General features: G+C 37.4%; 5 protein-coding genes across 6 annotated transcripts; 2 read left to right on the top strand and 3 right to left on the bottom strand.

Moving 5' to 3' along the window:
- Positions 1-19,322: 19,322 nt before the first annotated feature.
- LOC110886283 lies at positions 19,323-25,545 on the top strand. Its single transcript, XM_022134066.2, has 14 exons — positions 19,323-19,682; positions 20,294-20,375; positions 20,534-20,637; positions 21,960-22,086; positions 22,313-22,407; positions 22,560-22,683; positions 22,766-22,846; positions 22,940-23,038; positions 23,147-23,305; positions 23,410-23,458; positions 23,549-23,613; positions 23,726-23,770; positions 23,992-24,159; positions 24,814-25,545. The coding sequence occupies exons 1-14, from the start codon at positions 19,645-19,647 to the stop codon at positions 25,306-25,308; spliced, it is 1,731 nt and encodes a 576-aa protein (XP_021989758.1). The 5' UTR covers positions 19,323-19,644; the 3' UTR covers positions 25,309-25,545.
- Positions 25,546-25,681: 136 nt separating this feature from the next.
- On the top strand, positions 25,682-27,460 carry LOC110886288 (GDSL esterase/lipase At3g26430). Of its 2 annotated transcripts, XM_022134070.2 has the most exons (3): positions 25,682-25,998; positions 26,545-26,754; positions 26,839-27,460. In XM_022134070.2, the coding sequence occupies exons 1-3, from the start codon at positions 25,764-25,766 to the stop codon at positions 26,973-26,975; spliced, it is 582 nt and encodes a 193-aa protein (XP_021989762.1). In that variant the 5' UTR covers positions 25,682-25,763; the 3' UTR covers positions 26,976-27,460. The 2 variants fall into 2 exon arrangements, with proteins under 2 accessions (XP_021989762.1, XP_021989761.1); XM_022134069.2 differs by having other exon boundaries at positions 25,683-25,998; positions 26,545-27,460.
- A 21-nt stretch (positions 27,461-27,481) lies between these two features.
- On the bottom strand, positions 27,482-27,853 carry LOC118479381 (E3 ubiquitin-protein ligase CSU1-like). Its single transcript, XM_035978381.1, has one exon. The coding sequence runs from the start codon at positions 27,851-27,853 to the stop codon at positions 27,482-27,484; it is 372 nt and encodes a 123-aa protein (XP_035834274.1).
- On the bottom strand, positions 27,850-29,100 carry LOC110886285 (E3 ubiquitin-protein ligase CSU1-like). Its single transcript, XM_035978382.1, has 2 exons — positions 28,862-29,100; positions 27,850-28,159 (listed from the first exon to the last, which is right to left on the bottom strand). Exons 1-2 carry the CDS (start codon positions 29,098-29,100, stop codon positions 27,850-27,852), a joined length of 549 nt encoding a protein of 182 aa, XP_035834275.1.
- A 1,311-nt stretch (positions 29,101-30,411) lies between these two features.
- Positions 30,412-41,997, bottom strand: LOC110883112 (endo-1,3;1,4-beta-D-glucanase). Its single transcript, XM_035978383.1, has 9 exons — positions 41,930-41,997; positions 39,954-39,966; positions 35,618-35,735; positions 35,528-35,549; positions 32,480-32,597; positions 32,279-32,369; positions 32,077-32,166; positions 31,060-31,157; positions 30,412-30,754 (listed from the first exon to the last, which is right to left on the bottom strand). The coding sequence occupies exons 1-9, from the start codon at positions 41,995-41,997 to the stop codon at positions 30,539-30,541; spliced, it is 834 nt and encodes a 277-aa protein (XP_035834276.1). The 3' UTR covers positions 30,412-30,538.
- Between the last annotated feature and the right edge of the window lie 30,092 nt (positions 41,998-72,089).

Raw genomic sequence — 72,089 nt, forward strand, 5'->3', positions numbered from 1 at the left:
CACACTGTACGGTTTGTCATGGGAACAGTTTGTGGCCCTGATTAAAGAAAACTTCTGTCCGCAGCACGAGGTCGAGCGAATTGAATCGGATTTCGTATCCTTAGTCATGAAGAACCTCGATTGTCAAGCGTATCTTACTACGTTCAACACGCTGTCTCGTTTAGTGCCTTACTTGGTGACCCCGGAGCCGCGTAGGATTGCTCGATTCATTGGGGGTCTGGCACCGGAGATTAAAGCCAGCGTCAAAGCTTCAAGACCTACAACATTTCGATCCGTAGCGGATCTATCCCTCTCACTCACTCAAGACGTGGTTAGATTGAGAGCCATGAAGAGCTCTGAGGAGAACAAACGGAAACGTGAGGATGACACCTCACGAAGATCTGAAAAGCGACATAGAGGGAACAACGACCACAGGAAAGGGTCGGGGTCTAGGAAAAATGATCATCAGTCGGGTGAGAAACCCAGATGCAAGATCTGCAGGAGGCACCACTTTGGGAGGTGTCGGTTGGAAACGAAATCCCAGTCTTTCGAAAAGCGATGTGGAATCTGCAAGTCCACAGATCATAAGGCTGTGGATTGCAAGAAAATGAAGGATGCAACGTGTTTTGGTTGCAACGAGAAAGGGCACATTCGGCCCAACTGTCCAAAGTTTGCAAAGAAGGCCGAGGAAGGGAAGAAGACTAATGCGAGAGTCTTCAAAATGGACGCAAAGGAAGCAGTCCTTGATGATAACGTCATTACCGGTACGTTTCTTGTAAACGATATTTTTGCTAGAGTTTTGTTTGATTCGGGGGCTGATAAGTCGTTTGTAGATAATAAGTTTTGTAAACTGTTGAACCTTCCTGTTAAAACGTTAAGCGTGAAATATGAGGTGGAATTAGCCGATGGAACCTTAGAAACCGCCTCGACTGTTCTAGATGGATGTGTTATCTCCATTAGGAATCATTCCTTCCCGTTATCCTTGCTTCCCTTTAAGCTAGCTGGATTCGACATAGTGATAGGCATGGATTGGTTGTCAAGTAACCAAGCCCAGATTCTGTGCAATAGAAAGCAAGTAATAGTTAAGACTCCGTCTGGTGAGTCACTTACTATTCAAGGAGATACCCAGCATGGATTGCCGGAGCAAGTGTCCATGCTCAAAGCATCCAGATGCATGCAAAAGGGATGTGTCATTTATATGGCACAAGTTACCATAGATGAGCCGAAGCCGAAGATTGAAGATATTCCTGTTATTTCGGAATATCCTGAGGTTTTCCCCGAAGAGCTACCTGGTTTGCCACCAGATAGGCAAGTAGAGTTTCGGATAGATATCATTCCAGGCGCCGCACCTGTAGCAAGAGCACCATACAGATTGGCACCAACGGAGATGAAGGAGTTGAAGACGCAGTTGGATGATTTATTAGCTAAGGGTTTTATCAGACCTAGCTCATCTCCTTGGGGAGCGCCAATCTTGTTCGTTAAGAAGAAGGATGGTTCGATGCGTCTGTGCATCGATTACCGTGAGCTTAACAAGGTCACTATCAAGAATAGGTATCCGTTACCCAGGATCGACGATCTGTTCGATCAGTTGCAAGGAGCAAGCTATTTCTCCAAGATTGACCTAAGGTCAGGATATCATCAGTTGAAGGTCAAGGATGAAGACGTGCACAAGACCGCGTTTAGGACTCGCTATGGACATTACGAGTTCCTAGTGATGCCGTTTGGGCTCACTAACGCACCAGCCGCGTTCATGGATCTCATGAATCGCGTCTGCAAACCTTATTTAGATAAGTTCGTCATCGTCTTCATTGATGACATTCTTATCTACTCGAAGAGCCAAACTGACCATGAGAAACACCTTCGTTGTATTCTCAAACTTCTGTATCAAGAGAAGCTTTATGCCAAATTCTCGAAGTGTGAATTTTGGCTTCGAGAAGTCCAGTTCCTTGGACATGTTGTAAGTGAGCGTGGTATCCAAGTAGATCCCGCTAAAGTAGAAGCAGTCATGAACTGGCAGGAGCCGAAGACTCCTACTGAGATTCGCAGTTTCCTCGGATTGGCAGGATATTATAGGAGATTCATCGAGAACTTCTCAAGGATTGCTGCGCCCCTAACTTCGTTGACCCGTAAGAAGATTAAGTTTGATTGGGGCCCTAAGCAGCAGGAATCCTTTGACATTCTGAAGCAGAAGCTGAGCAATGCGCCAGTGTTGACATTGCCCGATGGTATAGATGAATTTGTGGTGTATTGTGATGCATCGCATACGGGCATGGGTTGTGTACTCATGCAGAAAGGCAAAGTCATTGCCTATGCTTCTCGCCAGCTAAAGGTGCACGAGAAGAACTACACCACCCACGATTTGGAATTGGGTGCAGTTGTATTTGCATTGAAGCTATGGAGACATTACTTGTATGGAACCAAGTGTATCATTTATTCGGATCACAAGAGTCTTCAGCATCTGTTCAATCAGAAGGAATTGAACATGCGTCAAAGGCGATGGATGGAAACTCTCAATGATTATGACTGTGAGATAAGATACCATCCAGGCAAGGCAAATGTGGTTGCCGACGCCTTAAGCAGAAAGGAAAGGGTTAAACCGATCAGAATCAATGCCAAGCGCATTGAGATAAGAAATAACTTGAATGAAAGGGTGTTAGCTGCACAGAAGGAAGCTGTGCTGGAAGCTAACTATCCTGCAGAAAAGTTAGGAATAACTGAGGAGCAGTTATCCTACGATAAAGATGGAATGCTACGCCTAAACGGACGAATATGGGTTCCAGTATATGGAGGACTTCGGGATGTTATCCTCCAGGAAGCCCACAGCTCTAAATATTCCGTTCATCCTGGAGCTGATAAGATGTACCAGGATTTGAAATCAAACTACTGGTGGATTGGTTTGAAAAAGTCCGTGGCCGAGTATGTGGCCAAATGTTTGACTTGTGCGCAAGTCAAGGCTGAGCATCAGAAGCCGTCAGGTTTGCTTCAACAACCTGAAATTCCCAAATGGAAGTGGGAAATGGTGACAATGGATTTTATCACCAAGTTACCGAAGACGAAAAAGGGAAATGATACCATATGGGTCATAGTTGACAGACTGACTAAGTCAGCTCATTTTCTACCCATCAAAGAGACGTATAGCTCAGATATGTTAGCTCAATTATACGTCGATAAGATAGTAGCGCTACATGGTATACCTATATCTATTATCTCTGATAGAGATACTAGATATACGTCACATTTTTGGAAAAGTTTCCAACAGTCGTTGGGCACTCGTTTGAATTTTAGTACTGCTTATCATCCTCAGACTGATGGTCAGAGTGAGCGTACTATTCAAACTTTGGAAGACATGCTTCGTGCATGTGCGATCGACTTAGGTGGTAGTTGGGATAAGCACCTACCACTGATTGAATTCTCCTACAACAATAGCTACCATTCCAGCATAAAGGCTGCGCCTTTTGAGGCCCTATACGGTAGAAAGTGTAGATCGCCCATTTGTTGGGCAGAAGTTGGAGATGTCCAGTTGTCTGGACCAGATATCGTCTTTGAGACGACAGACAAGATCGTTCAGATCCGTGATCGTTTGAAAGCTGCCAGGGATAGGCAGAAAAGTTATGCGGATCCTAAGCGCAAGGATTTTCACTTCGATGTGGGTGAAAAAGTGTTGCTTAAGGTATCACCTTGGAAAGGTGTAATGCGATTTGGAAAGAAAGGCAAGCTGAGCCCGAGATACATAGGACCTTTCGAGATAATCGAACGTGTCGGGGCAGTCGCTTACAAGTTAAACTTGCCTGAAGAGCTTAGTGCCATTCATAATGTGTTTCACATCTGTAATTTGAAGAAGTGTTTCGCTGACGATTCACTGGTTATACCGCATACAGATATACACATAGACGAAAGTCTAAAATTTGTGGAAAAACCTTTGTCGATTGAGGATCGACAGGTAAAGAAGCTTCGAAGGAAGCACGTGCCTATTGTTAAGGTCAAGTGGGATGCCCGTAGAGGTCCCGAATACACGTGGGAAGTGGAATCCACGATGAAAGAAAAATATCCCCATTTGTTTGAATAAATCTCGGGGTCGAGATTTCTTTTAAGGGGGTGAGGATGTAACACCTCGAAAAATTTCGTCCAATAATGTCTTGACACGTGTCATAAAGTTCCGTTATGTGAAAACATACTTTAGAGGGACTAAAAGTGACAAACAGTGAAAACTATGGAACGTAAGGGTCCAAAGTGTCAACAACGGATAAATAGACTCTATGATAACCCCACATAATGTTTATAACCTTTAACGGATGGTTCATGGATCATACGACGCGGAAATTGCACAAAAGTGATGTATTGTAAACTATAGGGGCCAAAAGTGTCAACATGTTTAATTTATACCTCTGAGTGAACTTTTGGCAGACCCGAAGCTTTGTATAGCTAAAATATACTCACTAGAATATGTGGTAAAAATTTCGTGAAGTTTCGTCAACGTATGAGAAAGTTATGGCCAAAACCGTACTTAAGGGACTAAAAGCGTCAACGTCGAATTCAGGGCTTTTTCGGTTGAGCGCAAAGTTATCCGAGGGCATTACCATGTTGGTAAAAGTCCTAAGGTCCATAAAAATCAAGTTTGGGGGTTTACGGGTCGAGAATAGTAGCCGAAACATCACGTACAAGCTCAGGGACCATTGCTGTCAATACATGAAAGTTGTAGGCTGATCAGGAGGGTCAGGCGACCCGCCTGGACATGCCCAGGCGGGCCGCGTGGGACTGCCAGCGACCAGAATTCGGTTTTGGGTCTATTTGAGTCCGATTTTAAGTGTGATACAGCTCATTTGCACCTCCAATTTACCCAATAACATGCCATGCATGCCTACAACTACAGGAGCCTCGAAAATTCTGATTTAAATCAGATTATTGATCATTTCTTGATCATTTTTCATAGTAACAAGTGCTCTCTCTATCAAGAACCTTCAAGGCAAGACTTCTGGAGCTAAACTGATCATCAAGGTCGACTTCTAGTGTCCACTAAACATCTCTAGGACCATTGTAAGCTTTCAATTCGTTCTTTAATCCGTTTTTGCTTTGATTATTAGTAAAAGTCAAACTGGGTGTTCATAACCTTTGACTTTCTGATTAAACGGATTTCTTTCAGTAATTTCTCGAATTGAAACTTGTTATAGATTGGTATTTATGTGGGAAACAAACCCTCTAAAGGTTACTAACTGATTCCCACTACATGCATGCTTAATGTCGAGTCAAACCTATTTCTAAAAAGTCAACAGAAGCGATTTTTGTGAAAAATGATATGATTAATGATATAGATGACATGCAACCTGATTGATCATTAAAAATAACTTGTAATACATATAAGAATGTGTTTTAATCATCATCAACTCGACGATCTATAGTGTAGACACGAATCGGAACCGAAAGTCTTGTAAAACGATTATTTCGTAGACTATCGATTCGGATTCGTACATGCATGTACAAGATCTGTATTGGAAAGTATTTTTGACTATTTTTATTTTAGTTAAACTTTCTGGAACTTTCTTTGATTGAGTCTATGCTTAGCCTATTCGAATGCATGTTTCCGGTTTATGCATAAAGTTGACTATTTTGCCCTTTTTGATTTAAAACGGGATTTTTGGAAAAGTGAAAGGATAGAAATCTTTATTTTTATTATATAAACTTGCACCGAAAATTTCGGATCAGTTGGTGGTCCAGATTGTGAGTTATGGCCATTAGCGTAAAACTATATTATAAATTTACATAAACGGTCCTTTTTGCGTAGAACCCGTTTCTGGCCACGTTTTGGTACAAAACTTTTTACCAACTGATGTATTATAATATTCTGGGAATTTTGGTGATTTTTAATTAATTTTTGGCTGAACGGATCCTAGGTCGCCTAGTCATTTCGGCTTATGTCGGTTTTGACCGTTTTAGCCATAAAATGAGTTTTACACCTCCTTTTGACCCGAAACCTTTTTCTACTGATTTTATATGATGAATAAATTATTATAAGACTTCTGGAAATATAAAAATCTCAGGTTTAATTTGAAAACCCTAAAACGCCCTTAAAATCGCATATTTAGCGTTTTAAGCGCATAGTAAGCGTCATACTTGTTTTAAACCTATAAAACTTATACCTACTGATGTAAATTACATATTTTCATATAATAACAGTAAGTATAATATTTTGAACTCAGGTTTCCAGTTTTGGCACTTTTAGCCCTTGTGAAATTACTAAAATACCCCTACGGTGCATAGTTTGGTTTTAAATGATATATTTGGTATATGGGTCATACCCTACTGATATAATATGTTATATTAAGTATATTTACTGTATGAACCAGACCCGAAACTCAGATTTCTGATTTTACCCTTTTATTATCTTTTAAATGACCAAAATGCCCTTCTAAGGCATAAATTGGGTTTAAAATTATTCCGGGCAATATAGAACATAACTTACTGATATAATATCATATTCTAAGCATATTAATTCAGGGAACTTGCATTTGAATCTTTTGGCTACCCATATCGCCCTTTTCGCGTTCGGTTCGGTTTACGTAACTAGTTTGCGTAAATTGACCGAAACGGGTCAAACGATATCATTTTTACTTCAAAATCCAGAATGTATTTAGTATACCCATATTATACAAGTATTCAAACTTGTCGGGTCTAAATCACATTCTATCCGGTCTTTCGCTTAATCGTGCGTAAACCGTATCATTCCTAAAACTAACCGGTCAAAGCTTAAGCTTAAATAAAAGGCCGTTAGGAATCTAATAGGTTAATTATAAACCTTTGTTCCAGATTAGGAAGCCCGGTAAAAGCTACCACCACTTATCGTTTGTGACTTATACTTGCTCAGGTAAATACATTTTGACTTATTTTCCCTATACGGGCTTGGGGTACGGTATTTAAAATACCGCTTGATCGGGCGCACAAGTCCTGCGCCCTATGGGTGTACAGTCTTGAATAGCTTGTGTGATTTCGTTTAAACAGTTTTGTCTTACTTAAAGGCTTTGGGGGGTTGTTGACCGTGTCCCGGATATCCTTGGCATTATCTTACGAGATGGCCACGACCAGAGCACGGGGTGTAGGCGTACACTCGTCGTGTATAACTCTTTAATGTGGTGTGTCAATTAAATCTCTAGCCCGGACAGTAGATCCCGGGCCACCAGAGATATAAGTGCATGTAATTCGTTCACAAGTTTATATTTTATAATTATCCCAAGTTAATAAAAATATTTATGCCTAGTGCATTTAAATAAATTTTCAATCATTTTCAAAATGAGTCAGTCGATTTGTATTTACCAGTGTAAACTGACGTATTTTTCCCAAAAGATTAAGTGCAGGTACTATACGGAAATAGGCTGGCTGTTTCCTAGAGAGCGTCCACAATAGTCTCGCAAACTCGGACGACATTTATCTGTTGAACTATTTATTTCTATTTTTATTTGATCCGCCTGTGGATCCATTTCAACTACTGTGATATTTATTATTACACTTTATTTAAAAGTTGAAATGTTTCTATTCTGCTTCCGCTGTGCATTATTATATTGTGTTGATTGTCTATGACGATGCCAACTACGTCACTGTACCCCACACCGGGCCCACCGGTGACACGTGGAAATGGGGGTGTGACAAATAGGGGCTACGGGCGCCTCTAAGGGCTGGTCCATGTGAATAAACTCGATATCATGGTCAGGATCGAAATCAGGGGGAAAGACTGGATCAAGATCATCATCGATCTCTCAGTCGAACTCGAGTGACGGACCAGGTGCAGCTGACATCGCCATGTCGGGGTCGGCGTCAGAAGAGTGATGCTGCACAGTCTGGTCGTGCAAAGACGCAGATGCCACAGACTCCAATGAATCTGGGATAGGTGAACCAACAGGAAGCTCCTCTACAGGGGCCTCAGCAATGGAAGAATAACGTCAGCATCGATCGGGGCCCCGCCCTCATAGTCGTCCTCAGGCGGACCCTCCTCGAACAGATCAATGTCGTCATCAGATACGACATCGAGTGGCACATCCACCATGGGGAAAGCAGCAAGCGGGACAGGAGCAGGGATCACCGCAAGAGGTAAATCCCCAGTAGGAATGCCATCAGCAGGCTGTATCTGAACTCCGATGTCTGGCAGTGCGAAGGGCTGAAAATCGTCGTCATCTGTACTCGTGGTGTCTGAGGTGTATACGTCTCCCTCTGATGGTATCTCGTCATCTAACACAACTGCCATAGGATCCAAGGTGTCCGATACTCCTGTGTCCGAAGATGATGGCATGGTGTCTGTAACACAACCACACATATGCACAAATATCAACATGAAATCAAATAAACATGTAAGTCACAATAATGCAAACAAGTAGTTCTCCTAGTCTCTCTAGACTACCCTCCCAGTCTCTCAGACTGAACTCCCTAGCCTCTCAGACTAACTCCCTGGTCTCTAAGACCAACCTCCCAGTCTCTAAGACTAAACCTCCCCAATCTCTAAGATTGAACCCCTCAGTCTCTAAGACCGAACCTCCCTCAGTCTCTAAGACCGAACTCCCTCAGTCTCTAAGACTGAACTCCCTCAGTCTCAAAGACTGAAATATAATTTTGAAAAAAGTGTATTTGTGCCTTTTATTTGTAAAAATGTTTTGTGCACTGTATCTGGACGTTTTAGTGTATGCAATGTAAAAATGTTTTCGTGAGAGCCCTAGTGATCATAGTCTAGACTCGAGAAAGAATCCTAGTTCGCTATGATCGATGCTCTGATACCAAGCTGTCACACCCTGGCTTTTGCGGAAGCGTGGGTTTATTTGGTGTGACTTCTTAATACCATAACAATTATCATAACCATGCTATATGAAAATAAAACACATGATGTTCATCCATTCATAAAGTTTTAAAAGTTACCATGACAACATTGTTTTAAAAGTCGACACATGAAACGAATTACAACCATGACATAATTAAAAACTTGTTCATACGACACGACAAAAGACTTGAAATAAAAACACAGTTTAAGACTTGTAACCCGTCCAGGCAAGGGTCACACTTCCTAAACTCGGATGACATCATTATTCCCTACGCAGCTTGACGTGATTGCATACCTTGCCAGATCCACTAATTTCCTGAAATACACGTAGTTTGAAAAATCAACAAAAAGTTGAGCGAGTTCATGTAAAAGTGAGTATGTATAAACCTTTAAAGTATGTATAAAAGTCCCTGGTATGCAGTAATAAGGAAAAAGAGATCACCAATGGGTTGCAAAGCCACTGGTATGCGTGAGAAAGTGCAGGGAAACTCAAACCTAGCAAATTTGTTACCGGGCTTCGGCTGGAAGACACAGTCACCTCTATGGGCCGCCCTGGCCTCACGGGTGTGGGCTCGCTACACCCAAATAGATCTATCACTCTTGTGTCCCTCGGTAATAACAACGAGGATTAATGGCCTCAAGTGTTGTACCCACCCCTCACATGATCTAGTAGTATAAACCCTCCCTACGCTAACCATACCATGTAATAAATGTTTGTAATAATTGTCGCATGTATTTCACCCCCGAAGTATAAAACTGAAAACAGTAAAGAGAAAAGGGGGACATGAACTCACAGAAGTGTATCTCCTGAAATAGTCGTCAATCCCAACACAGTCTGCTACGCGACGACCTACACGTACTAATGTCTATTAGACGGATGACCATGCCTTGGCTTAGGGTTTAACGTTCTTGGAAAAATAGTTAGGCAACTATTTCGTATTCACACTTCTTAATTATTTAATAAGTGTATTTCCTTCCCAAGGATGGGGGTATTTATACATGTACGCTTTATAATTCCGAAAAATATATTTTAAGTCCCACTTAGAAAATATATTTTAATCACTTGTCTAAAACATTTTAATTCCAAAATATATATATTTTTCCCCAAAAATATTATATTTTACCTCATACATTTTCTAAAATAATACTTTATCAAAATATACGTATGGGAGTATTTTCCGAAATATACATAAGTTACGTTTTAGCGTGTCGTAAAGCAACAATACTTGTGTAACTTAAATATTTATTTTGTGAGAGCGTTGGTATTATTTTGGAGTAGTAATTTCATGGTATTTTCAAGTTATATTATTTTTACCCTAAAAATAATATATCTAGTGCACAGAATAACAAACAATCACACAAGCGTTTTATTATAATATATATATATATATATTCTAAATATATATATTTATCAAATTTCTATTTACGAAAATCAACCTCCGGCACTTAGTATCTTTGTAATAAAAGTGATGGCGAAGCTTATTTAGAAAAATAAAGTTAAAAATATATTTGTAAACTCTTGTTAGAAAAATATTCCTAAGTGTTGAAATTCTAGAAAAAATTCGCCAGAGTTTCCTTAGTAAATGGAGGTGTCCATGCTTACTAGCATATCATTTTCTTTTGTAAAATCATTCAAACAGTCATCAACCAACAATATACAATTTCTAATCACCAATCTTGACAAAAATAAGCATAAATCATAAGCTTATGAACTTGAAATATTTATAAAAGCAAGTAGTAACTTACTAGCATAATTAGTAAGTCTTGTTACCTTTAAAAAGTGATTAGTTTCTTAAAAACTTTATTTTTAAAGGATTTGAACATTTACAACTTCTAGTCATGATTTCCAAAATATTTCTTTGTGAAATTTTCTTGTTACACAAGTGTTTATACCCTTGTTTACTTACTAAAAATGTGTTTAGTTCATACAAGATCCAAGTTTTAACAAAACTCATATTTTCACTTGGTTCTTTCAAAAAACCACTCCTAGATCTTTAGATCTACAAGTTTACAACCCATTTTGATCTTTAAATTTTCAAGAAACATGTATGTAATCAAGTTCATAGCTTATGTGTGGATGATTTCATCATCCACAACATTTTTAACCTTCACATCTTGCTAGTTCATGTCTTTAAACATGATCTAGCAAGTCTATGTGATGAACCATAATATTTTTACTAACAAACAACATACAACAAGCATAACAACACAAGATCAACATGATTTCATCACTACTTTAACCATTTTTCATCTCAAGTTAGTTTATACTTTAAGACTTTGATTATGTTCTTTAGAGTTCTTACATTTTCACCATCCTTTTGACTATTAACCAACAAAAATATGAACAAGATGAAGATCTAAGGCACTTACTACTAGCACAAGGCTAGGGGAGTTTCAAAGCGTAAAAGTGATGGATAAAAGAAAACAAGAGCGCTCCTTGAGCTTCCGAACACACCAAGCTTAGTTGTAGGGCCTCTTGCACCTTTGGGTATGTATAGTTTGCTTAAAGGAAGCTTGATGATGGTGGTATGGTGGTGTGGTGGTGGCGGCCGAACTCAAGGGAAGAAGAAGAGAGAAGTGTGTGTTGATGTTGAGTTGTGAAATGAAGAGATTCATGACCCTTGTGTTAATTTATAAACCAACTTTCATGTTTATCCATCATGTAATGTGTTTCATTAACCAACATCAAGATCATTAAAATAATAAAAAGAATTGTGGGGGGTGTCCAACTACCCATGACCTTCGAAGGGGGGGGGGGATATGGGGTTGGGTTTCAATGGATCTTTACTAATTTAGTTAGGATTTAAGTGTTATAGTTAGTGTATTATTGTGTGTTGTTATTTATAAAGTGTGTTAGGGTGTTCGGGGACCCTAACTAGCTCAGAAAAGTAAAAACAATGTGTTTGGCAATAAGTTTATGTTTCGGGTAAAGTCCGGTTGTTCGGTTGGGTGTTGTCCGTTAAAGTGCTAAATTAATCTTTAAAGTGTCTTTTATATTACTTTCAGTGACACATTTAATTCTTAACACCTTGGAAATATCTAGGACTATTTTGCCAAGTTTTTACACTTTACTAGCGTTGTTAAATGCTGAAATTTGGTTATTTAGTGCAGAATTCTGCACTTAAAGTGTGTTTTAGGCACTTCCGGGCACTGTAACTATCACCTAGTGACGCAGTTTTATGGTTCTCACCTCCCTACACTCCCTACTAGTGTAGTATTCTATCTCTGGCTCATACTGGCCTCAAAAACATTGTCTGTCTAGGTGCTGGCATTGTCAGCATGTTTTCTGGGTTATCCGCTCACTGTGCTAACTGTGCTTTGTGCATCAAGTTTGTCACTAATGTTTGTGTGTAATAAATAGAGTGACAGTATAAAATGTGATGCATGTGTATGTATGTAACAGAAAACAGAAAGCAGTTTAATCACAATTGTAATCAAGCACAGTCATTAAGCACAAATTAAATATTAATTAATTGTACGGATACCTGTAAATGTGAGGGTTGTCACAATAGAGGATGGTGAGTTCAGACATACGTATACAATGGCTGATACTAAAGAGATGACGCGTATTGTTGATCCAGATTTCAAGTTTGATTTTGAAGAGGAACTGAATGCGTTCGATATCAACCAACAACCTGATTATGTATACAAGTATGTTGATGAAGCAGATAATTATGACAGGGTTGAGGTTGAGGATTGCAGTGACGAAGAGGGTGTATCTGAAGACACGTCTAACTTTCCAACTCTTGTTGAGTTTTTCAGTGAAGAGAACAGAGATGAACTGAGGAGAAAAGTAGCTGAAATTTTGAAAGATAAGAACTTTGACGGTACTACGAAAGATCCAGAAAAGGAAGAGAGAAAGAAGTGGTTTCGTAAAGACACTGAAAGAAAGTTTAAGCGTCCTTTGAAGTTCTACAAGAGAGATAGAGATGTTTCGCTTGGTGATATCATTAGCTGGGGATTTCTACCTCAAGTTAATGCATATGCTATTCGTAGAGAATACGGTGTGCAATACTTTGAACGTCTTTATGATATTATGTCCCTAGCCTGGTGGGATGTAGAAGAGTTGTCAAAGGTTAGGACATTGGGCTATCCAATCAGAAAGAACGATGTGCCTATGTGGGGTTTGATAAAGTATGAATCGTTGAAAAACTTCAAGCACTGGAAGCCTCATTACCCGAAGAAAGTTCAAAGGGTAGATCCAGTGACTGGAGTTGAAGATACAATTTTACATGTGAAGAAGCCTAGAGTGATCAAAAATATCCCTGTGCTGAGAATGGAACAAGAGTTCTATAAAGGTTTTGTATGTTGGGTTTACAACTGTATATCAGCTGAAGCTGTGATTACTTACAGGGCAGAGAATGAGATTACAGAAATCTTTGTGTATGATCCTCTGTGGCTAGTGAATTGTTCTGCTAAAGACATCGAATGTTTGTTTGCAAACAAAATCAAAATCTGGTTTAAAGCTGAAGACAGGGATCAAGCGATGCAGTTCCAGAGAGTTGTTTCTATTTGCTTTCAGAAGGGAATTAATGCTGAAAGTAAATGGAACTCAAAGTGGCGAAAGATTGAAGAGGAAGAGAAGTTAAAGGCTAAGAAAAAACGTAAAGCACATGAAGACAGAGATAACATGATGCGGCATACTGTCATTCAACGAATGGCCGCTGAAGAAAAGAAGAAAGTTGATGAGAACGAGAAGCTTAGGAAGCTGTTGCAGAAAAAACCTAAGCCGAGGGAAGAACATTTCAAGTCGTTGTGAAGAAAGCGTTGAAGACCAGACTAAAGACTCCGGCTATATCCAAGGGGGAGTTTGTTGGTGCACGATGTCTAAAACCTTTGTCTTAAGTCTAGGTTATAATGTTTAGGGTCTAAAATGTCAAATCTGTAAAGTTAAGGGGCATTATTGTAATTTCGCATGAAGTAGTCATGACCTAATTCCGCACGGAATTACAATATGTAATTCCGCTTGTAATGTCTAGTATAGTTTCGTGCGGAATTAAGGGCCTATATATATGTGATGTGATCTTCTCATTTGGCACGGAATTAGGAACATTGTCACGAACTGCTGCCAAAATTCCACTGTGTAATCAAGTTGATATTTGAATGAGAAGACTGTTTTAAAGTGATATCTCTGTTTTCTACTCCATTCTTACTGATTCTAAGCTGTTTGTTTGTTTCCGCCACTCAAACAGTTGTGTATTGCCTCTGATTGACTCACTTGGTCGGTAAAACGATCCTACACAAACAACAGGATTGTGGATTCTTTTATCGAACCGGTTTTATTGGCAGCATCAAAACAGGAGACCGGTGCGTAAAGGATGACCAGCGACATTTGGTTTTCTTCCGGAACCTAAGCGACGATAAGAAAGAACGCCGCCATACGTAGTTTTGTGTTTTTTTGGGCTAATTTAACCAGTTGGGCTTATCTAATCAACTGAGTCATTGTTTCAATTGGGCTCCTTTATTTTATAAGTTTGGGTTGGTTAGGGGTATCCTTGTATTATTTTAGGGGTATCTTTTGTATAAAACAAAAAAATATATATAAAAAATTCACTACGCATACGGACTTCAGCCGTAGCCCATGCTACGGCTCACATACCTTTAGTTCCGCCCCTGGTAGGACATGCCAAGTATAGTTATGATAAATTTGTTGATTACTCCAACTTGCCTAGTGAAAATATTTGTCTGGCTGCTAATGTTAACAAAATTATTGAACCAACCACTTATAAAGATGTCGTTAAGGACAAAAGGTGGATTGACGCTATGAATGAAAAGCTATCAGCTCTTCACAGAAATAATACATGGGATATAGTTGATCTACCTAGTGGAAAAAAACCCATTGGCTGTAAATGGGTGTTTAAGGTCAAATATAAATCAACAGGTGAGATCGATAGGTTTAAGGCTAGACTCATTGCTAAAGGGTTTAACCAACGAGAGGGTATAGACTTTGAGGAAACCTTCTCACCTTTTGTTAAAATGGTTACTGTAAGATGTGTCATTAGTTTATCTGTCCAAAATAACTGGCCGTTATACCAACTTGATGTTAATAATGCCTTCCTTTATGGGCATCTTAAGGAAGAAGTATACATGAGTCTTCCTGATGGTCTAAGTGTCAAGCACCAAAACAAAGTGTAACAACTCTCACCAAAACTATTATTTATTTTGTTACTTTGTCTAACAGGAAACCCTAATTGAGACCCCCAAGTAATCTAGCATAAACTCGAAAATTTTCAGAACAATCGGAATCAGGATCAGGGCCCCCTAAAACTCAGGGGGGGGGGGTAAACCCTAGTTGGTATTATCTCGACAGTTTTTGATAGGAATCGAATTTGAACGAACGGTCAACTCAACTAAGCTAGTAACAGACGTGGCTACCCTATGCTAAAAGTGACCTCTCGCGCCACGCGAGAGCTCTCGTGACACGCGAGCGCGCCGTTTTTCCAGTATAAATAGAGGAGTTTGGCACTTGAATTTGGGCATTGGTTCGACGTAAAAATTCGTTCAGTGCACTGAGATATCGTCCATTTACTATAAAAGCACACACACAGCACAAAACGCTGCCGTGACAACAGGGTAATAACTCGATCGCTGCTATGATTCAATGTCCGATCAATTGAAACCAATCCAATGGATGTTTAAGTGCTGCCCACATTAGGGCTATACTTTGCCATTCGTCGTGAATTCGATGGATGTTTAAGTATTCCACTTTGTCATTCGTAGTGAGGGTTTTAATCTCGTGAGTTATCGTAAATGCTGTATTAGTTACTGACCTAGTTTTCGTGTGCATTGTTATTTGAATTAGGTTACAAGGCTAATCAGTAGGCTAAACTCTGCCCGTTTAAATCTGCAATGTGAGTTATTCTCTTTTTATTAACAGTGTTTTACAATACTCCAAGTATTTTTAAAAGTTATAATTACAGGGATTAAGTCGTGGTTATCTTGAATCACTGGCTAGTGGGATATTGTGCACATTACTAATTTCTCACGGTTAGGCTAATAAATCCTAACTGTGATAATCATCACTACTTGGGTGAAAGGACCTAATAGTGGTATGACCATTGTCACCAGGAGGTGACACGGCGCCAGATAAAAATAAGATAGAAGCCATTGTAATCGCTCTTATGCTGTAATCTATGACTATGTGTCGTTTTATCAAATTGAGTGACTCGCCAGTATTTCCCCGCTGATAAAACATTTTTAAAACATGTTTCAGGTGATCTGCTGTGAATCAAGGAAAAGTGCTACGGAGCACTAACAAGCTTGAAGTAGTGGCTCAGTAAAAATAAATAAACATGTTTTGTAAAACAGGGGTTTCTCGGTGAAATTCCCTTATTGTAAATTACGGGTTTTATCTTGAATTATGAAATAAAATAATCGGGCATTTCAAGTTTTAAAGATCCCGTTAAAACTTCCGATGTCAAATTAAATAATAAATACCACGGGTTTTCTGTCCCGCGGCTCCTGAAACGGGTCAAACCGGGTCGGGGACCATGACACAAAGTTTGCAAATTGAACAAGTCCTTATATGGCCTCAAACAGGCCCCACGCATGTGGAATGAAAGACTTGTTCAAGCCTTTGTTAAAATTGATTTCGTTCAGTACAAATGTGACCATTCTATGTTCGTCATGTCTGAAAAGGATGCCTTTATTGTCTTGCTAGTCTACGTTGATGACATTGTTCTAACTGGGAATAATGAAGGAAAGGTGAATGAGGTCAAAAAAATTTTAAAAACTGAACTTCTGATTAAAGATCTTGGTTTCTTGAAATTTTTCCTTGGAATCGAAGTTATAAAAACCAATGATGGTGTGTGTCTTTCACAAAGAAAATACTGCATGGACCTTCTAAATGAATATGGAATGAGTGGGAGCAAACCTATTAGTTGTCCCATTGAACAAAGTCATGTGCTAACAAATTTAACAAAAAATGAAACCAATACAGTTGACGTTTCACAATATCAAAAGCTAGTCGGTAAGCTAATTTATTTATCCCATACTTGACCAGACATAGCCTATTCAGTACACTATTTATCTCAATTTATGCACAAACCAACTGAAGCACACACTCAGATAGCCTTCAAAGTCTTACGGTACCTCAAAGGGGCACCTGGGACTGGAATTATGTTTAAACAAGCTAACTCATTTCACCTAACTGCCTTTTTCCGATTCGGACTGGGCAAAATGCACTGATAGTGGAAGGTCTATCACTGGTTTCTGTATTTGTCTTGGGGGTTCGTTGGTTTCTTGGAAAAGCAAGAAACAGAGTGTTGTGTCTAGATCTTCTGCCGAGGCAGAATACAGATCAATGTGCAGCGCAACCTGTGAAGTGTTATGGCTGATAAATATCCTTCGTGAACTGAACGTTGATGTTACCATTCCTGTAATATTAAATTGTGATAGCTCAGCTGCCTTACCCATTGTCGCAAACCCCGTGTTTCATGACAAGACCAAGCATTTTGAAGTTGACTTGTTCTTCTTACGGGAAAAGATAGCTTCAGGTCTGATTAAGACTTGTGGTATCAAGACTGAACATCAGCTCACTGACCTATTCACTAAAAGTCTTTTACCAAAAGCTCATTCTCAAATGTGTAAGTCCCTGGGTCTTATCAACCTGTTTGCACATTTAAATTGGGGGGGGGGGGTGTTAAAATGACAGTATAAATGTGCTTCCTTTTTTATAACTTTTCCTACAATATTTCTAATATCCTTTTTCATTTGATGACTGGTTAATATTTCTAATATTCTTTTTTCTTTTATTTTGAGGTTGGTTTGGGTCTGCTGCTTTGGGCCGCTCCCTTCTGCCTGTTGGTCGCTGGCCTGCCTTTTATGGGCTTTCTAAGGATGGGCTCACAGCTGTCTTATTCGCTAGGGTTTGGTGCTCATCATAAAAGAAGTCTCCGTGGTTGCTGTCTTCATCGATCATCTGATCTCATCTTGTCTTTGCTGTTCCTTGTCCTCTCATACTTTCTTACAAGTAAAATTCGTGAGTGCTGAGGCTTGCTGCTGTTTTACTTTTGCTCTTGTTCAAGCATATGATTCACCAGTCAATCTGTGATGACTGGTTAATCATTCTATTGTAACTGTTCTTGTTTCCATACGAATAAGTCTGTGCCTTTTCATTTGATCTAAGATTTGTGACAGAAATGCCATGACTTGATCTTCAACACTTGGGCTTGCATCATGTCTACAACTATTTACTAGTTACTTATTTTAATAGTTCACAAAAAAATCATTTACCGCTAACATAAGTTTTTGAATTGCAAATAACTAATTGCAGAAGCCAAATTTTATTTTAACTATGTTTGTTCAAAATTTCAACTTAGAACAACCAAAATTGATTTACATTGTTTACTCGAATCGCAGAAACTAAAATCAGTTTTAACATGTTCGTTTAAAGTATAGGAACCTAAAATTGATTTAACTTGTTCGTCCAAAACTTCAATGGAATATCAAAACTTACAAAAGCGAAAACGAAAACTGAAATAACATGTTTGTTTGACTTCCATAAGCCAAAATTGACGGGACATATTCATTCTGACCGCCAAAGTCAACTACAAATTTGAAATTACAATTATAAATCTATTAATACTACATGCTTAGTCCTTGTGTAGAGGAACGTGATAAAAGGGTTATCTAACCTATAGTTTACCTAGATGACATATAGGGGGTGTTTGGGATTGCGTTTTCAACCTAATTATTTGATTATTGTGTTTTGAAATCACAAAAAATCTATTTTGAGTGTTTGGTAAAAAATTAATAAAAAGTGATTTTTTACGTTTTGTAGAGTTCAAAACGTGATAATCCATAAGTAGGTCACCGCTTGCTACAGGAAAACGTGATAATCCAAAAACTGATTTTTTACGTTTTCACTTATTTATTTTTTTGAAATATATATACTTGCCAAACACTCAAATAATTGATTATCTGATTATTGTGATATCAAACAACATAATCAAATCCAAACAATGTTGATTATCTGATTATTGTGATATCAAACAACATAATCAAATCTAAACACTATCTTTCTGCAGCACGTTTTGTTACAGCTAATTATCTAATTATGATTATTCAAAACGCATAATCTATTTTCAAAACTCAACCCCAAACACCCCCATAAAGAGTCCTCAATATTTTCAAGAACGCATTAGGGCATTAGGCCACTCGGTATGGGGGTCATCCAGGCCAGACGACGCCCCCAAAAACCATCCCGGGTGGTCCGTCGGTGTCGAGATCGTCGGGGGTGGGACGATGGAGACGGTCACAAAAAGACAAAAACATATCCTCCTTCTCACACACACATTATTTTAGGCACATCCCCCATTTTCTTAGGTCCATCCTTTTTGCTCCATCCTCACACCCATTCTAAATGACGCTAACATAGAGGCCCATCCTCCATCAACCACACCGAATAGCCTTAGAAAAAACAGAAAAAAAACAACCCCTCTAGCTCCAGGTTGATAGTTTCACACACTCCAAAAAGATGTGAACTTTTGTACAACACATTTCTGTAGATACTACAAAGTATACATTGAATAATAACTTTGACGACACAAAAAGCATATGAGTGGTGCTACGCACGTGCCACATCCTACACCAAGAGAAGAGAAAGGTCTTCGAAATGGGAAATACACAAACATAACACATACTCGAAAACCGACCCAACGTTGACATTATTTACAACACAACCCAAAATTCCCCTTTACCAAAATCTTCTTGCTTTTTCTTCCGATCAAAAACACTTTCAAATTTTCTTCAAATTTCCCAAATTTCTAATCAGACTACACTTCTTTTATGACTTAAAAGAAGAAAAACCCACACAATTTCATCTGGGGATCTGGAAAATCAAAGCAAAGATCTTTGCTTTTTCAATCTTTATGGAACAGCTCATCAACTTCATCATTCGTCCACCCAGGTGATTGATTTACATAATTACATTACCCCCTTTTGAATTTCACTTATTTATGTGTTTTCTTGATAACCCTTTTGATTTTACCCAATTTTTCATCTGGGTTTTTATGGGTTGTTTTCAAGAATTGTCAATTCTACTGCTTTATCGAACTTCAAGAACTTTTTAGGGTTTTTTTTTTGTATTATTTTTTTTTTTAGAAATTGTGTTTAATATTTTTTTTTTTGGTTCAAGAATCTTTTACTTCCATTTTTTGTTTTTAGTTTTGGTATGATTTAGTTACTGAATTTGGTTTGGTTCAATTGGTGTTTAGGGTTTCTGATAATTAAGTGGATAATTGATTGGATTGTTGGATATTTTGTTGATAAGTTTATACACATTTCTGTTCTCCAAAATGATGTTTGGCATTATAATTAAGTAGTGTGTTTCTTGAAATGGAGGCAGTTCTTGCAGTGATTATGCTTGTTGCTTGTTATATACTGTTTTCAACACCTATAGTTAATTGTTACTCAGTGTTATGCCTTATAGATTCATGTTAATTAAAGCATGTTTATGTATAAATGAGCATAATCCTCATACATGTCATGAGTCATGACAAATCTCTTCTTTGATGACAGAGCTGAGTATGAGCCAAACAATGACTTACTAGATCAAGAATTCATGCTTAAAGGAAAATGGTTTCAAAGGAAAGATATAGAGGTTAGATTTGTTTATACTGTTGTATCGAAGTTTTTTTTTTTTTTTTTTTTTTTTTTGTTAAGAAATAATCAGTTACAATGACCCTTAAATCCTCTGGCTGGGCTTTCAGAAGTTGTAGTGATTTTGGTTGTGATTTTAAGTTCGTTTCGTTATTTCAGATTGTAAATAGCCGTGGAAATGTTCTTAAGTGTAGTCACTACTTGCCTATTGTGAGTCCTGAAGGAAAACCTCTGCCATGTGTAATATACTGCCATGGAAACAGGTTAGCGAGATACTCGTTTGGCTTATACATTCACTCTTGAACCCAACGTTTTATATATATCTGGCTGCGTTATGATTTTCACAGTTAAAAGTTTTAATCTCATGTTACTCTTATGAACTCGTCGTATATTATAAAACAATTATTGAAACTTGATAGTTTGTCGGTTTAAGACGAATAAAAAATAAACAAGTTGTTTATAACCGAACTTGAATCTAAATGCAGTACAAACTTAACCTCTTAAACCTAGAGGCTAGAGGACACGAAGAAGGCTCCAAAAACGGTAATGTAACCCGAGGAAAGAATCAATGAAGCCCATATGATAAATAAAATATAACATAAATGTCATCAACTGGTTACAACCATCCAAATCAATAGAAAACTACCAAATAAATTATATTAAAATATAGTTGTGAATTTTAATATGCTATGACGGTGACACACTACCAAGTATGGAATATGATGGATATTCATCTTTGTTTCATATATTGTATTTCTCTACCGAGAACATATTTAAATTCAGTTAATATCTAATAAGGATAACTTCAGTATTTCAGAATAAAAAGCCGTATGATAATCTGAATATTTGATTTCTTGGTAACTATTCATTATAGATCTACCTCTCACGTTGAGCAAAATCTTAATTTATAATTATAACACAATAACATTACAAGTCTACAAGAACTAGTATATGCCATAGTTATTAAAGGCGCTAGGCGCACAGGCGCAAATAGAGCGAAGGCCTGAGAAAAAAAAGCGACCGATGAAAAAAAGAAAAAGAAAAAGAAAAATATATTATGTATTAGAAAAATAATAATATTCTTTAAATAAAATAAACAAAAGCTATTATATAACATTATAACATTTAATATCATATATTTAGTACCAGAAGTTCTAAAATATTTAGTGTACTGGTGAAGAAAAGTAGTTTGCCTTCAATAAAAGTAGAAACCTAACTAGAATTTAGCCGAAATTTAGAGAATTTAGCCAGAAAATATCGGAAATCTAGGAATCTCGTCGAAATCTGCGCCTGAACCATCAACCGGAGAATTAAAGCGCATTTGCCTCGACTTAAAGCGCAATTGCCTCGCCTCGCCTGGAAAATGGACCTAGGCGCAAGAGGCGATGGCTTTTAACAACTACGGTATATGCATTATTAGCAATTTATTTTCTTCTTTTTTATCCTCAAAGTTTGAAACATTAAGCTTTTTTAGTTTTGCCTATATGTATTACTAGGATTTCCAATCACTGTTGACTAGCCAATATGTGTGTGTATATTTTTAAAACTTGCGTTCTTACGAGGTGCTAATGTGATGATGTGGCAGTGGGAGTCGTGCAGATGCTAGCGAAGCTGCTATAATATTACTGCCATCAAATATTACGGTTTTTACCCTTGATTTCTCTGGCTCCGGACTATCTGGTGGAGAGCATGTCAGTCTAGGGTGGTATGAAGTAAGTTAATTTATAATATTATATTTCTTAAAAGAATTGTTACCTTCGTTATTAAACACACGGCTGCCTTGATTCTTTCTTTTTTTTTTTTTTTTTTTTTTTTTTTTTTTTTTTTAAAGTTCACTTAACATACTATCAGTTTACCAATACATGAATGCTTAATATTTGTAATTTTTATTAGGTTAATTTTCATTCTATAAGTTGACAAGAATTGTTTTATTTCCAGAAAGATGATTTGAAATCCGTGGTAGATTATTTGCGGTCTGATGGAAATGTTTCATTAATCGGCCTTTGGGGACGATCAATGGGTGCGGTAACAAGGTAATATGAATGTTTATTAATTTTACAGTCTTTCAAAGTAGAGATAAAAACCCTTTTATCACATTATTTACATCAAATGGTTAAAGATTATGTCTTATACAGTAAATAATAAAAATGTACTTAATTTAAAATAAAACCATTGATGATGTCAGCCTGATGTATGGAGCTGAGGATCCTTCTATTGCTGGAATGGTTCTTGACAGTCCGTTCTCTGATTTGGTTGATCTAATGATGGAACTTGTCGATACTTACAAAATTCGTCTTCCTAAGTTTACCGTAAGTGGATTATTATTATTTCTGATTTTTACAAATCGTGGTGATTTGTCTTAAAATCTTATGTTATGTTAAATGCGTTCAGGTTAAGTTTGCCATCCAGTACATGCGAAGAGCTATCCTTAAAAAGGCAAAATTCGATATCGTGGAGCTTAATACTATAAAGGTTACGAAACATATCCTTATGTTTTCATATGTTTCATTACGCGTTGTTGTCTGTTCCTTAGACGTGAAACTCATACGGGTATTTTAATTGAAGGTTGCAAAATCTTCTTTTGTTCCAGTTCTGTTTGGCCATGCTGGCGATGATGATTTTATACAGCCACATCACTCTGATCGTATCTATGAAGCTTACATGGTAATCTACTAACTCTTAACCTCTCTAGTCAAGACAACAATTAGCCATTTGATTGTTGCAGATTTTGTCGCATTCAAAATTTTATTTATTAGTATAATATCTTTACAGGGTGACAAAAATATCATCAAGTTTGAGGGAGATCACAATTCTCCGCGTCCTCAGTTTTATTTCGACTCTATAAATATCTTTTTTCACAATGTCTTGCATCCTCCGGAAGATGAAGTTAGAGGAAACTACTTTGATTCATCTCTTGATTACCTTGGCACGGTATATATTTACTCTCTCTCTCTCTCTCTCTCACACACACACACACATGCACACTTTCGTATTTCTTCAAGTAAGGTTCTTTTAATCAGTTATTATGATTGTAGGACATTCATGGAGTTGGATATGAAGACGACTTTATCGTTGCACCTCAAGGTATGATATTTATTTTGCGTTGGTTTGATTCCATATATCGTAAAAATTCTATTAATTTATCTTTTTTTGGTCATGCGAACGGATATACAGCATCGAGTAGCACAGAGGATGCTATTAATCAAGTTCGTTCTAAAAGGCCAATGAGTAGGACCGAGGTTAGTAATTGATTGTTTAAATTTCCGCATATGTGGGCATGTGTCTTTTTCTTCTTTTTGTTAATTTTTCTATATTATGTAATGTTATTAATTATTTTCTATTAACTTTTAGGTCCCTTCTGATATCCCATCAACAGATAAACAATGTATTTCCGAGGTATTTTTATTTCTATTGGCGTAATATGCTGTTACGGTTTAATTTAGTCACTATTTTCTGATATTCGGTTGGAAACATTTGGATCAACTTTTGTTACAAGAACTTCTGTTTTTAGAAATTTAGAAACAAGATGTTTTTTTTTTTTTTTTTTTTTTTTTTTTTTTTTTTGATGAAAGGAAGAAAACAAGATGTTGATGTAGTTGATATTATCGTTGCTTCAGGATGAAGAAAATGCGACCAAACCTATCCCGTCATCTTCGAAAATGATCAGTTTTGAGTTTTCTAATGGTCATCCTCATACACCATCATCGGCAGATGATCATGAATATGTGGAGTACCCGCTGCATCACATGGAAGGTTTCCCATGCGATATCGAGGAAGAAGAAAGGGTAAGCCTTTTGTCAATAAGGGTCGGGTCAAAATTGGTACTTTTTAACATGGGTCAAAACAGGTGGGTTGACTTTGAAACATATTCTTTTGGTTCCTTTCTTGGGGTTTTCCATAAATTATTAAGAGTAAAATGCCATATTCGTCCCTGAGGTTTGGTCGGTTTTGCGGCTTTCGTCCAAAGGTTTGTTTTTCCGCATCTGGATCCAAAAGGTTTGAAATCTTGCCATTTTCATTTGGCTCGTTAGCTCCATCCATTTTTCTCCGTTAATTCAGGGGTGTTATTGTCTTTTTTGTTAACTTAAAGGGCAATTCAGTATTTTTCACTTTATGTACAAGCATTTAAAATACCCTGACCAAATCTGTTAGACCGAATTGCCCTTTAAGTTAACAAAAAAGACGGAAATACCCCTGAATTAAGGAGATAAATGGAGTTAACGAGCCAGATGAAAATGGCAAGGTTTCAAACCTTTTGGATCCAGATGCGGAAAAACAAACCTTTGGATGAAAGTCGCAAAACTGGCCAAACCTTAGGGACGAAAAGGGCATTTTACTACTCTATTATTAAAAAAGTGTTAAATATGATTGCTGAAAATTTTCCTTTAAATTTACTAAAATAATTCTTTTAAATAATAATCTTTTTTAAACTCGTTTAGATGCTGATGGAAGCGGTACTCCTGTCTTTAAAAGATTTAGAACCAAAACAACCACCTAGCGATCAACCGCCGGCTGGCGATAGCAAATCATCCGCAACAAATCCAAGCCCACCTATACAAACCGATCCTACTGTACGGGCTTCAACAGCAAGCAGCAGCGGTTCACCTTCTCAATTCGTGTCTCCGTGTAATGGCACATCTTCTGCCGAACGGTCGTCAAATACGATTCCTTCTGTTGTTGGTTCATCTGATGCCCCCAAAGCGGGCCAGACCAAGCCAGAACAATCATCAGTACCTGTTGTTGGTTCATCTGGTGCTGACATGGCGGATCAGACCAAATCAGAACAATCATCATCAGCATCTGCTGTTGGTTCATCTGATGCTGACATGGTGGTTGGGACGAAAGCGACAGTGACGGTTGAAAGAAGCCCATCTAGTAACATAATGGAGGGGTTGTTAAAACGTTGGGATTTTAGCTTCTTTAAGAATAGATGATGATTTGTTGGTTGTTATAGGAAGTGTTTGTATGTTGTTGATTATAATTTTTTTTTGTTTTGATTTTGGAGGTGGTGTGGTAATATTGGAAATGGAATGTCATAGAAATATAGGAGGTTGGTGTATTTTGTTGTATATAAGATTCAGTCTGTTGGTTGTGTTTTACTTTACTATATGCATAGTGTGCATGCAATGTTTACAAAAAATATGCTTAAGAAAATAAATAAATTTGTAACATGTCTTTTTTGTTTCACTACAAGGTGCCTTAAATTCAGAATGTTCAATAAAATAATACAGATAATTATATTATTAATGAATTGACTTTTAGTGACATAAACATTCAACTTTAATTATTATTAGCAAGATGAGAATTCAAACTCCACTTCTTTGAGTGGTTTGTATTTACTTTCTAAACTGCAAATAATTCTCTCAGTGGGTTGATCTTTGTGATCAAAATGGAACTGATCTGTAAGCTACTAGTTTATGTTACATTATTATTTCCAATCTCCATATTATCTTTGCAGGAGTGTAATTTTCCGGCAGTTTTTAACGTCGGTGATTCGGGTTCCGATACTGGTGCTTTATTGTCGATGTTTGGAGAACCTGCTGCTCCTCCGCCTAACGGCGAAACTTTCTTCCATTCTTCTGCTGGCCGCGTTTGTGATGGCCGTCTTCTAATCGATTTCATAGGTAATATCCTGTATTTGTAATTCTTGATAATTCAGTTTCGTTTTCTCATATATGTTCCTGCTAGCTCAAAAAAAAAAAAAAAAAAAAAAAAAAAAAAAAAAATCTAGTTTGAAATCAGCTCATTATGCTGGTCTTGGTTTGTAAATGAGCCGAGCTTGAGCCAAAGTAATTTTGCTAATAAAATTTATGTTTATAAGTTATAACCCAATATCACTATATTAGTAAGCACACTTAATGTGGTCCATGAGCCCACTAGGCCATGCTAATATTAACTTTGGATTAAATATTAGAATACATATTTAATATTAATTTAAACGAGTCGGCTCGGGATTTATATGATCAGAGATCGAGCTCAAATTTCGGCTTAAGAAAAAACGAGTCGAGCTGGCTCGTTTACCTTAAAGCCCAAGGTGAATCAGCTTGGCATGACTTGCTCATTAAGCATCACTAGTTTATACTTTAAACTCAAATATAGTTTGTTATAACATGCTTGCACATAGTTTATTTTTCTTTTATGATAATGTTCTTTATTATTTTAAATTTTAGCTGAAGGTGTAGGAGTACCTTATCTTAGTGCATTTCTAGATTCAATGGGTACAAACTTCACCCATGGAGCCAATTTTGCTACCGTCGGATCCACAATCCGACGCCAGAACACTACTATTTTTCAAAGCGGGTATAGCCCAATTTCCTTGGATATCCAGTATGCCCAATTCTCCAATTTCTTGAAAAGGTCCCAAATAATCCGTCGAAAAGGTACTCATTCTTGCCTCGCTAACAGGAGTGACTTGTATACATCATGCGTTAAATGTAATAATACATTCCCGGTCATTGGTGCAGGAGGCGTCTTCAAGAACCTGTTCCCAGAAGAGTTCAAGTTTTCAAGCGCGTTGTACACATTTGATATCGGTCACAACGATCTCACCGCTGGTTATCAACTTAATATGTCTCCTGGTTATCAATATTCAATTCAGTAAAGTCACTAATAGCTTTTTCGAACTACAAGTCGATCCGTTCATCAACCATCTCTAGTTTTCGTTTAAAGACATGGACTGAATTCTAACTCACAGGATTTGTTGATCCGTTCTTGGTGTGTTGTGGGCACGGAGGAAAGTACAACTTCAACATTGCAATGAGGTGCGGTTGGACCAAAATGGTGAACGGTACAAAAACCATGATTGCAAAGTCTTGTGAAGACCCATCATCACGGATCATGTGGGACGGGCTTCACTTTACTGAGGTGGCTAATAGATGGATTTACAATCAGATTGCTGACGGGGCGTACTCTGATCCACCTATACCACTAAAGACAGCTTGCCATAGGATGATTTAAGGCGATTGCATATAGTGAATCCGCTGATTAAACCACAAAACTAGCTAAGAAAGAACCTAACCAAACCAGACAATGTGGTTCAGTTTTTATGTACGTTATTTGGTTGTGGTTCCGTTTAAATAATAATGATTGTGGTTTTAAGTGTATTAATCATGTGTTAAAACAATTTTGTACGATATTAAGTCTCACTAACCCTAATCCCGAACCACTTCCTAAATGCTTAAAATCTTTAGCTTCAAGATTATCCCCATGACCCGCGAACCCAGTCCCACCTTTCTCCAAATTAATCAAATTTCTATCTTTGCAGGCCTTGTTACAAACTAAACAAACCTTATCAACTGCCATAAACTTATCTGCACACTTCTTACAAAACACATGCCCACAAGAACTCAGACCCACAAGTGACAACGTATTAGTTAACGTCGCCTTGCAACTCGGGCAAACATACATTTTATCCAAGCTCGAAGCTTTCTTTTCATCGTTTTTATCCTCAGTGAAGTGAATGGAGAAAAGGGATTTCATTTTAAGCTTTTCTTAACCTTCTGGGCAAGTTGTGGAGGTGGTTGGAGCGTTGACTTTGACCGGAGCGTCATGTAGCAAGAGGGTAACCAAAATGCCTTCATGGTTCTTAGTGCTTCTTGTTCAAAAGATGTGGTTTTAACACTGTTTGCTCCGTGAAATTCGTTTCTGTCTCTGTTGAAGTGTTTGTCACTGTATTGTGGTAGGGCCCCGTGGTTTTGTTGATCGAATGCGTCGAGTTCTCTAGCTTTTTGTAGCGTTAATCTCTCTGTTTCTTGCTTTAGTTGAGAAGTATGTGCAGCTAGCTTCCTGTGAGAAAGAATACTATTGTTAGAAAGAATAACCATACAAGTGATACAAGTAACAATGAAAAACCTAATTAAATATTTGAAGTCAGTTTTAACAAGATGAGTTCAATTGATTCACCATCTATTATCCAATGAAACAGTTCATATCTAAACTAATCCCTCTGGGTGCTAAACGGGTCGTGTTCATAGGCTGACGGGCTTAACTCAACCCGAACCCGAAACTTTTAGACGAACCTGAAAATCGTGTCATACATATGAACCTGGACACGACCCGTTCAACCCGATTTTTTTCCACAAATTAATATATTAAAATTAAAATTTACTAAAAAAAACACAAATGTATATAATACAACTATATTTATGTCAATTTCTCTATTTAAGTTATAATAATTATGGCATAAATACACAATCTAATTTATCTAATTTACGACATAAAAGATATTGTAAAAATATAGATAGGTTAAATGGGTCAATCCGCCAACCCAACCCGACCCGTTTAGCTAAACGGGCTCACGGTTCTACCTGAAACTGACCCGAACCCGTTTAGACTAAACCCAACCCCACGAATTTCATGACGAAATTCACAACCCTAGTGATCCCTATCCCTAATTCATGATCTCAAATTCTCAATCACCAATTCACCACCTAATATGATCCAATCACGTAAGATAAAAAGCAGAAAATTATGGATATTAACAATTACCTTTGGATATCTTTCTTTTGGGACAATAAGCACTCAAAGATGCATTCTTTACAAAAGACATGACCTTTTTGACAGCACAATGGATCGATGAATGGTTTCAAGCAGAGAGAGCAAGCATCGAAGGGTTTGATGGAGTCTTTGCCGAGCCTCTCCTTCTGGGTACCGTAACCTAGCTTCCTCTTCTCATCGTACGTGAAGTAGGCTAGATCGTTGTTGTTCTTTGAGTGCCTCTGAGGCATCTTCCACACCACTTGATTTGTATTTCGAGGAGAATGATTCAGGATCGAATTTAAACTTAAAACCCTAGAAAATTGTGTGTCCAAATGGCTTAGCAGTTAAATTTTTCATACCGAATTATGTTCGATTCGGTACTTTTTGGCGTTTTCAGGGCATGTCTGGGTAAGCTTTTTGAAACAACTTATTGAGTTATTGGCTTTTTGAAAAGTCATAAGCTCTAAAATGATGTTTGGCAAAGAGGGTGTATGTGAGGGGGAAAAGCCAATAAGTCAATAAGTCACAAAATCCTGACTTTTCCAAGAAACCAATAAGTCAATAAGTTGTTTCAATAAGGTTACCCAAACATGCCCTCAGTATGATACCGGTAAAACACAGATTTTTATCTTCAAATACAGGTACGGTACCGAACATTTTCGGTACCGGTACTAAGTTTTAGCGATTTCCGGTATCGGTATTTTAGGTACCGGTAAGTACCACGCTCATCCCTACTCTATACCATGGGGTCGTTTTAGCCGTTTGGGAATCTTTGCCTTTATCTATGTTGTCAAAAGCGCGCGCCTAGGCGCCCGGGCGCAGCGAGGCGCACCAACAGCGCCTGGTGGTAGCTCGGTACGTTTTGTTTTAATAATAGAATCATGAAATAGTAACCAAGTTTCAATTCAGTAAAGTCACTACAAGTTGATCCGTTCATCAACTATCTCTAGTTTTCGTTTAAAGAGATGGACCGAATTCTAACTCGCAGGATTTGGTGATCCGTTCTTGGTGTGTTGTGTGCACGGAGGAAAGTACAACTTCAACATCGCAATGAGGTGCGGTTGGACCAAAATGGTGAACGGTACAAAAACCGTGATTGCAAAGTCTTGTGAAGACCCATCATCACGGATCATGTGGGACGGGCTGCACTTTACTGAGGTGGCTAATAGATGGATTTACAATCAGATCGCTGACGGGGCGTACTCTGATCCACCTATACCACTAAAGACAGCTTGCCATAGGATGATTTAAGGCGATTGCATATAGTGAATCCGCTGATTAAACCACAAAACTAGCTAAGAAAGAACCTAACCAAACCAGACAATGTGGTTCGGTTTTTATGTACGTTATTTGGTTGTGGTTCCGTTTAAAAAATAATGATTGTGGTTTTAAGTGTAATAATCACGTGTTAAAACAATTTTGTACGATATTAAGTATTAATCACCAGTCAAAGTGAAGCATCAACCTGTTGGACTGGATTGACTGATACCCGAACCTGAGCAAGTGGGCCGGGTCAATGGCATCTCTTAGGGAGAAGGGATGTTGACATTTATCTTAAGTTGGAGACAATTGGAGAACTTAATTGAAGATAATTATAAGAGTAATAGATAACATCTTTGGCCACACTTTATTTAATTATTAAGGATCTTCTCAAACATCTGCCTGCATCTCTCCTTCATTGCATGTTTATAAACTGCACTTACCCACGGATTTCCCACGGGAATTGACGTGGGAATAGTAGCAGTTTTCTAGTAGTGTTAGGTCTTTAAATGTTTTCCCAAACCAATCCACAAGATCCTGCTGAGCCTCTTTTGCAGATTTCACTTCTGTTGGATTGTCATCGTTATATCTAATGGCCCAACCATGGCCTACGCCAGGATATATTTTCACAAAGTGGTAAACCTGTGTACCCGTCCGTAAAAAAATATATTTAAGGGGGGTCTTTGGATGTAGTTTTTTAAAATGATATGTGATGCTAAATAATCAAAATCAAATAATCAGTTGTAATGGATTTAAAAAATAGTGTTTGGATCTGCTTCAATTGTTCAAATTAATTTTTGATAATTTAAGAAAGTAATAGATAAATTGATAAAGAATACATGCATTTATGTGTTACACTTTACACATTGAAAACTTTATATGGAAACTGGAAGATAAAGTTTTAGGTGCAAGCAAAATGTACACTTAGCATTGGTAAGAAAGATTACCTCATTTGCGACTAGTGCGGCCTCGAATTCTTTGACGAGTTCAGGTGGAGAAAATTCGTCGAATTCAGCACCTAGTATCGCTATAGGGACCTTAACCCCTAAAATCATCATATCAATCACATAAATATTTCATAATTTCAACAATTCTCAGAGATTTAAAAAAGTGATGGCTAAAGTAACATAGATAGGAATTATATGTTGCAAAATGGCTTTGGTCATGAATGTTTTATATATAACAGTGTGACATATATGATTAATAACAGATAAATGACTAGGAGACAAGTATCAAAGTAAAAGTTAAAATTGTGGAGAGAAAAAATGGCTATGCCATATGTCATATTTCAAAAGGGTCAGGTTGATTTTTAGGTTGTTATGAATTAGGTCTGCCAATAGTTTATTTTACATATCTTATAGGTTTCATCAATAACCAAAAATTTTAAATTAAATGTTGGAGGTTTTACGCATTAAGAATCCACGCCTTAACCCGTTTGAATCATTAACAATAGAATATAACAATCAACTTATTCGTAAGTAAGCAGGTCGAAAGTGGTGTTATTTTAGAAATTACACGAAATGATTAAACAAATGGTTCAAAAATTCAAACTAAATGACACCAACCTTTTTGTTGATAGATACTAGGTTTTATTCTTCAAAAAGTTTCAAGAACCAAGGGATTAGGCCAGGCGGGGCGGATGAAGTTCAACGCGTTATGGCTATTTTCAACGCGTGGGTTTTCCGTGATGACCACCGCCAGCATAAGTTTATAACGCGTGGAAGATGCACGCGTGACAAAAATAACGGCGTGATGGCCAGATTTTGTGTGAGGAATTGTTGGTTGGGGGGAAATTGTTGGGTGCGGTGGTGAGTGATGACCATTGCCACCAAAAAAGGTTGTGAGTGATGAAAAAATGGTTGATGACATGGCGGAACTTGATTGGTGCTTGTGAGTGATAGAATTCTATCACTAGGTGACCACCCCCTCCCCCCTTATGATTAATGTTGTGGAGCAAAACATACCCTTGATATCATCTAAAGTGACAAAATTAGGATGTAAGAGTGCTGCAACTTGTATTTCGGCTTCCTTTGCTAGATCTGCAACCGCCTTAGCTGTTAACCACAATTAATACTATTGAGCCAGCCAATTATAATTCTAGTAATAACATTATAGACCAACCAAATTGAATGTTAATAAGCTTGTTCGGAAGCTAGTCGATCTTACCTCCCCAACAAAAACCTGCAGACCCAAGTTTGGATATACCCTTCTCTTTGAGAGCCTGTACAACTGGTTTAGCAAATTCAACTGTTTGCTCCTACAGAAAAAAAAATATATATAAAGAGTAGAAATGGTATTTGACTTTCTATATAAATGGATTAACAAAATTTAGTTGATAACAAGATGTGGATTGAATATATAACTAACAGGTGCATGCTTTTTTGTCCAGTCATCTAACTGAGTTTCAGGAGTCCAATAGTCTCCAAATAAGAAATCAGGAACAAGTACATAATATCCAGCAGCTGCAACTTTGTCTGCAAGTTGCCTGCAAAGTTAAATGATTTACAATACACTCAAAATCCCATTACACAAGGGATCCACCAGCTGAATGAATATATAAAGTAAACTGGCAACAGGAAATGGTCTTTTAACAGATAAATGGTACCTCATCTTTTAATGCTACCTCTAAAAATTTATTCGGATTCATTCATGTATAATTTAATTAAAGATTTTCCACTTCTAAATATAAGAACCAAGAACTCTAACATTCCTTGATAAAAAAGTTAGAGAGCATATATAGTGTTGTCGCACCATCTTAGAAAACCTAAGATATGTAATAAACTAGAAATAAAATTAATATTTGTAAAATAAAAAGGCAAATTGGATTTAAATAATCCCAACTCAGTTATTGGCCGATAATAATCCGAACTGGTCCACTTTTGGCCAATAATAGTCTGCGTTAAATATAGCTTAACGGAGTTAAGTTTTTTTCCGAATTACAAACTGATGTTTTAGGGCTTTTGATTATATCGAGGATACGAGTTGATTGATGTAAAATTTAGCTCGAAATACTGCCCCAAACGACGAAAACGGTGTTTCAATTCAGGTGTTTAAACTTCCAATTAACAAAAATCAAGCCCTTTGAAGCATCGTTTCGAGGTAAGTTTTACATAAATCGACTCGTATCATCGTTCTGATCAAAATCCATAAAATATCAATTTGTAATTCGGAAAAAAAGCTTAACTTCGTTAAGATATTTTTAACTGGGGACTATTATAGGCTAAAGGTGGACAAGTTCGGATTATTATCGGCCAATAACTGAGTTGGGATTATTATCGGCCAAATTGAAAAGTTAGGATTATTTAAATCAAAATTTTCAAATAAAAAAACATCATTTATAAACCATTTATTAACATGAAACCGTTGAATTTACACATGTTTTTATTGGACCTGTAAGTATTTCTCATCCAACAACACTTGCAAACTCCCCTCACTTGTGGCCTAGTAGTAGGAGGCTTAGACTCAAATTTAATTCTCACTTATGTCATATAGGGGTGGATATAGACAATGGAGGATTTGGACTAGGCCTTGTGTGAGGTTCTCAGTTCCATTCCCGAACCCAATTGGGTTTTCGTCCCACCGTTGTAACACACTAGAGAGTTCTGCTCTTGTGGTGGCACAACGACTGTCAAATGACAGCCGACGGTATGGTTTCCCGGGGGAACACCCAAAAAGGCAAACTTTGAGGCCAGCGTGAGCCCGATTAAGACAACATAGTCTGGACAGAGTGGGGCAATACAGGGCTCTACGATTTAGAGAGTATAGTAACCTTATACATGAAGTTTACCATTCAAGTGCAAGGTTATTGTAAAAAATGTTAAAAGTGTGAGAAAGGTGAGAAATATTGTGGAGATGACATGTGTCCTAAATTTAAATTAATTCAAAAGGGTAAACAAGTAATTTTATCATTAATTCAATTAATTAAAAACTTCCCATAACCGCCACCTTAATTATAGGAATTGGATTTTTTTTAAAAGATCTCTATAAACACCATTCGGCATGTATATAACACCATTTAGCATGTATATAACACCATTCAGCAAGTATATAACACCATTCAGTAAGTATATCACACCATTCAGCAAGTATATAACACCATTCAACATGTATATAACACCATTCAGCAAGTATATAACACCATTCAGCAAGTATATAACATCATTCAGCAAGTATATAACACCATTCAGCAAGTATATAACACCATTCAGCATGTATATAACACCATTCAGCATGTATATAACACCATTCAGCAAGTATATAACACCATTCAGCAAGTATATAACACCATTCAGCAAGTATATAACACCATTCAGTAACACCATTTAGTAAGTATATAACAACATTCAGTAAGTATATAACACCATTCAGTAAGTATATATAACATCATTCATGGACTAAAAATCTGATCGAAACATATTTTTTCTCTATATAGGTATAGCAATATGGTACTCATATTAAAGATAAAAAAATGCTCGTTATTATGGTGTAATTTTTTTTTAAAAAATTACGTATAAAAAGTTATTGACGTTTAAAAAAAGACGAGGGGAAGTTACATGTGCATTAATGTTAGTTTCTTAATTTAAAAATGTTAAATTTACTTATATACCCTTAATCTAGAAAATTAATATGTTTAATACTAAACATTATTTACAATTTTGCCATTATGATCTCAACCATTAGATCTTTCTTACCTTTCTCATAAAAAAACCTTTTTTTTTTTACAAAAACCTCTACCTACCGTTCAAAAAAAAACACATTTGCAAATAAATGGTGTTTGTGTAATCATTATTATCAAGAACGATATAAAACATATAAAAGAAATAAGAATTTGACATAACTACAGACACATCTTGTACATTTATTCAAAACTAAAGCGGTCGTCCTTCCACTCTCATCCTTTATGTCAAGTTTATTAAGTTTTGCAATTAAATGTTATCACATGTCTAACACGTGATAGCACTTAACTGCAAAACATTAAGGACGACCGTTGTAGTTTTGAATATAACGTTTTCTGTAATATTTTCTAAGAAATTTAAAAACAAGAAAAAATTATCTTATTTAACTAATGAATTTAGTGTAAATAATATTAAATATAACAGATCCAATGACATGTATCATGTGATGATGCTAAAACGTAAAGAACGTTTTCTATAATTTTGTCAAAGAAATTTAAAACAACAACAAAAAAAAAAGCTTATTTAACAACTAATGAATGAATTTAGTGTAAATAATATAAAATATAACAGATCCAGTGACATGTATCATTTGATGATGCTAAACACCATATATGCCCAAAAAATAAATAAATAAATAGCAATCCCTTAGAAAACAAAAAAAAAAAAATCAATATTGAAGATTAATTTTACAAAAAAATTACTTCAGAAGCTGTTGTTGCTACAGGGAATAGTGGAATACCTCAGTTTGGGAGCTTCAAAACCTGCACAAAAATACCAAATATATAAGTGTCTAGTGAACAAAAAATCACAAATAAAATAAATGGATTACCAAATATATCAGAAACAAGAATAATGGCGGTTATGGAATCAGGATTGCCGGAAACATAGGAACTGAGTGATGCAATTTGCAAGACCTCACCACCGTCTTCCTCGCCAGAGGAGATAGCCTAGAAAAGTAGTCATTTTGCTACGGAAATTTCCTACGCAAAAAAATGTGTCGCAAATTCTGACACATTTACTACGCATTTCCTACGGAAAGAAAGCCTTGATTTTTTTGGCCAACTTGCTACGCACTTATGACGGATGAATTATATTTGCATTTGAATTATATTTAAACGTTTAATTATTATCATTATTAACTATTGCGTAAGAAATATGTAGTAACTTGCTACGCATTTTCAACGAAACTATTGTTTATTTGTTGGAATTATATTTATATATTGAATTCTTTTAAGTATTAATTGTTGCGTCAGAAATACGTAGCAACTTGCTACGCATATATGACGAAATATTTACTATGATACTTAAATTATATTTTAATGTTTAATTGGTTTTATTATTAATTATTGCGTAGGAAATGCGTAGCAACTTGCTACGCATATGTGACGAAACATTTATTATTATACTTAAATTATATTTTAATGTTTAATTGGTTTTATTATTAATTATTGCGTAGGAAATGCGTAGCAACTTGCTACGCATATGTGACGAAACATTTATTATTATACTTAAATTATATTTTAATGTTTAATTGGTTTTATTATTAATTATTGCGTAGGAAATGCGTAGCAACTTGCTACGCATATGTGACGAAACATTTATTATTATACTTAAATTATATTTTAATGTTTAATTGGTTTTATTATTAATTATTGCGTAGGAAATGCGTAGCAACTTGCTACGCATATGTGACGAAACATTTATTATTATACTTAAATTATATTTTAAAATGTTTAATTAGTTTTATTATTAATTATTGCGTAGGAAATGCGTAGCAATTTGCTACGCATTTGTGATGAAAAATTTATTACTATATTTAAATGTTTAATTAATTTATTATTGTGTTAGAAATGCTTACCAACTTGCTATGCATTTGTAACGTAATAGTTATAATATTTGAATGTTTAATTATATATATGTATATGTATGTACCCGTGTCTATATATATGTGTATACATGTATGTGTATGTACCAATATTTTACCAAATTTTACTTTCAAATACCAATACGGTACTATACAATACCATATCGAATATTTTCGGTACCGAGCTCATCTGTCAGGGGCGGATGTAAAGAGGAACAAGGGGTAGCCTCCGCTACCGCTTGGTCGGAAAATTTTTGACGTTTTTAGTGTAAATTTTGGAAAAATTTGACGTTTTTTCGATTTCGTTACCGCCTATTTATAAAACGTTGTTTTGGATAGATTTCTAAAAAAGAAAACCCGTAGGGCGACATTTTAAATATGTTTGTAACAAAATTTTAATTCGAAACAACTAATTCATTTGTCCGACCCGAACCTGAAATCCGTTTCATACATATGAACCCGAACCTGAACCGAATATTCGGAGGCTGACCTGAATCTGACCCGTTCAACCCGAATTCTTTTATTTTTTTCAGCAAATTAATATATTAAAATTAATATCTACTACAAAAAAACACAAATTAGATAATAAAATTACATTAAAATTAATATCTACTACAAATTAATATATTAAAATTAATATCTACTACAAAAAAACACAAATTAGATAATAAAATTACATTAAAATCATAAAATCTTATGTCAATTTCTATTTTTAACTTATAAGTATAGAATAAAATAGACACACCAAATTTAATTTATAACATAAAACATATTGTAAAAATATAATATTATAGAAATGGGTTGACCCGAACCTGACCCGTTTAGCTAAATGGGTTGACGGGTTCAACCTAAAACTGACCCAAACCTGTTTAGACTAAACTCAAATCCGCGAATTTCGTGTTTAGTTCGTGTCTTGTTTTCAGGTCGTGTCAGAAATTCACAACCCTAGAGTTGAGGCATGTGGTAAATAAATAAATATAAACACTCAAAATTTATGAAAATCAAATGTTAGAAAATAATCAAATTAAATCTATTCTACTTTTAAAAAAGTAAATACTTTTAGAAAGTAAAAAAAAAGTGACCAATAAGAGCTTTGCTTTCCCATCACACAGATCATGATCGTACGGCTCTCAGCCACTTCATCCAATGGATGAAAATACACCTCTAGAAACACATAATCTTATACACATACAAACATCACTGAAGTTTTTTCATTATACACATACAAACATCACTGAAGTTTTTCAAAATCAATTTTAGCAATGAAAAGGGGGAGCAAGCAGAGAAGAAATCAACTCCACACACACGCACACGCACACTCAACACACAACCACTGAACTACCGCCGCCACAGCGCGCCACCGCACCGCCATCAACGCACAACCACTGAACCACCGCCGCTACAGCATAACCACCGGACGATTGGTGGGTGTGGTGGTACGGTGGTTGTTAGTCTGTCGCTTCTTCCGCTGCAACGGGTATTTAAGCATTAGAGAATCATTAGCATTTGTTTTCTCATATGGGGTCATTCAGTTAAACAAGAAAGTGAAAATTGTTGAGTGGCAGCCTGAATGTCTAATGGGAGATAAAGATGGTGATTCAAGACCAGTAAAGATACACTTTCTTTAAAGTTTGTTGGATATCTTTTTACAAGTGTGTTAAATTGTATTAGTTTTGTTGTTTAATCATTTTAGAACACCATGGTAATGTATAATTCTTAAATTTATGTTATTGCATTTGGAGTGAATTTTGTAAAACAAGTTTTGTAATTCTTATAATTGTTTTACCAGAAAAATCTGGATTTTATTAATATTATTTATTTGCTTAAAATATTAATTCGTCAGAAATGTGTGACAAAAAAAAACTATTTATTTTTTTAGTTTGTTGGAAAAATGTGACAAAAATTATGAAATTTTCATTTTTTTTCTGTTAGTAAAGAAGGCGTAACAAACAAAAAAGTTGATTTTTTTTTTTATTTTTTCAATTCGTCAGAAATCTCTAGCTAAGTTAAAAAAATAAAAAAATTAGAAAACAAATTTTTGTCACAAAGGTGTCGCTAATTAAAAAAATTACAAAAAATATAATATTTATATTATCATAATATTATTACAAATATTAATGATAATTAGAAAGAGTTCTCGGAAATGTGTCACAATTTCCGACATCTATTTTCTGTAGGAAATGGGTAGGAAAAAGCGTAGGAAATGCGTTAGAAACCAGTTTCCTACGAGGTGTTTTCCTAGATACCATTTTTGTCACAACTTCGTAACGAAGCGTGGTTTGTGACGCATTTCTGACGGAAAATAGTGTCAAAATTTTAAGATTTTCTAGTAGTGTATTAAAGATAAAAAAATGCTCGTTATTATGGTGTAATTTTTTTTTTAAAAATTACGTATAAAAAGTTATTGACGTTTAAAAAAATACGAGGGGAAGTTACATGTGCATTAATGTTAGTTTCTTAATTTAAAAATGTTAAATTTACTTATATACCCTTAATCTAGAAAATTAATATGTTTAATACTAAACATTATTTACAGTTTTGCCATTATGATCTCAACCATTAGATCTTTCTTACCTTTCTCATAAAAAAACCTTTTTTTTTTTACAAAAACCTCTACCTACCGTTCAAAAAAAAAAAACACATTTGCAAATAAATGGTGTTTGTGTAATCATTATTATCAAGAACGATATAAAACATATAAAAGAAATAAGAATTTGACATAACTACAGACACATCTTGTACATTTATTCAAAACTAAAGCGGTCGTCCTTCCACTCTCATCCTTTATGTCAAGTTTATTAAGTTTTGCAATTAAATGTTATCACATGTCTAACACGTGATAGCACTTAACTGCAAAACATTAAGGACGACCGTTGTAGTTTTGAATATAACGTTTTCTGTAATATTTTCTAAGAAATTTAAAAACAAGAAAAAATTATCTTATTTAACTAATGAATTTAGTGTAAATAATATTAAATATAACAGATCCAATGACATGTATCATGTGATGATGCTAAAACGTAAAGAACGTTTTCTATAATTTTGTCAAAGAAATTTAAAACAACAACAAAAAAAAAAGCTTATTTAACAACTAATGAATGAATTTAGTGTAAATAATATAAAATATAACAGATCCAGTGACATGTATCATTTGATGATGCTAAACACCATATATGCCCAAAAAATAAATAAATAAATAGCAATCCCTTAGAAAACAAAAAAAAAAAAATCAATATTGAAGATTAATTTTACAAAAAAATTACTTCAGAAGCTGTTGTTGCTACAGGGAATAGTGGAATACCTCAGTTTGGGAGCTTCAAAACCTGCACAAAAATACCAAATATATAAGTGTCTAGTGAACAAAAAATCACAAATAAAATAAATGGATTACCAAATATATCAGAAACAAGAATAATGGCGGTTATGGAATCAGGATTGCCGGAAACATAGGAACTGAGTGATGCAATTTGCAAGACCTCACCACCGTCTTCCTCGCCAGAGGAGATAGCCGGGGATTTTGGCAGCACTTTGGGCCTGACATTGTTGGTTGGTACTCAATCAGGTTCTGCAGTGAGCTTAAACAGCCATTTTAATGTGTAAGGAAGGGACCCAGCAACCTTAAATTTCACGTGCTCAGATCTTTCAAATTGATTGCCATAGATGTAGTTGGTTCCACTCACCTGCTATTATAATGTTGATCGTGTTAACTGTTGTTTGTAAACAATAAGCTAGAAACTAATAGATAGAGTTATTTACATGAATGGTCGATGTGATTTATCGATATTGCAAGTATGATTCTATGTTTTTTAAAAGTTACACGGTTAGTCTCTATGATTTACTCAAATGCGATCCTTAGAGTAGATGAGCGTTAAGTTTGTTGTTACCCAGCTGACAAAAATGACATTTAAAACGTTTCTAGCTCGGATTTCATAATCTTAGGTAGCGTTCGTTTCATGGAATGGAATGGAATGGAATTAGGAAGTTTTTCTTTGTAAAATTGATCTTGGTTGGGGGAGGGAGGAATTTGAAATCCTTCACTCTAATGAAATTTGTGACTATTTCAACATTCCTTAGAAATCCTTCACTCTAATGAAGGAATGGAATGGAATGTTGAAATAGTCACAAATTTCATTGATTAAAGAAATTCATGGGATTTCAAATTCCTCCCTCTCCCAACCAAGATCAATTTTACAAAGAAAAACTTCCTAATTCCATTCCATGAAACGAACGCTACCTTAATGTCTAGGATCGAGCCTCAACACTTGTTTTCGAACAAAACACTTCTGCAACTCCATGTTGAACTTTCTCACACACAAAAACTGTTTGACCTGCACTGTTTCCGTTGGATTAATTGGTTTGTTTACGGATCATGGGTTGGCACATTATCGGGTCATGGGTAGGGGTCGTTCTATAATATCTTAGATTGTTGTATTAATTTGCAAAGTTGGATGCATGGAATAAAAAGTCTTCACGTACGGATGTTGCATATGGGTGGTAGTTGAAGACTAAAAGCACATGGGTATTATGTTTAAGGTTTTATTTAATAATAATATTAATTAGATAGACTTTGTAAAATGGTTGACCGAATTCTATGGTTGTTGATATTAAGCAGGCCGGTTCAAGGGGGAGTGAAATAAAGCATGAGCTTTAGGCCTCTATTTTCCTAGGGCCTCAAAATTCTAAGAAAATACTATATGTTGGTAATTTTGGCTTTGAGATTGTTAACATTGAGGTTTATGATCTATAATTATGCGTATACAAAGATGATATATGAATAATAGGATTCGTAGCAAATTTTTTTCGTTTACAAAAAGGGCCCCAATTTTGCTATTCGCTTTAGGCCTAGAAAAATCTAGAAAATTTTGAGCCGGCCCTGATATTAAGATTCAATATGTTGATTTGGAGATTCAATCTATGATTAGTGATGTTAAATCTTAGAATTTATTGATGTTAATTTTTAACTTATTGTATTTAACTTAGAATTTTGGGATACTAATTTTTTAACTTGTTGTGTTTTAATCTACTTGAAATTATGAATGGTGATGTAAATTTCTAATCTATTGAAACTTAAATTTGATATTTAGGCAGTATGCTTAGGGGAATTTCAATTTTTTTTCCAAAGAGAATAGTAATATGAAATGTGTCAATTTAGTGTGTTGTGTTAGTTGAAAGGAGTTATGACAATTGGTTGGTTGGTATGGTGTTGTATAAGGCATTTTTAAGTCAAATAAGCACATGTCTATTAATTGTTTAGCTATAACTAGTGAAATTATATACCTGTTATGATATGAGTTTTGTTGAATGATAGTTATCTCCTTCCTCCAATCAGTTTTTTTCTCAGTCATCTTTATTCGTATACTTGGCTTATAACCGTGAATGTTGTTCTTTGTTCCTCAAATCTTTTAAGTTTTAAAGCTTGGTGCTTGCCATTATTGTACTTTTACCACTTGATAGATTTATGGAGGTGATGTAGTGAGTTACTTTTTTGTCCATACTTATTATAAAAAGCAAAACAATGTTTAAAGATGGGCAGAACATGTAACATCTGTGAAAGCACTATTTGTGGAACTAGCAGCAACATATTCTGCATCAAATCCAGAGTTATAACTTCTAAGAGTATATGAATCTAGATATAGGACCGATACTTGAGTTCACATTAAGAAAGAGCACGATCATCAACAATCCACTTGTCAAACTCAATTCTATTGGGTCTCCCCTTTCTAACGATAGTCCACCTAACTTGATCTTTATTTTATAACCACATATTCTTAAAACACACACACAGCCTGAGCACAACATATCCAAAAGAACTTTGATACAATACATCTGAATCAACTTGATTTAACCGTATGTGATGAACCTTACCCAATCTCAACCGTCGAACCAACCCGAATTTTTTTATCTTCAAACATATGAAATTGGAACATTTTAAAAAGTGACCCCTTGGAAAAAATTCCTGGATCCGCAGCGTATGCGACTAGTTTTTTAGAATATTCTGCGGATTTGGGACATATATGGAGTAGATGATACCAAACTCATTTACCTGAACCTATTTAACTGAATATATTAATATATTATAAAAACTATAATAAATAGTATGTTGAATTTATTAGAAACCTGAAACTATTGAAATTAATAATTATATTAATTGATAGAATTGTAGTCGTATATTATGCAAAGCCTTTAAAACACCTAGCTTGGGAATGGGAAGGGGAAGGTTTTGGGTTCAAGTCCCACAGACGATAGGGGATTAAAGAAATTAGTCGTTTAAATATATATATATAGGGGAAGGTTCTATGCAGAACACTAAATATTGCGAGAACACGCAGAACAAAATTAATCACTCATTTTTTCAATCCTAAAACCTAAAAAGTAAATGAAAACGTTATAAATACAAGATTTATTGTTTCTCACACTAGAATTTAAAACAAAATATGAAAAATCTTCAGTTTTTAAATAACCTACACACATGTAGGTTATGTGTAGGCTAAATTACCTACATGTATGTAGACTATGTGTAAGGGAAAATATATGATTTTTTTATGTAGATATAATACACATATGAATGTAAGAAACATAAAATCTAAAAAATATGAATCTTAAATCCCAAAATTTAGTGATTTAGAGTTGTTCTTTTTGTTCTCGCAATAATTAGTGTTCTGTAATGATCCTTATCCTATATATATATATATATATATATATATATATATACATATATATATATATATATATATATATATATAGGGGAAGGTTCATTTGAGAAGAAAATTTTATTGAGAAGAAAAAGAATAAAAGGGTACAATTGTAAAACATTAAATATTTTTTTTTCTCATCTCATTTATTATTATGTTTGACTAATTAATTAGTCATTAAGACTATAATCCTTCACACTAAACATTTTTGCCTACACACATCAAAAGTTATCCTACACATTTCGAAATTTATCCTACACATATTGAAATTTATCCTACACAACTCGTAATTTATCCTACACACCTTGTATTTATCCTACACTATAAATGAATTTTTATTTTTATTTTTTTGTGAAAAATATATATCTTAAACATAAGTTACAAATTTAATATAATTAGTTATTAAAGATGAAACTACCAATTAATGATGTATGTAAGTTTACTAATATACCCTTATAGTTACATTAAGTACAAATATTAAATGAAGTCTAATGAAGCTTTTCTATTGGTTGAAATTTCTTCTTTTTTCTTCTTACAAAGAATTTCTTCTCATTTGAACCCTCCACTATATATATATATATATATATATATATATATAATATTCCAAGTCAGATTTTTTTATGAATTTAAGATCGGGTTTCTAGTACTATATTGTACTATATAGGTATCCTAACAGGAAATTTTTAACCACATAAGACCATAAATGGGTGTAATTAATATCCACACGTATTGCCGCGAACCCAATAGGTACTGAGTAATGGGTATTCCGACTATGTGACTAGGATTACCAAATATCATCCCATACTAAGGTGTTGTTTGTTTTTTAAGAGGTAAAATGTTTGTAGTGTGCAGACATTTGTAGAAGAAAAAGTGGACCAAACATTTGCAGTCTACAAAGAGAAGGCTGTTTGTTTTTTAACGTATGTAGACTTCTAAAATAGACCGGTGGTAGTGTACGAACGGTGATGGTGGGTGGTGGTGATCGTGATGGACGGTGGTGGGCGTGGACGGTGGGTGGTGGTGGACGTGGACGATGGGTGGTGGTGGTGGGTAGTGGACGGTGGTGGGTGGTGGGTGGTGGACGGTGGTGGTGGTGCTGGACGATGGTGGTGGTGGACGGCGGTGGTGGTGTTTAATACTCTTCAGACCTTAGAAGATCTTAAAAGTGACTGGGCCAAGAAGAACTCGTGCAGACGTTTTTTTAAAGAAACGCATTCGGAAAAACAAACAGTGGCAATGTCTGCGCATGGTCTGCGCGGTGCAGACAAAAGAGGTTGAACAAATCTTTTCTAGAAAAACAAACACCATCTAAGCCATTGCCATTACTACGGCCCGGGGCATTTCTTTTATTCAACTAAGGGGGAAATAAGTATAGTATTGAATGAGCTATCACTCCACACATGCTTACATGTCTCAATTCTTATTCAAATTTCCCTTTGGTCTTGCACAATATATAATACATAATTTTTTTTTGAACGGCTAACGGAACTTTATAAACCACAGAAAACAAACAGCCCCATAGCAAGACGATATAGAGGACAAGGTACAGGACAAAGTTTTTGAGAAACTTACAAAACAAAAACAAGAAAAGCAAACAAACTGTATGAACTAGCTACACCAAGAAATATATATCCACTCCTCCCAAGAGATTAACTGCACCTTAGCTCTTTGTTTCATCCATTGGAATGATCCTTCCTTGATTTCCTCGATCAACTTGTAAGCCACTCCATTTTTTGATCTAAAGATTTTTGCGTTCTGATTTTGCCAAATACTCCAAGTTGTTAACATAAAAATTGCGTGTACTGCCTTTTTTTTTACCTTATGCCCTTGCTGGTCGTTGAGCCAGTTAAGCATACCTTTAAGTGTTGCCGGTTTCGATGTTGTTGACATTTTCACCCAGGTACATATTTGAGACCATACCAGTTCCGCTATACCGCCATTTACCAGAACATGGTCCGGCGATTCCTTCCTCCGCTCGTTCACAGACCCTGCACATCGCTGATGGTAAAGGTACTCCTCTTGCCCTCATTTGCGTTGCTGTAGGAATCTTCCCATCCAATGCTCTCCATACGAACATACAACACTTCTGCGCAGCCCAATTATTCCAAAAGAAATCATTTGCTGGTACATTTAGATTTATTTGTTTTGACAATAGATTTCTAACACTCTTCACCGAGAAACCTTGTTCGCCTTCACTTTTCCATCACCATATATCTCTCTCCTTTGATAGTCGAGTTTGGAATAATAATCCCCTAAGCTCCGCCATTTGTTGTTTTTCTGGATCAGTATTAGGCGTTCTCAACCAGGCCCAATCCCAAAAAATTCCTCCATTGTGCAGACTATAACAATTCTGTACTTTTACTCTTTTATATTTCGCTAGTTGATAAACCAAAGGGAATTTTACTCGTAATGGTTCGTCGCCTACCCATACGTCCACCCAAAACAATGTTTTGTCGCCCACTCCTACTTTACTTATCAGATTTTTTAGTAATATCGACACCCCTTTTATTCAAATCTTTTCCACTTCGACGATCGTCTTCCAAATACCGGTTTGTTCTTTCTTTACCGGGACCATCGATACCCTTCTCTTGTTCTTGTGAATTGCTTCTACAACTTGCACCCATAATTGGTGTGGCTCCATTTTTAGGCGCCACCACCATTTCACGAGCAGAGCTAAGTTTAGATCCCTTATACTCCCTACCCCAAGTCCGCCGAACTCTTTTGATGCTACGATTTTTTCCCACTTGATCCATATCATCTTCTTATTTGAACTACTCCCTCCCCATAAAAATTTCCTCCGAATTCCTTCTAGTACTTTAATGACGGCAATTGGGCACTTATACAAAGATAGGTAGTAGTTCGGTAGGCTTCCTAAAACGGATTTTACAAGAACTACACGCCCCGCAAAGGATAAAAGTCTTGCTTTCCAGTTCGATAACCTCCTATTAAAGGTGTCTACTACTTCCTTCCAATTGATTATACGGTTCATGTTTGCACCGACCTTTAGCCCCAAATATGTGAAAGGGAAATTCCCGGGTTTGAAGTTAAAGGTCGTTGCCATGGTGACTACGTCGTTCTCCTCAACCCCTACGCCAAAGAGTTGACTTTTCCTTTGGTTCACTTTTAATCCGGACACTAGATAATAGCATCTTAGGATTCTTTTTAGATTTTTAATGTTGTTACTTTCCCACTTCCCAACAAAGATCGAGTCATCTGCAAATAACATATGCGTAATCGTCAAACCCTCCCCTGGTAGTTTCACACCCGTGAATATGCCCGCTAATTTAGCCTTTGACATCATAACATGTAAGGCTTCCATTGTGTAACGCCCATAAATTTTCTAAACAATCTTACTATGATTTGCGGAATGTAGGCCCATTTGTATTTAGTTTCAATTTCTAGAAACAATTGTAGTGTCATGACTTTCATTTGATAGTTACCATCATTTAAAAAAACTTACATATTCCATTCCAATTTTTATAAAATTTCGGCATGACCCGTTCGTATTACGGATAACCGTTACAGTAACAAAACCTGTTTACAATCCATTTTACAACTATAAACTTGAACATAAACAAAACAAGACACTACGTCTGACTCATGAAGCTTACACGATTTAAAACTACCAAATGCCGTAAAAGGCAAGTAAAACATGATGACCCGTCTAAGTCGGCGATATAACCTGACGGATGGATGAACTGACATTGCTTACCCGATCTCAGATTTGTCACCAAACCTTGTTCCATTCATCAGTCCGCGAACCTCTTGTTCCCATTATACCTGAAACCCAACATGCACGTTATGAGTTCTATATATAATATATATTAGATAACTCAAATAGGTGGATTCTGATCTATATTTTTCACAAACTTCCAACGAACTCGACTCCTTTAATTTCATAGTCCACTATCGCTTCCAACTTGTGAATCAACCTCCAATAGAATTCACAATCAAGCCACCTGTGATAAAAATCTCATTCAACTATTAGACAATTAATATTCATTTCTAATAGATCCAAGATTTCATTAATGCTTTACTTAGCCACAATCCAAATCTTCTTCATTCATGTGGATCAAGTGACCCAAATCAACTTACTTACCCCAAGTTAAATAATTTGAGACAATAGTTTAACCAGTTACCACTGTAATCTAATCCACTTACTAAATAAACATCATGGTTATGATATTTGTACACAACTTGGAATCATGTGCATATGTACTTATTTAATTCAAAGCATCCCATTTATTAAGATTGTGGTTTGGAAGCCACGTACTAATTTGACTTTTAATAAGTCAACAACCCTTTATTAGATTAACCGTTATCAACACATCTAAAATTCTACCTTTAGTTAAAAAAACATAATAATCACTGGGCAAGTCATGTACCCATGACTTGAATTCATCTTACCAATTAAATAGTTTCAAATCTATAATATAGATACTTACCATACTCATGGGTTATGATTCCCTTGTCCATGGTATTCTCCTATGAATACCTCCAATTTAACATTTCATACTTTAATATTCTCATATAAGTTCTACATTAAACCACAAGATGTTCTACGTATACAAGTACAAGAACCTGCAAACAATAAATCTATATTCCTGCATACAACTATTAAGTGCCAGAAGCACTTACCTTGACCCGTAAGTAGTTGATACGTATTCCATATGTCCGTCCCGTTGCCTACCAAGTTCGCGCCCAAAATGGCATGTACCTGTCCTTTCATGTCCACGTTTACATGTCATTATTAGCAAACGTTATAACTCACATTATCAATTACTTTATTCATACATCGAGAAATTCTACACATGGTTCTATATACCACATACGTGTGTTATAGTACACATTCCACCATACATTAAATTAAATACATTCATACATGCATAATTACCAATGATTACATAAGAATACATACAATTTACAATTCATAATGCCATAGACCATTACTAGTAGGTTCAACTACCTTTACTTAGAACAATTTCGTCATTTCATTCTAGTTAAGTAATCATTCAAGTATCATCCGGAGATATCATACAACATCACATTTCATGTCTATTACCATAAGATAGCATACAATTTCATCTAGTAGGATAAAATTGGCTTTTCATTAACACTTAGTGTGCACAAAATCAATTAAATACAATGTACAAGTATTTTATACATAGTCTTCCTAGTTCTTGCATAAAATCATGTTTCATGCATTCCAAGATAATTCAAATAGCAAGAATACATATTCTTTAGGCTCATGCAACATGCTAAACCATGATTTGGACTTGGGTTTCACCCATGTCGCCATCTTCATCACCCTCTCTAAGGTTTCACCTCAATCCACCAAATAACGAGTTACCGAGAAATAGTTTAGAACTTCATCACCGATATTATTTGCACGTCTCATAACATTAAATATTACCGAGTCAACATTTGTACGGGGTCATACCTTTGCGGACACGCTGTCCTAAACCGGTTTGTAAGAAAATCATGTAACGAAATGCGACACAAACTTGTCGAGCCCATAACTTGGTCATCCGGACTCCGATCTGGGTGATTCAGGTGTCCATGGAACCCTATTTTCAAGATCTAAACATAACACTTGTTGTTTCAGCTGGAAACAGTCGCTATTGTTGCCGGAAAGACCAAACAGCCGCCGGAAACCCTTCCAGCAAGCTGTTCTGTTCAGTGCAGTAAATGTCCGACCTCCAAGCCTCTAAATGACGATCCCAACGGTCAAAATCCTCGTATATATGTGTAGAAGACTCGATCCAAATTTGAGCTCGATCCAACGGTTAGATCTTCGGGAATCATCTGATCTTTGCTGCTATAAACTTCAAAAACGGGATTTCTCCCTTCTCTCTCTTCCTTAGCTCCCAAAACCGAAAATTATCACTGTGAGAGAGATGGAGGCGGCCCTAACATGTTTTAGGGTATTAAAGTTTGCCACTTATCACCCTTGGTCCCTCTTAGTTCAATAGTTTTGACATTTTCAACCCGAAACTTCCAGATTTGCATAAAACGAGCGTTTCTTGAGATGTTTTGTACGAGTCTCTTTAAATGTGCATTCATACTTTTGACAAACACTTCTATAATAAATAAGTCATTTTATTTTTGTCATGATTTAATCTGGAACCTAATGCAGCATGTCAAGACTTAGAAATTGGGGTGTTACATTTAATCTTTTCATTCATTACAATTTAAGCCCTCATGTTTGGATGTTTATATTATTATGGCCAAAATGCATTCTTTTAGGTTAAAATACTATTTACCCCTTTAACAATGTTCATAATTCTACTTACCATTCTAACGACAATTACATTCATAATTACTTATTTCGTCATATTTTCATATACGACTTTTGGGGTGTTACAAGTCCACCCCCCTTAAAAGAGGTTTCGTCCCCGAAACCTTGCTCATTCCTACTTGGACAATTCTACCTTTAATCCGTTCATCTCTTCATTCATGATACTCATTACATTCCAAAAACACTTGCGACTTATATAAGGGGTGGGTTTCATTTTGAAGCATAAGTGGATATCTTGTTCTCGCTCTATGAGTCAGGCATTGAACTTTCATGCATCTACCATTCGTAGTGGGTCATACTATTTCAAACTCACTCATATAATAAAGAAAATATTACATTCTAACATTTGCCCTACCAATACTTATTGTGGTTTTGAACTCGGTGTTCTATCTTTATTAACCTTTCTAGGCACTTCCGTTAACATATAATAATTTGGACCATTTACTTACTCAATCTTTTTACCTGCATTCATTTTGAATTTAACGCTATCACTGGATACTTATTATTATTCCATTCCCGCTTATCTAGGGCAACCACTACATTCCATTACTAACGTTGCTCCTAATTTCTTTCATATCTTCATAGGAGGTGAGCATATACTAATACACATTACTGTAGACATTCGGATATTAATACACATACATAACTATCATTTTCATACTCCCTTACCCATACTCGTCACGTGGTTTAGACATTAAGCTACATTTCTACCGTCACTTGAACTACTTACAACTTTATGTCTAACCTCATATTTAATCATTCGCATTACTTTATTATACTAATCTTGTATGTCGTGCGAGGGCACCATACGAGCATTAACCAATTAGTCCAAATTTTCATTCAAGGCCTTTAGATCTTCCTCTTAATGACATAAGTACTTCCTTAGGCTGACCATTACAAGTCGATTATTTCATACCATACCATAATTAACCTACCATTTATTTCACTCACACGTACCAATAAAATTACAGATTCTTGCTTATCAATAAGGAATTAAACATTTTACTAACCTCGCCTTCATTGCGTAGATCAATGATCCGGGAGCCGGATCGTTCAGCTTCTTTACAGGTACCTTCCGTACCAAAATTTGGTCTCATTCATTCGTGAAATATGCTCCTACTCGTGAGTATCCTTCCAACAGCTTTATTACTATCATTATACTAATAATTTCATCATTCGTATCTGTAAAAATTAACAGTTAGCACATAACTTTTCATATTTGCATTCCACATGGTGTTTGTTCGCCTATGACTATTTCACAATTTCTTACGTACATGTTTTAAACATATCGCATTCCATTTCTTGCATACAGTCTTTTCATTTTATTGGTTATTTCATCAACCTTTACAGTTTGACTTTTCAAGGTCAAACTGGCACTTCTTACTTATCGCAGACGTATCGAAGTACACGTTCATCCTTCTTTTCCATTCATGCATACTTGTAAAGACTGCATTACATTATTTCAGTATCCTTGTCAAAACCTACCCTTCCCATCCACTCTTAAGTTATTGTCTAAGTCGTAACCCGTCATTCATTCTTACCCTCAAGAGTCATTTAGTAATATGTCTAATACGTGACATGTTTCAAAGTTTCTTTCTTCCAACTAAATTTTGCTACAACAACCGTTTTCAACGGTTATACTCACTTAATTAGGGGGGCAAAAAAAAATTCTTTCTATTTTTCTATCACTTGCCTTCTTAATTTTTATTTCACTCCGTTGACTTTTTGGAAGTTTAATTTGTAAATACATCCTTACATATACGTATTAGTTATCTTATTCTGACACATCACTCTCTAGTCGAGCCACAAGATCTTATTAAAAGCATAACCTTTATACATACCTGGCGTAAGTCAAATCCATTGACTCGTTATCCATGCTTTGCGTTGACTATTTCCTTCCAATTTGTGACATTACATGACCATACATTATGCTCACCTACAAATATATGACTTGACCATTTTAAACATTAAATAGAGGGTACAAATGGCAAGCACCATTTGACCCGCATAACTCATTTGTCCCTCTTAACCATCTTGCACACAACGCATTTGCATTATTATATTTATATATAGTAAAAAGTTTTAAAACATAACTTGGTCAATATCTGCCTTAAAATAATTACCTCTTCGGTCCGCATTTACTTACGAATTCGGACTTTTCATTCCACTTTCCATTCCTTTCTATGTTTTGAATCCGTCTCACGGATTCAAACATCTCATTCATATTCGTCACTCCTTCTATGTTTTGAATCCGTCTCGCGGATTCTAACATATCATTCATTCTTTCATATTTCGAATCCGTCTCGCAGATTCTAACATATCATTCATGCTTTCATTCCTTTCATGTTTCGAATCCGTCTCGCGGATTCTAGCATATTATTCATACTTTCTCATTCCTTCTATGTTTCGAATCCGTCTCGCGGATTCTAACATATCATTCATACTTCTCTTTCGTGTTTGTACTTTCAATTTCTTGAGAGTCTTACATTTCCTTTCACCCTCACGTCCACCTACTCCCTAATTCTAACGGACATACCTGTAACAATTACCACGGTCTCACGAACGTCATATGTTTCTTGTGTACTGGCCAGGTACACAATCCACATACTAGTTTCGTGTCTTCGTGTGATCGTCACCTTATGTCCGAAGAATTAGGTTTCGGCACGTGTGACATTTTCAAAACTTCATTACCATTCTATTATTATTTTTCATTTAAAATTTTCCTTAACTTGACATTACCAGTTCATGCGCCCGCCCACATGTTAAATTTACATACCTGGGACCAATTTATCTTGTTACGTGCCTTGATGCCGGTCCTAGACCGCATTCACGGGTCATCCTCTCCAAGCCATTATGCTTACCTTACACATAACATACTGTTAGTTTCCTTCAAATACATACTTAAGTACATACTTACTCTTGCCTCTACCCTTAGATCTTGATCGAGTCTCGGATTGTACAGGTTCCTTGTCATAAGAGCACACAAGTTTGAGTTCAAGTATTTACCTTCTCATACTTGATTTCCCTCAAACTAGGGCTCTGATACCAACTTGTAACGCCCATAAATTTTCTAAACAATCTTACTATGATTTGCGGAATGTAGGCCCATTTGTATTTAGTTTCAATTTCTAGAAACAATTGTAGTGTCATGACTTTCATTTGATAGTTACCATCATTTAAAAAAACTTACATATTCCATTCCAATTTTTATAAAATTTCGGCATGACCCGTTCGTATTACGGATAACCGTTACAGTAACAAAACCTGTTTACAATCCATTTTACAACTATAAACTTGAACATAAACAAAACAAGACACTACGTCTGACTCATGAAGCTTACACGATTTAAAACTACCAAATGCCGTAAAAGGCAAGTAAAACATGATGACCCGTCTAAGTCGGCGATATAACCTGACGGATGGATGAACTGACATTGCTTACCCGATCTCAGATTTGTCACCAAACCTTGTTCCATTCATCAGTCCGCGAACCTCTTGTTCCCATTATACCTGAAACCCAACATGCACGTTATGAGTTCTATATATAATATATATTAGATAACTCAAATAGGTGGATTCTGATCTATATTTTTCACAAACTTCCAACGAACTCGACTCCTTTAATTTCATAGTCCACTATCGCTTCCAACTTGTGAATCAACCTCCAATAGAATTCACAATCAAGCCACATGTGATAAAAATCTCATTCAACTATTAGACAATTAATATTCATTTCTAATAGATCCAAGATTTCATTAATGCTTTACTTAGCCACAATCCAAATCTTCTTCATTCATGTGGATCAAGTGACCCAAATCAACTTACTTACCCCAAGTTAAATAATTTGAGACAATAGTTTAACCAGTTACCACTGTAATCTAATCCACTTACTAAATAAACATCATGGTTATGATATTTGTACACAACTTGGAATCATGTGCATATGTACTTATTTAATTCAAAGCATCCCATTTATTAAGATTGTGGTTTGGAAGCCACGTACTAATTTGACTTTTAATAAGTCAACAACCCTTTATTAGATTAACCGTTATCAACACATCTAAAATTCTACCTTTAGTTAAAAAAACATAATAATCACTGGGCAAGTCATGTACCCATGACTTGAATTCATCTTACCAATTAAATAGTTTCAAATCTATAATATAGATACTTACCATACTCATGGGTTATGATTCCCTTGTCCATGGTATTCTCCTATGAATACCTCCAATTTAACATTTCATACTTTAATATTCTCATATAAGTTCTACATTAAACCACAAGATGTTCTACGTATACAAGTACAAGAACCTGCAAACAATAAATCTATATTCCTGCATACAACTATTAAGTGCCAGAAGCACTTACCTTGACCCGTAAGTAGTTGATACGTATTCCATATGTCCGTCCCGTTGCCTACCAAGTTCGCGCCCAAAATGGCATGTACCTGTCCTTTCATGTCCACGTTTACATGTCATTATTAGCAAACGTTATAACTCACATTATCAATTACTTTATTCATACATCGAGAAATTCTACACATGGTTCTATATACCACATACGTGTGTTATAGTACACATTCCACCATACATTAAATTAAATACATTCATACATGCATAATTACCAATGATTACATAAGAATACATACAATTTACAATTCATAATGCCATAGACCATTACTAGTAGGTTCAACTACCTTTACTTAGAACAATTTCGTCATTTCATTCTAGTTAAGTAATCATTCAAGTATCATCCGGAGATATCATACAACATCACATTTCATGTCTATTACCATAAGATAGCATACAATTTCATCTAGTAGGATAAAATTGGCTTTTCATTAACACTTAGTGTGCACAAAATCAATTAAATACAATGTACAAGTATTTTATACATAGTCTTCCTAGTTCTTGCATAAAATCATGTTTCATGCATTCCAAGATAATTCAAATAGCAAGAATACATATTCTTTAGGCTCATGCAACATGCTAAACCATGATTTGGACTTGGGTTTCACCCATGTCGCCATCTTCATCACCCTCTCTAAGGTTTCACCTCAATCCACCAAATAACGAGTTACCGAGAAATAGTTTAGAACTTCATCACCGATATTATTTGCACGTCTCATAACATTAAATATTACCGAGTCAACATTTGTACGGGGTCATACCTTTGCGGACACGCTGTCCTAAACCGGTTTGTAAGAAAATCATGTAACGAAATGCGACACAAACTTGTCGAGCCCATAACTTGGTCATCCGGACTCCGATCTGGGTGATTCAGGTGTCCATGGAACCCTATTTTCAAGATCTAAACATAACACTTGTTGTTTCAGCTGGAAACAGTCGCTATTGTTGCCGGAAAGACCAAACAGCCGCCGGAAACCCTTCCAGCAAGCTGTTCTGTTCAGTGCAGTAAATGTCCGACCTCCAAGCCTCTAAATGACGATCCCAACGGTCAAAATCCTCGTATATATGTGTAGAAGACTCGATCCAAATTTGAGCTCGATCCAACGGTTAGATCTTCGGGAATCATCTGATCTTTGCTGCTATAAACTTCAAAAACGGGATTTCTCCCTTCTCTCTCTTCCTTAGCTCCCAAAACCGAAAATTATCACTGTGAGAGAGATGGAGGCGGCCCTAACATGTTTTAGGGTATTAAAGTTTGCCACTTATCACCCTTGGTCCCTCTTAGTTCAATAGTTTTGACATTTTCAACCCGAAACTTCCAGATTTGCATAAAACGAGCGTTTCTTGAGATGTTTTGTACGAGTCTCTTTAAATGTGCATTCATACTTTTGACAAACACTTCTATAATAAATAAGTCATTTTATTTTTGTCATGATTTAATCTGGAACCTAATGCAGCATGTCAAGACTTAGAAATTGGGGTGTTACATTTAATCTTTTCATTCATTACAATTTAAGCCCTCATGTTTGGATGTTTATATTATTATGGCCAAAATGCATTCTTTTAGGTTAAAATCCTATTTACCCCTTTAACAATGTTCATAATTCTACTTACCATTCTAACGACAATTACATTCATAATTACTTATTTCGTCATATTTTCATATACGACTTTTGGGGTGTTACACATTGCGACCGTAAAGAGGAATGGGGAAAGTGGGTCCCCTTGTCGCAATCCTCTTTTCTATTGGAATTCTCCCGTTGGTGCCCCATTTACAAGTACCGATCCTCGCCCCGCAAAAAGGATCCCCATTACCCAATTCCTCCATTTGGATGGAAATCCCATGTGCGTTAAAATAGAAATAAGAAATTTCCAATTCAACGTGTCATAAGCCTTTTCTATGTCTGCCTTAAATACAAATATTTTCCGTTTGACTTTTTTTGCCCATCCGACTATCTCATTTATAACCAAAGGCCCATCAATTATATTTCTCCCCGAAACAAAAGCCGACTGGGAACTAGAAATCACACTATTTAAGACTTTTTTCATCCGGTTTGCAAGTACTTTTGAAATGATTTTATTAACTACCCCGATTAAAGAGATAGGTCTAAAATCAGAGAAGGTCATCGGATCAGTTACCTTGGGTATGAGCGATATGAAAGACGAGCTACATGTGTGGTATATGGACCCATGGATGAAAAATTGTTGCATCATTTCCATTACCCATGGTTTTAGTTCCTCCCAGTAATTTTTTACCAACGAGAAAGTTATCCCGTCTGGCCCTGGTGCTTTGTTTCCCCCACAATCCCACAATCCGAATATGCGAGAAGTGGTAAAGAAGGAAGTTTTGAAGTGGCTAGATGCGGGTATTGTATACCCTATTTCGGATAGCCAATGGGTGAGCCCGACGCAAACAGTTCCAAAAAAGGCGGGTATTCAAGTCGTCACAAACGACGCAGGTGAAGAGGTCGCCACTCGGCCGGTAACCGGGTGGCGTATTTGTATTGACTATAGGAAGTTGAATGCCGCAACTTCCAAAGACCATTTCCCTTTGCCGTTTATTGACCAAATAGTTGAGAAATTGGCCGGACAAAAATTTTATTGTTTTCTGGATGGTTATTCCGGATACAATCAAATTGCTATACATCCGGAAGACCAAGCAAAGACTACCTTTACTTGTCCATATGGTACTTTCGCATTTAGGCGGATGCCATTTGGACTTTGTAATGCCCCCGCCACCTTTCAAAGGTGTATGATGAGTATCTTTTCAGATATGGTGGGGGAGTCTTTGGAAATCTTCATGGATGATTTCTCAATATTTGGGTCATCGTTTGATACATGCCTTGACCAACTCGAAAAAGTTTTGAAAAGATGTGTTGAGAAAAATCTTGTTTTGAGTTGGGAAAAGAGCCATTTCATGGTTCAAGAAGGGATTGTGTTGGGGCATGTAGTGTCGAGTCGTGGGATAGAGGTTGATCGTGCAAAGGTGCAAGTTATTTCTACCTTACCTTATCCCACGAATGTTAAGGGTATTAGGTCGTTTTTGGGTCACGCGGGGTTTTATAGAAGATTTATAAAAGGGTTTAGTGATATAACCAAACCCCTATGTAAGTTATTGCTTAAAGACCAACCGTTTGAATTTAACCAAGAGTGTCAAAATGCCTTTAATGTGTTGAAACAAAAGTTGGTTGAGGCCCCAATCTTGCAATCACCGAATTGGTCGTTACCATTTGAAATTATGTGTGATGCAAGCGATTATGCGGTAGGGGCCGTGTTGGGTCAAAGGGTAGACAAGAAACCGGTTGCCATTTACTATGCAAGTAAGACTCTCTCGGATGCACAATTGAATTACACAACTACCGAGAAAGAGCTACTTGCGGTGGTATATGCGTTGGATAAGTTTCGTGCTTATATATGGGGTACTAAAGTCATTGTTTATTCTGACCATTCTGCAGTTAGGTATCTCATGGACAAGAAGGATGCGAAGCCGAGGCTAATCCGATGGGTTCTCTTGCTACAAGAGTTTGACCTAGAGATTCGAGATAAGAAAGGGAGCGAGAATGTGGTCGCGGACCATTTGTCTCGATTGAGTGTAGAGGATTCTTCCCGTGAAGAAATTAATGAGACTTTTCCAGATGAGCAAATCTTAAAAGTTGGAATATTACCATGGTATGCTAATATTGTCAACTATTTGGTTACAGGTGACTTGCCGGCTCATTGGGATAGAAGGAAGAGGTTGCACTTCCTGTCTCAAATCAAGTATTACACGTTGGAAGAACCGGACTTATTCAAGATTTGTCCGGATCAAGTCGTTCGAAGATGCATACCCGACGAGGAGATTCCTAGCGTCTTGATGCACTTGCATTCATTTGCTTGTGGGGGCCATTTTAGTGGTCACAAAACTGGGCACAAAGTGCTCAATAGCGGCCTTTATTGGCCGACTATTTTTAAGGATGCTTTTAACTTCGCTAAAAATTGTGTTGAGTGTCAAAAGTTAGGGAGCATATCAAAAAGGGATGAGATGCCCATGCAACCGATCCTTATTGTAGATATTTTTGATGTATGGGGGATCGATTTCATGGGCCCATTCCCTAATTCGCATGGCAACTTATACATTTTGGTGGCGGTCGATTATGTATCCAAATGGGTCGAAGCGATTGCCACTAAAACGAATGACCACACCGTTGTTTGCAATTTTGTTCAAACAAATATAATTTCTAGATTTGGGGTTCCCCGAGTGATCATTAGTGATGGGGGATCTCATTTCAAGAATTTTAATTTTGGCAAACTCTTGAAACGGTATGGTGTTGACCATCGAATTGCTACTCCCTACCACCCACAAACAAGCGGTCAAGTTGAGGTTTCCAATAGGCAAATAAAAGAAATTTTGCAAAAGACCGTTCGACCCGACCGAAAGGATTGGTCAACGAAGTTGAATGATGCTTTATGGGCTTATAGAACGGCTCATAAAACACCTATTGGAACCACATCTTATCGTTTAGTTTATGGGCGAAATTGTCACTTGCCGGTTGAGCTTGTGCATCGTGCTTGGTGGGCTATAAAAGAGGTTAACATGAAATATGACGATGCAGGAAAGGAGCGAAAGTTAAAGCTTTGCGAGTTGGAGGAGCTTAGGGAAGAAGCGTACGAGTGTGCCTCAAAGTACAAGGATGACATGAAGAGGGCACATGATGCGAAGTTGAAGCCAAAGGAGTTTGAAGTGGGTCAAAAGGTTTGGCTCTACAATTCGAGGCTTAAATACTTCCCGGGAAAGCTCAAGAGCAAGTGGATGGGCCCGTATGTGATTACACGGGTCGGACGGCTTGGAGATGTTACAATCAAGGACCCGAAGGACGGGTCGAAGCAAACGGTTAACGGGCACCGCCTTAAACCATTCCTTGATGGTAACGAAGAGAAAAAGGACGCAAATGTGGAGTTGGTATACATATTTAATTGTTTGTGTGTTCGGATGGGAATCGGTTTCGGTTCATACTAACCTTTCTTGATTGTGTGAAGTTCGGGCACTCCAAACGGGTCATGAAGATACAAGGTATGTTTTAGACTTGATTTGGTGCATTGAGGACAATACACGATTTTTTTTGGGGGGTGGTAGGGCCGTTAACGGTTATTTGTTTAAAAGTTTAACTTATAAAAAAAAAAAAATCACAAAAACATTTTAATAATTTTTAGGAATTTCTTATGTACATAGCCTCTTTAATAAAAATTCATAATTTTGCGAAAAAAAAAAAAATTGGCGTGACCGTCGGCGACGGGGTCATGACCGTCGGCGACGGCTTCTGAAATGACCCGTAGGCACACTTTTGCCCGTCGGCAGACTATTAGCCCGTCGGCCCACACCTCAATTTCAAAGCCCGTCGGCGACGGGGTGGGACCCGTCGGCGACGGCTTCTCCTTTTCGTTCCGACGCAGGTTCGTTCCAGGGTTAGTAAAAACGATTTAAAACTCAATTTAACCTAACCAAACCTCCTTCAAACTCATTCTAGACCACAAACTCGAACCCCAATCATCTTACCTCACTTTTTCACCACAAATTCCCTGCTTTCTCTCTCTCTTACATCCACAATTCTTCATCTTCTCCACCTTCCTCCCTAAGAACCCTAAACCTTCAACTTACCATAACTCTCTCAATTCTCCACCAAATCCTCTGATTTTTAGGTCCATCTTGGATAATTTTTCAAGGCGAACAAAACCCCCAACACGGTTTCCATCAATTCTTGCTATTTTGCAAGATTTCTGGGCGTGTTCTTTAGGGTTTTTGAAAGGGTGTTCATCAAAGTGCTTGTTTGTCATCTTTTCTTAGTTCTTCTTGTCTAACAACATCAAAGGTATGGATTCTTCTTAAAGTTATGCTTGATTATTATATACTAATGTTTTTCTTCCGAAATTTTAAACTTTTTTGGTTTAAGAGTAGGTTGTTTAGACAATGTATGTTTTGATAGTGTGATTTTGAGCACGATTAGTTGTTTTGAATGGAATTTGAGCATGTCATAACCATAGTGAAGTGATTACACTGTTATGAACATGATTGAACATGAAGATGATGTTGAATTTTTGTTGAAATTATATGAGATTGTATGATTAACAAAAGGACAATAAGTTTATGACAAAGTGAGCGACTTTGGAAGTTTAAAGAGGCGACTTTGCGTATACTTGTTAAATAAATTGTCAACATCATACTTCATGTTCAAAGTTTGGGAGTTAATGAAGGTTGAATCTATATTGATGATTTGCTTGTTTGTGATTGTAGTCATGGCAGGAAGCAAGAGACAAAAGACTACGGGTCAAGCTTCATCATCCGGGATTGGGTCTTCTTCCGGTTTAATACCGAAGAAATGGGAACAACCGAGCACTGTTGCAGAAAATGATCCAAGATTATACCGACAAGATTGGGAATGGGCAAAGTTCAGGGATAGTCAAAATGCCAGAATTTGGGATGACGAGAAGAACAAACAGTTGTCGAGCTACCAAGATAGAAAGTTGGAAGCTAAGTTGTGGAAATGGAAGATGACAAACGGGGTGAACACGTCGGTTCCAACAAGAGTGATATGTGAACGGACCGTGAATGTAGAACAATTCCGGAACATCGGGATTGTACAAATGTTTGAGAGGTTGGGATGGGAGAGCGTTTTGGATTGGTGTGAAGACAATACTCACCGGATTTACTTGTCGGAAGTATGTGAGTGGTTGTCCACTTTGAAGCTGGTAAACAAGAATGAATCCCCTTCGCAATGGAAGTTAGTGGGGAAGACATCTCGAGGAAACATGACGATGTCTTTCGAAACTATGAATCGTATTGCTGGGTTTGACTCTTTGGGGGTACAAGCCTATGATTATCCATCCATTGAGAATTTTTTGGATAATCATTTGAACACCAACGACATAGATCAATTGATAGATGTTATTTTGCCAACCCACCCAGGGGGTGACATGAAACGGAAGCATATGTCGCTCGAGGGAAAGATCCTTCAAGGGATCTCGGTTGAGAACATTTTAGCAAGATTTGGTGATCGTGGGGGTGTGAGAGTAAGTGATTGCAGGGTGGCGCATGCCTTATTGTATGGGACCCCGACACTGTCATGGAGGCACATAGTCATGATGAACACATGGGCTACCAGGGAGTCGTCTCAGAGGCGGTTTATTCCGTATGCACGCCTCATTAGTGCCATGATTGTGCAGCAGAATTGCTTGCCCTTGGAAGCGCTATGGGTCTCTAAACCAGTGGAGGAATTTACTTGGGGTTACATGAAGAAAAATTGGAGGATAGAGGTCAAGTTTTCGGGAAATAGGTATGTGGTGACCGATGATTTGGGGAACAAGTTTGAGGTTCGTACTTCCGGGGCACCACCCGTGCAGGAAGAAGATGTGGAGATGGAGGAAGAAGAGGAAGAAGAGGAGGAAGCTGAACCCTCCGAGGCACGAAGGCCAAGGCAACGTTATATGCGGCCACATAGGGAGATAAACGCTGAGGTGGCAGGTTTTGTGACCCGACGACGGGTACCCTCCTACAAAAACTTTGACAGGGGGCAACAGGAGATATATGATAATGTCTCCGCGTGTATAGGAGAGGGTCGGGAATACAATCAAAGGAGAGAAGCTTGGCAAGGGTCTTACGGAGCTTCAATGCAAGAATATTGGGACGCTCAAGGAGCCCAACGTGAAAGAATGAATAAGTTCATGGAAGAGCAAGAACTGTTTCAAGCCATGCAAAGATCACATATGGAACAGTTAGCAAAGCAATAGGAGGATGAAGCAGCCCGAAGGCGGGCATGGGAAGAAGCGGAAACGGCGCGTCGACAACAAGAAGAAGAATTGAACCGCCGCCGTTGGAGTGCCATGTATGTCTCTCAAGAGATGGCGCTTAATAACGCCAAAGTGTTGCATGATCAGGAGCGACACCATAGAGACTACCAAGCCGGCCTCCCCTACGCCGAGCACTCGGGGTGGACAAATTACTCCGATCTTCCCTATCCTCAAGGCCCATCCGACCCGATTCCGCATTGGCCTGAAGCGGTAGGGTCTAGCTTCGTTCCAATCCCGTACCAACCACCACCCCAAGGGGAGCAAAGCCCCTTAGATAACTATAGGGAGATGTTCGAGGCCCTCACTGGTTATCCATACCAACCCAACCCGCCCATGGATCCAAACGAGCGATATCAGCGGTAGAGGTATGGTATGTTTTATGTTGTTGTTGTTGTATATTATTTTCCATTATTTCTTTTTGTTTTTATTTAATTATTGCCTAGTTAAATGAACTTTGTGGGTGTGTTCCCTATATAACCCTCACGAGACCTACTCGTCCTCCCGAGCTATCGGGAGGTTTAAAAGGGCTTGTTGCATAAGCTAAATGCAACCGTGATTCCTACGAAAGTGAGTTAGGTTTATTGTTGTTGTAAAATATTTTCCACATAAAGTCAAAGGTACAATAACGTATGGCTTGGTAATAATTTCATAAAAGTGGTAGAACTAGGTAATTAACAAATTTTGATGGTTGTGAGAAGCATGCTTCTACACAAGGGTTAAGATTTGTAGGTACACTATGTTCGTGAGACAATTGCTTGGTTGAAAAGATGAAGAGCACACAAGGAACTAGCGAAAAACCAGGTGCATACGTTTCTTTTTACCTTTGATTTTTAGTTAGCAAATAAGTGGATTGTAATTTGTATTTTATTTTCCGGGGTGTAATTTTGGGGAGGTTAGCCGTGTCACATCCCTTGTGCTTTACAAACTCTAGTTCTTACACATTGAGGACAATATGTACTTCAAGTGTGGGGATGGGGGAGTAGTAAAAATTTTCGATTTTGACCTGTTCACTTAAATACTACACATTGAGGACAATGTTTACCTCAAGTGTGGGGATGGGGGAAAATTTCAAAAAATTTTCAAAAATATCTTGTTTTCAAAGCAATCTCAAAAGCACAAGTAACCAAGTCAACGAGGGATGTCACAAACCATTTGGTCTTTTGTCATGGTCAAGTTCAAATTAATAAGCATATTGGGTATTTAGTGGGTGGTTATTTGAGAATAATTCGCCTAAGGAACTAGCAATGTATGCATATCACATATCATACCCTTATACGTGAGGTTTGAGCCCTTTATACATTATAGATTCACATTTACATGTTTCTTTGTTGAGTGGGCCATTAGTCGCGTATTGTAGAACTTGCAACTTTTGATACATTCGAGACTATAGACCGAATACAAGCACGAGAATGATTAAGGCATTAGGTAAACTTTTTCCTTTTAAACCATTTATCTATCCTTACCCAAACAAGTCCCCTAGTCGCCTAATTTGAGCCTAAACCTTTCGTTTGACAACCCATTTAGCCCATAACCATAAGCCTTTTCTTTTTAAACCCGTGTGATGAAAATTCGATTATAGGAACTTAAGTTGTATAGTTGTGATTCATAAAAAAAAAAAAAAAACAGTGAGATAAACACAAAAAGATGTGCTAGTAGTTGTTGAATAAAAGGCGAAAGTTTTTGCCATTTTGGATGTTTACTGTTTGCTTTTGTTTAGGATAGTCTTTTGTAATAAAATTCGAATTTTTCATCACCATAGCCACTTAAAAATATCCTATTCCTACCCTTCGCCTAGCCCCGTTACAACCCTTCAAAGACCTTTTGACTTGTGCTTAGTATTTGTGTTCGATAGTGGAGAATGATTGAGTTGCAAGCCTATGCGGGTACGTGTTCTATTTGGTTTGAGCGATTAATTGTTGAAAAGCTAACACATTACACATGATTAGCAAACTTTAAGCCGAGTGGAGAGCACATTGTGAGGGATATGCATGATTTGTTAGTTTTACGGGCGGGTTAATCTTGGGTAACCATTTGTGTATCTAAAGCACGTCACCGCTAAATACATTGAATGTTATAAAGAGTTTGAACTTTTGTATGACATTAGACCTTAACCTTGTCTCGGGAATGGGATGTATGTTCGTTGTTTGACCCACGTGAAAGTGAAAAACAGATTTGCTTGAGGGCAAGCAAAAGACAAGTGTGGGGATGTGATACGTGGTTGAAAACCGGTGCTTGTAATTGTTTAACTTAACGTTTTTACGTGAGTTTTAGTTTCGAATAGCCTACTTTTAATCAAGAATGTGTTTTGCAGGTTTGATGAAGTTTAAGGAGCTTTTCGGGAGCTTTATGGGTCATCGGATTGAAAACCGGAACATCGGAACGCATTACGGATCAAACGGGAGCGAAACAAGCGAAAGCTGAGAATCAAGTTTTGAGAACCCGTCGTCGACGGGTACCAAGCCGTCGGCGACGCCCCCTTAAAATGCCCGTAGGCTAGAAATGCCCGTATCCAGGTGTTTTAGCCATCGGGTAAATGTTGAAAATCCAAGACCCGTCGCCGACGGGTTGAGGGCCGTCGGCGACGGCCTGCCAAAACCAGAAACGGGAATTTTGATCATTTGGGGGTTTAGTTCGATTCCTATTGGTCCAAGCTCATTCAATACGGGAGTTACACTTCATTGGGAGTTTGAAAACAAGTCTTGGAGCCAATATTCACCTATCATCTCATCACCAATCCATCAACCATCAATTCGACATCCGGAATCAAGAACGAAAGCACCATCATCTTCTTGATTCCAAACCCTAGTTCATCATCATCACAACCATTCTGCCACCTTCAATCCATCCATCACCACCAACTATTCCCAAACCCTAATCAGTCCACCATCCATCCTCAAGCTCCAAGATGATCCAATTGAAGTCTTGTGCATCCGTTGATCGTACCGTTTACACCATGAGCGGCTAATTTCTTGAAGGTTTCACCCCGGTGTAGGTTATTGTAAGTCTAGGGTTTGAACAGTGTTTTAGTTTGGTTTCGTGACAACTTGAATTGTATTTGAATTGATTGATAATTGTCTTGCATTTGAACTATATTTGTGAAGTGTCGAGTGAGTTATGAAATTTGACTTTGCGAAATAAGTTTGTGCAATTATGCCTTGTCATTCAAAAGGTTTTATTTGTCCGAAGTAACGAAGTGCATTGTAGTCCGTGTATGCGTTGATAATAATTGGCACCTAAGCTTTGATGACAGAAATCCGTTAATAACATATTCAAGTGAATTAAATCTAAAACGTGTAGGAACCCTAGGATTGCAATAACCGAACCGGGTGTGAGCCTTGTTTTCTCTATCTTGTCAAAACCTTTATTTACATCATTGCAATTGTTTGTTTTTAGTATTCATAATTCACATTTTCAACTCAATTAAAAATACATAAAAACATATCTTAGCAAGCTTCATAAAAGTGACATTTTCTAAATTTCATTCAAAGTCCATTCGCAAACCACATACTCTTCGTGGTTCGACCCCTTGCTACCACTAGCTATTTGTTAAGGGTAATTAGGGTATATAAATATTATCTTTGACCGGAGTGCGACACTCCGATCAAATTTTGGCGCCGCTGCCGGGGAGTGCGTGCGCTTTGTGTTTGGATATTGTTTGAAGTTGTGTGATTAACTGTTTAATTTGTTTTGCTTTCTTTTTGTATTGTCTTTTTCCTTGTTACGCGGGGTGTGTTACTTGTGCAGGTTACAAGTAGTGCATGCGTACACGAAATTCCGGGAGGACTTCACCTCTAGTCTACGAACCGGAAATTGAAAGACTCGCAAGAAGAAACTTAGCAAGCCGGTTAGAAGCAACTCTTGCTTCTAATCAAACCAACCGAACACCACCACTCACACCGACCATTGAAACCGATTCAATGGCGAACCACAATTCCAACCAAGAATTTAACCCAAACCAAAACCTCCACCCAAATCAATTCCAAACCCGAGGAACCTTTTTCCCCGCTCAAGAGCTACCGGGTGGTAACACTAATGCAAGACCACCCACTCCACCTTTCCGAAACCAAAACACCAACAACACCCAACGAACACCTCAACAACAACCTCTTCACCGACAAGCATCGTTGCCCATTAACCTTGATGATCGGAATGTCAACTCCGATCGAAGAGGTAACCGTGATCACGGCAATCCCGTGAACGAAGACCCATTCTTCAACATTGACGATTTAAGGAATGCAATTCCCGATGACGAACCGTATAGTGTCCCCGGTTATCAATCGCCGGAACACGTGAGCATTCATACGGAAAATTCGGACGATGGGGGTTATTATGATGATCGAGCCAATGATGATGAAGATTGGGGTTACTTGAATAGGGGAAACGTATACAATGCTCGAAGGTACGACGATGAGGAGTTTGGGTCTCAAAACGCCAACTATGTTGGGGAAGAGGAATATGGCTACGGGGGTGGAAGAAACAATGGGTATGGGAACAACCGTCAACCACAAAACAACAACCAACGGAACCGGAATGAAGGGTTTTACAACAACAACAATAACAACAACAATGTAAACCCTAACCGGATTCCTCGTTTTGTGGGAGGTGGTAACCCGAGAGATAATCGAAGAGAGGAGAGACGGGATGAAAGACGGGATAATCGAAGACCGGTCGATCAAGAAGTTAATGGGCCACAACGTCGTCAACAACCTCCACGAGGAGTCAATGACCGTTTCCGACCGATAGTGACCGAAAACAATTCTCCAATAGTATGTGAAAGGAGGATGTTTGATTGTAAACCGCATTACATCAATATCCTTCCTCATTTCAACGGAAGGTCTAACGATGAGCCGTACAACCATTTAACGGAGTTCTCATCTATTTGTGATACTATTGGAGGACACAATTTCGCATTGGAGGAAGTGAAGCTTCGCCTATTTCAATTCTCATTGAAGGATAAAGCAAAGCAGTGGTTCTTTACACTTCCGCCCAATAGTATTCGAACTTGGGAACAAATGTAACAAGCATTTTTGGATGAATACTATTCCATGGCCAAGACCGATGATGCTAGGGATGAAATTCGGTCATTTCGTCAACTTTCAAGTGAGCCGTTACATGAAGCATTCACCCGATTCAAAGAGCTAATGAGGAGATGCCCACATCACCAAATAGAAAAATGGGAATTGGTGAAATGTTTCGTACGGGGCTTGGATGATGCGACGTGGAATCGGCTTGAGACGACAAGCAATGGTACCCTTTTGAGCAACCATGAGGATGACGATTGGGAATTTTTAGAGAGGATGAGCAAACGGTCCAAGCAAAAAGAATCGGCCGATAGAGCAAAAAGGCATCCGGTTTCCCGATCACTTCCCGATCTCGATTCCAAGGATAGGATTTCCACTTTAGAGCGGGAAATAGCTCAATTGAAGAAAAAGAAGGAGGTGAACGCGGTTCAATTCGATGTGTGTGAAGATTGTGATGATATTGGGCATAGCACCAAGCAATGCCCAACGGGATCGAGTGACTACACCGAAGAGGTAAATCAAGTGTATGGGGATCGGAAGCAATACGACATGAATTCCAACACTTACCATCCGGGTTTGAGAAATCATCCTAATTTCCGGTATGGCAACGCCTCAAATCAAATGAATCCGAATTTCCAATCGGGTAATCAAGGTGGTCAAGGTGGGTCTTCATACAACAATCGTCAAGGTGGTAACCAAGGGGGTTACCAAAGGAATTACAATCAAGGGGGTAACCAAGGGTATCAAAACCGTGAAGGTAATTATCAACGAGGTTACAACCAAGGTGGAAATGGGAGTAGTGCTTCAAACTCTCAAGGTGATGACTCGATAAATTCAAAATTTGATGCTATTCTGAATGCTATCAATCATTCAAATCAAGAGATGAAGAAAGAGTTTGAGGTACGAGATAAATCCCATAAGGCGTTGGAGAAGCAAGTGGGGCAACTTGCCCAAGAGATGGCTCAAATGCGTGGAAGTGGAGGAGGACTTCCAAGCGACACCACGGTGAACCCTAAGCATCAAGGGTCGAACTCGAAAAACACACGTGAGGTACCCATAAACAAAATTTCTTTACGTAGTGGTCGAGTGATAGATAACGGTGTTGAGCCACCACCACCCAAGTTTGTTGAAGGGGTGGTGGAAGATGCGAGTGATGATGAAGAGAATAACGGGCGAACGGGTCAAAATAAAAATGAATTAAAAATTAACAAAGATACACCCGTTGCGACCGTTCCCATCCCAAAGGCTAAGGACAAGGGTGTGGAGGGTAATACCGCCCCTTTTCCCGAAGCTCTTTTGGGACCATCTAAGAAAGTGGTAAACAAAAGAGGCCCACATCAAGAGGAGATGTGGGAAATTTTTAAACAAGTTAAAATTAACTTACCACTCTTAGATGCTATCAAACAAATTCCTTCATATGCGAAATACTTGAAAGATTTATGTACCCAAAAGAGAACTCACAAATTTCCTAAAAAACTTGATTTAACCGAAAATGTGAGTTCAATTCTTTCGGGTGCACTTCCACCAAAACTCCAAGATCCGGCGGCGCCCATTATTTCAATACAAGTGGGTGAATTCAAAATGACACGGGCACTTTTGGATCTTGGGGCGAGTGTGAGTATCTTGCCGGGTAGTTTATATGACCAATATGATTTTGGTCCACTTCAAGTGTCTAACACCACCGTGGTGTTAGCCGACTTGACCCCTAAACTACCCCGTGGGATAGTCACGGATGTAATAGTCAAGGTCGAGGACTTTTACTATCCGGTGGACTTTCTTGTGTTAGATTATGTTTCTTTGGACCGAACTAAGCAACCAACGGTGATCCTAGGTCGACCATTTTTGGCAACATCGAATGCCCAAATTAATTGCAAATCGGGCACGGTCGACATGACTTTTGGTAACCGTCGGTTGCGGTTAAATGTCTTTTCAGGATTAACGGATCCTCTAGTTGGCGATGAATGTTATATGGCGGACATCGTTGACGAGTGTATACCTCTATGTGACACTAGTGTCGAAGGGGAAAACACAATAGAGGAGTGTTTCATGTTTGACAGGTTGCAAGGAGAAACAAATCGGAGCATGGATGAAGAGATGAAAGAGTTGGAGGTTATGGCGGCAAAAGAAGGAAGGCCCACTTGGACACATCAAGTGGAAAGTCTCCCGGAAAGCATAGACACGAAGTTGAAGCCGTCATTGGAAGAACCTCCGGCACTAGAGTTGAAGGTGCTACCCAAGCATCTTAAGTATGCTTATGTGGGTGAAGGTAGCACGCTCCCGGTCATTATTGCATCCAATTTAACCGGGGAGCAAGAAGAGAGGTTGATGAAGGTATTGGTCACCCATAGAGCCGCTATCGGGTGGACTATTGCGGATTTGAAGGGAATTAGTCCCTCGGTGGTGATGCACAAGATCATCACGGAAGATGGAATGAACCCTTCTCGTGACACACAAAGAAGACTAAATCCGAATATGCGAGAAGTGGTAAAGAAGGAAGTTTTGAAGTGGCTAGATGCGGGTATTGTATACCCTATTTCGGATAGCCAATGGGTGAGCCCGACGCAAACAGTTCCAAAAAAGGCGGGTATTCAAGTCGTCACAAACGACGCAGGTGAAGAGGTCGCCACTCGGCCGGTAACCGGGTGGCGTATTTGTATTGACTATAGGAAGTTGAATGCCGCAACTTCCAAAGACCATTTCCCTTTGCCGTTTATTGACCAAATAGTTGAGAAATTGGCCGGACAAAAATTTTATTGTTTTCTGGATGGTTATTCCGGATACAATCAAATTGCTATACATCCGGAAGACCAAGCAAAGACTACCTTTACTTGTCCATATGGTACTTTCGCATTTAGGCGGATGCCATTTGGACTTTGTAATGCCCCCGCCACCTTTCAAAGGTGTATGATGAGTATCTTTTCAGATATGGTGGGGGAGTCTTTGGAAATCTTCATGGATGATTTCTCAATATTTGGGTCATCGTTTGATACATGCCTTGACCAACTCGAAAAAGTTTTGAAAAGATGTGTTGAGAAAAATCTTGTTTTGAGTTGGGAAAAGAGCCATTTCATGGTTCAAGAAGGGATTGTGTTGGGGCATGTAGTGTCGAGTCGTGGGATAGAGGTTGATCGTGCAAAGGTGCAAGTTATTTCTACCTTACCTTATCCCACGAATGTTAAGGGTATTAGGTCGTTTTTGGGTCACGCGGGGTTTTATAGAAGATTTATAAAAGGGTTTAGTGATATAACCAAACCCCTATGTAAGTTATTGCTTAAAGACCAACCGTTTGAATTTAACCAAGAGTGTCAAAATGCCTTTAATGTGTTGAAACAAAAGTTGGTTGAGGCCCCAATCTTGCAATCACCGAATTGGTCGTTACCATTTGAAATTATGTGTGATGCAAGCGATTATGCGGTAGGGGCCGTGTTGGGTCAAAGGGTAGACAAGAAACCGGTTGCCATTTACTATGCAAGTAAGACTCTCTCGGATGCACAATTGAATTACACAACTACCGAGAAAGAGCTACTTGCGGTGGTATATGCGTTGGATAAGTTTCGTGCTTATATATGGGGTACTAAAGTCATTGTTTATTCTGACCATTCTGCAGTTAGGTATCTCATGGACAAGAAGGATGCGAAGCCGAGGCTAATCCGATGGGTTCTCTTGCTACAAGAGTTTGACCTAGAGATTCGAGATAAGAAAGGGAGCGAGAATGTGGTCGCGGACCATTTGTCTCGATTGAGTGTAGAGGATTCTTCCCGTGAAGAAATTAATGAGACTTTTCCAGATGAGCAAATCTTAAAAGTTGGAATATTACCATGGTATGCTAATATTGTCAACTATTTGGTTACAGGTGACTTGCCGGCTCATTGGGATAGAAGGAAGAGGTTGCACTTCCTGTCTCAAATCAAGTATTACACGTTGGAAGAACCGGACTTATTCAAGATTTGTCCGGATCAAGTCGTTCGAAGATGCATACCCGACGAGGAGATTCCTAGCGTCTTGATGCACTTGCATTCATTTGCTTGTGGGGGCCATTTTAGTGGTCACAAAACTGGGCACAAAGTGCTCAATAGCGGCCTTTATTGGCCGACTATTTTTAAGGATGCTTTTAACTTCGCTAAAAATTGTGTTGAGTGTCAAAAGTTAGGGAGCATATCAAAAAGGGATGAGATGCCCATGCAACCGATCCTTATTGTAGATATTTTTGATGTATGGGGGATCGATTTCATGGGCCCATTCCCTAATTCGCATGGCAACTTATACATTTTGGTGGCGGTCGATTATGTATCCAAATGGGTCGAAGCGATTGCCACTAAAACGAATGACCACACCGTTGTTTGCAATTTTGTTCAAACAAATATAATTTCTAGATTTGGGGTTCCCCGAGTGATCATTAGTGATGGGGGATCTCATTTCAAGAATTTTAATTTTGGCAAACTCTTGAAACGGTATGGTGTTGACCATCGAATTGCTACTCCCTACCACCCACAAACAAGCGGTCAAGTTGAGGTTTCCAATAGGCAAATAAAAGAAATTTTGCAAAAGACCGTTCGACCCGACCGAAAGGATTGGTCAACGAAGTTGAATGATGCTTTATGGGCTTATAGAACGGCTCATAAAACACCTATTGGAACCACATCTTATCGTTTAGTTTATGGGCGAAATTGTCACTTGCCGGTTGAGCTTGTGCATCGTGCTTGGTGGGCTATAAAAGAGGTTAACATGAAATATGACGATGCAGGAAAGGAGCGAAAGTTAAAGCTTTGCGAGTTGGAGGAGCTTAGGGAAGAAGCGTACGAGTGTGCCTCAAAGTACAAGGATGACATGAAGAGGGCACATGATGCGAAGTTGAAGCCAAAGGAGTTTGAAGTGGGTCAAAAGGTTTGGCTCTACAATTCGAGGCTTAAATACTTCCCGGGAAAGCTCAAGAGCAAGTGGATGGGCCCGTATGTGATTACACGGGTCGGACGGCTTGGAGATGTTACAATCAAGGACCCGAAGGACGGGTCGAAGCAAACGGTTAACGGGCACCGCCTTAAACCATTCCTTGATGGTAACGAAGAGAAAAAGGACGCAAATGTGGAGTTGGTATGTTTCTTGGTAAGCGTGCCAACATATGAGGTGAAGTAAAAGGACCGGTAACACGTTTTGTAAAGTTATGTATACATATTTAATTGTTTGTGTGTTCGGATG

Source organism: Helianthus annuus, chromosome 10 (assembly GCF_002127325.2).
Source record: "Helianthus annuus cultivar XRQ/B chromosome 10, HanXRQr2.0-SUNRISE, whole genome shotgun sequence".
NCBI lineage: Eukaryota > Viridiplantae > Streptophyta > Magnoliopsida > Asterales > Asteraceae > Helianthus > Helianthus annuus.

Bases quoted from the DNA above. Each gene is read 5' to 3' on its own strand.
- LOC110886283 (XM_022134066.2), top strand. From the start codon at position 19,645: ATGGAACAGCTCATCAACTTCATCATTCGTCCACCCAG. The intron at 19,683-20,293 runs GTGATTGATTTA...CTTTGATGACAG, and splicing joins TTCATCATTCGTCCACCCAG to AGCTGAGTATGAGCCAAACA. The intron at 22,087-22,312 runs GTAAGTTAATTT...TTTTATTTCCAG, and splicing joins TCAGTCTAGGGTGGTATGAA to AAAGATGATTTGAAATCCGT.
- LOC118479381 (XM_035978381.1), bottom strand. From the start codon at position 27,853: ATGAAATCCCTTTTCTCCATTCACTTCACTGAGGATAAAAACGATGAA.
- LOC110883112 (XM_035978383.1), bottom strand. From the start codon at position 41,997: ATGACTGAGAAAAAAACTGATTGGAGGAAGGAGATAACTATCATTCAA. The intron at 35,550-35,617 runs GTAATCCATTTA...ATTTTTGTGCAG, and splicing joins TCTTGTTTCTGATATATTTG to GTTTTGAAGCTCCCAAACTG. The intron at 31,158-32,076 runs GTATGTTTTGCT...TGATGATTTTAG, and splicing joins CACTTTAGATGATATCAAGG to GGGTTAAGGTCCCTATAGCG.
- LOC110886285 (XM_035978382.1), bottom strand. From the start codon at position 29,100: ATGCCTCAGAGGCACTCAAAGAACAACAACGATCTAGCCTACTTCACG. The intron at 28,160-28,861 runs GTAATTGTTAAT...TCTTTCTCACAG, and splicing joins CAAAAGAAAGATATCCAAAG to GAAGCTAGCTGCACATACTT.
- LOC110886288 (XM_022134069.2), top strand. From the start codon at position 25,764: ATGGAACTGATCTGTAAGCTACTAGTTTATGTTACATTATTATTTCCA. The intron at 25,999-26,544 runs GTAATATCCTGT...TTTAAATTTTAG, and splicing joins TCTTCTAATCGATTTCATAG to CTGAAGGTGTAGGAGTACCT.